This window comes from Mytilus edulis, chromosome 5, assembly GCF_963676685.1.
Source record: "Mytilus edulis chromosome 5, xbMytEdul2.2, whole genome shotgun sequence".
NCBI lineage: Eukaryota > Metazoa > Mollusca > Bivalvia > Mytilida > Mytilidae > Mytilus > Mytilus edulis.
Genome location: NC_092348.1, coordinates 17,380,015 through 17,442,462, shown reverse-complemented (window position 1 = coordinate 17,442,462; position 62,448 = coordinate 17,380,015). Strand labels below are relative to the sequence as shown.

General features: G+C 32.3%; 2 protein-coding genes and 1 long non-coding RNA gene across 3 annotated transcripts; 2 read left to right on the top strand and 1 right to left on the bottom strand.

Moving 5' to 3' along the window:
• The first annotated feature begins 1,759 nt into the window (after nucleotides 1-1,759).
• Nucleotides 1,760-15,539, top strand: LOC139523119 (L-methionine gamma-lyase-like). The gene is made up of 10 exons (XM_071316899.1): nucleotides 1,760-1,826; nucleotides 3,765-3,969; nucleotides 5,867-6,025; nucleotides 8,282-8,419; nucleotides 9,397-9,566; nucleotides 10,220-10,331; nucleotides 11,344-11,457; nucleotides 11,747-11,881; nucleotides 12,232-12,377; nucleotides 13,793-15,539. The coding sequence occupies exons 1-10, from the start codon at nucleotides 1,822-1,824 to the stop codon at nucleotides 13,878-13,880; spliced, it is 1,272 nt and encodes a 423-aa protein (XP_071173000.1). The 5' UTR covers nucleotides 1,760-1,821; the 3' UTR covers nucleotides 13,881-15,539.
• A 22,220-nt stretch (nucleotides 15,540-37,759) lies between these two features.
• Nucleotides 37,760-42,136, bottom strand: LOC139523117 (uncharacterized). Its single transcript, XR_011664559.1, has 3 exons — nucleotides 41,943-42,136; nucleotides 39,530-39,577; nucleotides 37,760-38,493 (listed from the first exon to the last, which is right to left on the bottom strand). It is a non-coding gene; the product is annotated as an uncharacterized lncRNA (long non-coding RNA).
• Nucleotides 42,137-46,544: 4,408 nt separating this feature from the next.
• On the top strand, nucleotides 46,545-53,612 carry LOC139523116 (uncharacterized). The gene is made up of 4 exons (XM_071316897.1): nucleotides 46,545-46,680; nucleotides 47,464-47,555; nucleotides 49,356-49,713; nucleotides 52,331-53,612. Exons 2-4 carry the CDS (start codon nucleotides 47,483-47,485, stop codon nucleotides 53,463-53,465), a joined length of 1,566 nt encoding a protein of 521 aa, XP_071172998.1. The 5' UTR covers nucleotides 46,545-46,680; nucleotides 47,464-47,482; the 3' UTR covers nucleotides 53,466-53,612.
• The last annotated feature ends 8,836 nt before the right edge of the window (nucleotides 53,613-62,448 follow it).

Genomic DNA, 62,448 nt, shown 5'->3' with positions numbered 1-62,448 from the left:
GGCATCGACCCAGTGGTAGAAAGCATGTATTTAGTTTTGGACAAACTACTTACTCGAGGGCGATTCAGGATCATAGGAGCAATGGTTTATTTATGAACACACACCTTAAAATAATCGAAATCGGTTTTCAATATGGCTGAAAGAAATATGGCTGTTTCTATGAAATATCCATTGACTTCTAGAATTTCGATTTTTAATATAGTTTAAGTCTGATTAAGACACTTTGATATTGCTTACCCGAAACACTAGACAAGTTATTGACGTAAACAAAATCGTCTTCTGGATGTTGTAAGACTAATAAGTATACCACTTCTGTTTTAATTTGTTAAACGTTGGCTTTCAATGTGTCAATTTTTTGTACTAACGTTTACCATTAAATAAAAACCAGATGCGCAGATGTTACTACATTAGCTTTATGTTGCAAATTTATTCTTGTTTGTATGATGTAAATATTTCAATTTTTCTCAATACAATTATTCAGATTGGAATCTTTGCCTGTACCAAGTCAGGAATATGACAGTTGCTGTTCATTCGTTTGATGTGTTTTATCATTTGATTTTGCCATTTGATTAGGGACTTTCTGTTTTGAATTTTACTCGGAGTTCAGTATTTTTGTGATTTTACTTTTTTCATATATCTGCAGAAATTATAATTCGTAGTTACTTAAGCATACCTAAAATATTTTTCAAGTAAATGTTCGTAGAAACCTTAGTTACTGTCATGAATTCAATGATGTGCTTTGAAAATAGAAAAACAAATATACTTTAGTTTGCATAGATTTTTCTCATTTACATATTTTTCCCTTTTGGTAAAATGGACAGGCATTATGATGCAAACACTTACGACCATTTCAATAATGTGACCTGAAAATTGAAACTCATTCTCCATTGTTCGTTGCAGGCACTGATGTTCCCATACACCAGTTCCCCCCCTGGTTAAACGGATAGACATATTGTGATGTATAAACCTATGGCATTGGCATTTTCATCCAAAGTAAAGCAACTTAAGATTATTAAATCGGATAGTTCTGCTTCACTCAATATTTTGTTATTCATCAAATCATAAGAAAAACACAATGCGTTTAACTTCAAGGTTACCACGAATAGTGTAAAATGTGGTATGATTGCAACTGAGAAAACGCTCCCCCAAGAGTCTAAAAGGACATAGAACTAATCATCTTACGGCATTTAACAATTAATAAGCAGACCACATACTCAGCTTTAAAGGTCACAAAATCAAAAATGTAAAACAATTCAAACGAGAAAACTAACAACCTAATTAATGTACAATATAATGAATGAAAAAACGACAACCACTGAATTAAAGGTTCCTTACTTAGGACAGACACATACAGAATATGTAAAAATATAAAAACTAGCTCAACCCATCAACTTTCATATGCATGTTCCAAGTGTCATTTGTCTTATCGTTATGTTTTTCGTTATTTAAACAATGAGGTGGTTATACGTGTTAGATCTTTTATGATTTCTGTTATATTAATTCGCTTTTATATACCAGGAAAGATAATTAGCATGACATATTGTAAATACATTTATCTAATGTAGAATACTCTTTTTGTCGATGGGTTAATGTTTTATTGACGTGCATCTCACTGATCTTTTTATTCAAAATTAAATATCCATCTATCCATCCATCCACCTATATATACAAACACTGAAATTTTGTAAATGAAATACTTATTGTTAGTCAGGTACATGCATATACCCAAGACATATACATGACATAGATAGCTTTATCTATAGTACATGTGTGTGCAAATACATTTATCAGTAATTAAAATTTTGGATAAATCTGTCCACAATGAGGTAGGGATGTGTCCCGTTATGTTGTTTAAAGTTTCTTTTTTTCCGTATTAGATATAACGCCATGATATAACTTATTTCTATTCACAATATAAAAAAATATATATAAGTGTTTGAAGTACATTTTCGTTTGGTAAATCGCAGTGCAATCGAATTGATAGATTGGCAGAAACTTTGAAATGTTCTTAAATATCTTGAAAAAAATATCTTAAAAAAAATGACAACTAGTTTCAAATACAGCCTGTTGTTGGGTGTACCCTGGATCAGTTTTCCTTTTTTCCTCCTCTTTCGCCCAAAACAATACATTTTTCGCCAATTTCAATTATTTTTCGCCAACTTACAATTAACATGAATATATTTTTAACACTTTGTCCCATTGTTGTATATGATAAGTACTTTTATTTCCAAAATTTCAACAACAATATAATAACGAACTCCATGTTGATTTCAAAGCAGGATGTAGTCCATAAAATCTCACAAGTGATAGATAAAACGTTAAACATTACATAAAATCAATATAACCTTTATTACTACACAATAAAATAATAATAGTGTATGTTATCTAAAGATTGGACGAGTAAACTAAAGTTTGAAAAACCTTTTTGGTCAGTTTGTGTGTCTATTTACAATAGACAATAATGAATTAATAATTCAATTCACATGCTAGCAATTTGATTTCATTTCATGAAAATGTTCCTTAAATAGTTCAACTATGAGGATTTTGGAAGCACATGTAATTGCATAGCGTTTTATCTACCTGTTTAAAAACAAAACCTGTCATTATAGTGGTTAGTATCAGATCTTTGCGAAGGATGATCGATTCTGGTCAACACCCAGAATCAATCACCCCAAACAAAATTTAAACAAAATCCAACACCCTCGCTTTCTGAAAACTTATTATTGATCAGATATATGTGCTTTAACATTTTTCCTTTCTGTTTTTCCTTTTAATCTTTTCCGTATTTCCAACTTAATCATTTAATATCTATGTATGAAAAATTGCATTTGAGTAGATGACCGCCCCCCCCCCCCCCCCAATTTCACATATATACCAACAGTTAGATGAGACGAAAAACTAAATACATGTGGACTTGTGGAGACCTATAGTTGTTAATTTATGTGTCGTTTTTGTCTCTTGTGGGGAATTGTCTTATTGGCAATCATGCTACATTTTCTTTTTTTTTTTATATTTAATGGATGCATATTTACAAAAGCAAACATGATTTGCTGTCTCGGATGCTTTTTTTTTACCCCAGTCATAGATGAATTTAGCCATAATTATGTGACTCATCTTTTATGAAATGTTCTGTTACAGTACGCTTTAACTTTGAGTGAACACACATACCATATTCAAACTCAATCATATGACGTTTCGTATAAAATTGAATAAACCAATGACATTCGGGATTCTGAACGCTGGTACCACATTGCTTAATTAAATTTAAATCAAAATGGTCCATCATTGGAATGTATATTTATCAAAGGAACCAGGCTTATAACTTGTTACGCCAGACGTGCGTTTCGTCTACATAAGACTCATCAGTGACGCTCAGATAAAAAAAGGTTAGAAAGCCAAAAAAGTATAAAGTTGAAGAGCATTGAGGACCCATATACATGAAATACACAATGAAACTTTGATCTAGTCCTTATATAGCTTGTGATCTCTACAAACTGTTCCTACAGACGCGAAGAGAGGTTAATGTCACGGCATGATAGACATACTTATTGCTGTCTTTTATTGAATATCTTTTGGAAGCCTATATAAATGATATGTACAAAATCTTTGTTACTTCGATTTAATTTACCAATTTATTCATGCAAATTGCATTGTAAAGTGTACATCTGCGTAGACAAAATACAAAATACAAGATGAACTTGCACGATTCATGAATGATAATATAACATGTATAAACAAAACCCCTTTTAATTTATATTTTCAAGTCGAAAATGGCAACCACCGTTAACTACTTTAGAACGAGGTTTGAATGGGCTAAAAGTAGAGGATGTTTCTATTGATACGCTGGCAACATCGTCTCGATACGTGTTTGACTGTGGGCCTACTACAGAACCATTGGTTCCTCCGATTTACCACTCCTCGACATACAAACTCAAGTCAGTGGATGATTATCTAAAAATATTGGACCAGGTAAGTATAGATAGTATAGATATGAATAAATTAAGGCTATAGTAGTATACCACTGCTCAATAGTCATATAAATCGGTTTAACCGAAACAAATCTGGGTCACAAACAAGAAACACATTAATTATTAGAGGAAACTAAATGGAACAACAGAAACACTGAATTGCCACAAAAACAAACACCAACATACATATAAACGGACTTTGTGATAATAACTGCCATATTCTCGACTTGGTACAGGACATTAAAAAAATATGGGTTGAACCTGGTTTTATGACTAGGTAAACCTCCTGTTTATATAACAATGTAATGCGATATTTGGGTGATGCGTAAATGAGATATTAGTAGCAACAGAACACAACTAATAACCATAACGCAACTGTAGGATAACACACAGTCTACAACAATAGAAACGTGTCTATTCATACATTTTAGATGTAAATTTATCAATCAACCGGAATCTAAAGTAAACAGAAACATCCAAATAAATTCTGTAAACTGTCATTTTGTTAGGAAACACGGTTTTATCGATAAATTCATTTTGATTTTTAATATGATTGATACCAGAAAAAGAGTTTATACAGTTTATAAAAAAAATGTTTTGTTTATTTTACCTAAAAAGTAAAATCACAAACATACTGAACTTAGAGGAAAATCAATTCGGAAAGTCCATAATCACATGACAAAATCAAATAACAAAACGTATCAAAAACGAATGGACAAGAACTGTCATATTTCTGACTTGGTACAGGCATTTTCAAATGTAGAAAATGGTGGATTAAACCTGGTTCTATAGCGCTAACCTTCTCACTTTAATGACAGTATAATTTTCATTATGAATATCTACCACGACATTAAAACGACGCCATAAAACTAAGGATCTATTCTGAGTTCGGAAGGACTGTAATCATTGCTAGTTAATATTAAATGACACATTGAAAAGATTTGCCTGTCGTTCTACACTCAATGATCTGATAGGTTTATATATTTTTGACACACATAAATTTGTATCCAAGGAATTTTATTTAGAAATATCTCCCATGTTGCTAAATTATATATTCTTATGAATTTAGATACTACCTAAAATGTCTACTACAAAGGAGCCTACCATTTATTTGTTTCTGGTACTTTCTTTTGCTTTTCTTGGTAAAGACATTTTCTTTTTGTGATTTGTTCAAAATATTTAACTGAAGCGAATCTTCATGTTGGCCCCCGTTTTTTCGGTAGTGTTCCTGTTCCTCAGACTAATATTCTGATCGGTTTTTGTTATCGTTTTTTTAACCGTTTCTGTGTTAAATTTTTTGTCATGGTATTGTAAGTTTTTACTAAGCTTGTGATTTTTTAATCCCCCTCATGGTGTCGCTTATAATTTTTAAAGTAGTCATCATAAATTTGTTTATCTATTTCATTGGTTGTAAATAAGATATCGAGGTGTAATAGTAACACAGTTTTTTTCAGACCTTATGGTCGGATAGAATATGTAAAAATATTTTTTAACCTGTTACCTTTTATTGCTGATGGCTATTATTCGTTTGTTTCTCTGTCCTATATTTTCTCCCATTTATCTGTTTATTTTTTGTAACCCTGTCGTGTAATGTTGTCATTTTAATGTTACAATTAACACTGCCATTAAAGCGGGAGGTTTGGCATGCCACAAAACCAGGTTCAACCCACCATTTTTTTCATAAAATGCCCTGAACCAAGTCAGGAAAATGGCCATTGTTACATTATAGTTCGTTTCTGTGTGTGTTACATTTCGGTGTTGTGTCCCTGTTGTGTCGTAGTTCTCTTATATTTGATACGTTGCCCTCAGTCATAGTTTGTAACCCGGATTTGTTTTTTTCTCTCTGTTGCCCTTATATACAATATTTATTCTATTGTGATCCCTCGTTTTTGTTTTAGGGTGGTTACATATATTCCAGACTGAACAATTTTACATGTGATTCCGTTCAAGCAGCTATCAATGTGATAGAAGGAGGAAAGGGTACTCTTGTGTTTAATACAGGGATGTCAGCAATTAGCACAGCTTTGTTCTGCTTTCTGAAGTCAGGGGACCACATTGTAAGTATCTCATATCTACTTCCACATCTCTAATACAAAGCTTGTTGTACTATTCAACTTTATTTCCCAGTTTTTTCCTTGATCATGCATATGAAGGTACATACAGAGATTCATGAGTGCAAACTCATTTGCAAAAAAAAAAAGGAATCAGTGTTAAATAAATGCCAACCTTACTGGATCGGGTGTTTGAGAGACGTATAACCATGTTCAAACAAGTCTTTCGTACAAGGGTGACTTCCTTTTGAGCGTCACGGATGAGTCTTTTGTAGACGAAACGCGCGTCTGGCGTAAATATAAAATTTTAATCCTGGTATTCATGATGAGGTTATTTGAGGTTACAGAGTTTGCACAATCTTTACTATTTAGCTGAATTTGATAAACGATGAAGGTTTGAAATAGATATATTTAGAATATTTAAACTACTCCTCCTCCTCCTCCTACTACTACTACTACTACTACTACTACTACTACTACTACTACTACTACTAGACATTTACGGAAACTGTCATCCACCTACGATTAGGATTACAATTACACTTACAGGTAGCATTTAAATCTTGGGCTTTCTCAAAGAGTAAAAAAAACCCGATTCAAAACAATGTAACGATAGTGCTGTTTTCCTGTAGTTAAACAACGATTTTTTTCTAATATATTTGAAGCAATGTGTTAACATTAATTATTGTATACGGTGTTGTCCAAGTTGAAAATGCTGTAATTGTACGAAGTATGATAGAATGAACTAACATTATTTTTAAAATAAATCTAACATGAGACACAAAATATCGCAATTGTCGTTGCAGTTGCTAGATAGGGACAATTGCTGAAAAAGTCAGCAATACTTTGTGTTAGGAAAGGTGCAATCAACCATAGAGCATGTTAGCATGTTTTTGCTTAGACATATTTTCTCTCTTTTATTTTGTTTTAAAGAGAACGAGTAAATACAGAGGACGGGTGCTTTTGAGCTATTTATTCTTCACGAAATTTCACTTGCCTTTCGGTATAACTTTGAAATCTATTATTGTTCCTGAATAGGGCAAACACTTTTGTCCACGTTTTTGGTTTCAATAGAATAAAATTACAACTATTCAAGAAAAGGAACCCCCCCCCAGTAATCAACTAAATGTCGGAAATGTGTTTTAGACTGTTCGCCAGACTCAGATGAAATGTAAGAATAGGTGTACTCAAATAGTTACACAACTTCAAGATTTATCTTTTCAACAGCAACAAACAAAAAATAACAAACGAGTTCCAAGTTGTTTTTCTTTTATGTAATTATCATAATACATATCTAAAGAATCTTTAAGTATAGATGTGTGTTTTTTTTCGCGGTGTCGATATTTATCTCCCATGAACATGGGTGGCACTGGTATGCTCGAAACATAAACTTTAATCCCTGTTCCGAAACTGGAACTATTTTCATTTAATTCTAAAATAGAGTGCACTGACGAAGCAGGGGTTGATCCAGCCATTTTCAAAAGGGGATTACAATTCAAGATAAAGGGGGAGGTCCGACCTAATGTCCCTATTCAAAAGCATTGATCGGCAAAGCTTAAGAAAAGGGGTGTTCGACCCCCGGAACAGCCCGTGATCTCTAACTGCGACGTTGTTCATCAACACAAAGTTTATACGCAAATCTATTCATTTGTTTGTAAGGGATAAATAATACAAAAGTGTAGCAGCCGAGAAGAAATTGTTAAAACAATCATTATCTTTTTAAATCTGCAAGGCAACAGTTGCGGATACAAAGTTGTAATCGTGCATTACAAAAACGACACAAACATTACTATTTCAAATGAAACAGTTTGTAGAGTATCCTCTGAACAATATTTTTTCTGGTTTTCGTATTCTAACCATTGCATTAAAAGTACCCTGTTTCGCGGGGAAAGTCTATTGCCTCTGCTGATAATATACATATCATACATCTTTCTACAACTTCGGTCCTTATAAATCCTTGTCTTCAAATATTCGGTTTTGTGCGGTCCTGATGGTAAATCTAGAAAAAGCGTCTCGGACACAAGCAATTTTAACGTGTTGCTTTCATCCTTTTTTTGTATAGATACACCATTTGTTATTTTGTATCTGTATTGTTTGTTTGTTTTTGTATTTTGAGATGACCCCTTGTTTTGTCACCTGTAATCGTAAGTCTAAAGTGTAATCCTAGGTATAGACGTAGTTTCCGCAAATGTCTAGTACGAAGACGACAACGACGTCGACTACTACTTCTAATCATAATAATAACAATACTCAACATTTCAGATCATTTGTAATCCAGTATATAGTGGAATATACGACATGGCAGTCAATATGTTTCCGAAGTTCAACATAGAAGTTTCCTTTGTCCAAGCAGGATGTTCTGTAGAAGAATACGAGAAACAGATCAAACCAAATACAAAGGTATATGGAAGAAAAAATGACGCACATGACGATAGTTTTTCGAATACCAATTTCAATTTCCAGCTATCCATACTTCGTAATCAAGGCTGTGTTTCTATAGAGCACAAAACGATTGAAATCTATACAAGTCTACGCAATACCACGAATTAACGATACGACGTGTCTATGAAGCTTATAAACCTAACTCTTATAGTTAACCTTTGTCGAAATCGCATGTCAATCATTATTTTCAAGAACTCATTTCTGGATTTAATTTACTGTTAACAAAATGAGAGTCTGTGTGCTTTTGTGCATCAGTTGACTGCCCTCAGTATCACATGGGTTCATCCCCGGTTATTGAATTCTCGCGATTCTTAATCTTTAGTTTTTCATAATTATATATGTTATATGTTTTTTGCTGCTGGACTTCTGATTGACTGCATTTTGACTACGCCATTGTCTTTTTTCTTCTTCAGAAGTTTTTGTCCATTGTAGTCGTCTTATTTTTTCTGCCATTTGTCTTTTTTAGATGTCGAATCTTATTTGCATTAGAATTGAAAATTTTCTACCGTGTTCGTAGTTGGAAAGTTTCTACCTAATAAATCTAACTCTAAAAAACCGATTTGTATGTTTTGCTAATAAGTCTTTGATGACTTACAGTTTTTCTCCATTTGATATTTTAGTATATCTTAGTTTTGCACTTCCAATTTTAGCTTTTAATCCAGTTTTGATAATGTTTCAGTGAGAAATTATAATTTATTCATTTGAAATGTAACATATTTGAAACACGTACTAATCTATGAAAGATAATTTTGTATAGTATATTAGCAATACCGTCACTTAACCAATTATAAGTATCTACAAGTACAGAGTGTTCATTTTATTTAACTTGTAAACGAAGGGAAGCAACTCTCAGGTTATCAATATAGTCCGATTCTTACAGAAGGCATCTGTTTTGCTTCAATGTAATATACTTTTGAATGCAAAGGTTATTTTAGATGCTGTATGGTGAAACTCCATGTAATCCAAATATGGCTATCCTAGACCTGGAAGAATTTGGAAAATTAGGGAAATCTAAAAATATATTGACAATGGTAGATAGCACATTTGCTGGTCCCTATCTTCAGCCTGTTATTAAATATGGAATTGATATATCTATGCACAGTTGGTAAGTATGCGCAAACATTATAGTAAACTCAAATATTCGATGCTTACAATTTGGTTCGCCAGTTGCGTGTTTTGTCCACACATGACTCATAGGTGACACTCGAATAAAAAGAGTTTGAATGACAAATCAGATACGAAATTGAAGAGCGGTAAAACATGAAGTCCAAAAACAGGGGTATCGAGACAGTAGTTATAAAAACTCATAAAGCATTTCAGGATCATAGCTAAGTACGTCATACACGCATTTTATCCACATAAGAACCATCAGTGGTGTTTGGATAGAAAACAATTGGAGAGCCAAATTAAATACTAGTACATTGTGCGACATTGATCATATTGTCAGAAGCTGGAACAAATGAAATAAAGTTTAAGAACTATTTATTTCTTTTATTACAAACATAGATGGCTTATATAATTCCACAACTTCAAGCTTTAGTGAATAATTGTCCTTCCAGGTTGTCCATAGCTGTTCTTTCGTTTGGAATACACTTTGTACAAGAATCAAACATGTTAATTCTGCATATTTCAATTAATAAGCCTGCAAAACTATTTATCTTACAGTTTTGTCATTCATAAATTAAATGACGAGTAAACATTTTGTTAAATAAGTGAAATTTACCATAATGGTCTTATTAAAGTTCATCTACATTTTAGCACGAAATATTTAGGTGGACACAGCGATTTAATAGCTGGTAGTTTGACATTCAGCAGTGTGGAACTTTGGCAGACAGCGATCAGATACCAAACAACATTAGGAGCCAGTCTTGTAAATGTTTAATTATCTAACGCATTCACTTATGCAGCTGAATGTTTTTAATAATAGTTTTTGATATTGAGTGTAAATCAAAGGAGTAGGTTCAGTAAGACCCCTTTTTGGCCCTAAAATATAGCAGTTTTACAAAGTTGTTAAAATGTAAACTTTTAGTTATTTATTGGACAGTAAAATGCTTCTGCTACATAAATATGGGCTGTTTTTGACATAACAATGCACATATATCGGGTACTAGCACCATAAAGTCATGCTAATTTACTGAAATCTTCACAATTCTAGCATTTTAGTTAAATTTTAGACAGTTTTCAGGTAAAACGAAAGTGGCCGCATTCGTGTTCATCCTTAATATTGAAATGTAAGTTGTATTTTATGATAATACATAATATATATAAAGGTTGAGGATGAACACGGATGCGGCCACTTTCGTTTTTGACAAAAACCATCTGAAAAGTGACATTTTTCGGCATATTTGGTAGATTTTTCATATTTGAGCTTGAATCGGATCGTTTTTAATGACTAAATCAGTTAAAATCTTTCACATAAACTAATTGATTTAAATGAAATAGACACTTAAGTGTTTAAAAAGTGGTCAAAATCTTTCGTCAGATGAACCTGAAATTTGAGGCCAAAATCGGTCCTTACCGGACCTACTCCTTTGAGTATTGAATCGAAATATGCGGATACATATACAAAAAGGCAATACGATACGCATTAACAAGCTACGCACGGGCAATGCACAATGCCATTTTCGGAAATAAGTGCGACATTAACCTAGATAAATAGTAAACATCGACAGCTTTATAGTCCACAAACTGTCACAAAATATCATTAGGACATAAGAGCTATAGTTATGCAGCTACAAGAAGAGATTAATATATTTAGTTTTATTCAAATTGAAAATCTAACTTGTGAACTTCGTGAAAAACGTTATTTTGACCATATATAAGTTTTGTCTTCAAGTGATTTAAAAATGTGTCTGCGTCACGAAATCTGTTCATCATTTTAGTCTCCACATGATGCCAGTTTATTGCTGAGGGGGATCAAGACCTTACCATTGAGAATGGAACGTCATAGTTCAAATGCAATGAAGGTAGCGAACTACCTTGAGAAACACACAAAGGTAAAGTTGATAACTGGTATCATGTTGATGAAAGAATTTTCATTGGGATTAAACATGAATACGGTTTCTTTTGACCTAAAATAAAATAAAAAAACCGATAAAAAATAATGTTTTAAGAATGGTCGTAGAGCAATTGCATTTTTTCGAAATAAATTAGCAGATATGTGTATCTGCAACTACTGTCGAGACAAATATGTATAATATATACATATTTTGAATGGAATGTCGTTACTTGTTTTCGGATATAACTGGCATAATGCAGATATCCTTTGTGTACATCTATTTTCAGATAAATTATGTATTGTATCCTGGACTAGAATCACATCCTCACCATCAGATTGCTAAGAAACAGATGAAAGCCTTTAGTGGTATGATGTCTGTAGAGGTCAAAGGTGGACTGGCAGGAGGTAGAATATTAGCTGAGGTACTATATTAATCAAATTTCTTATCCATTTGTTAGAAATGCAATTTATACCGTTGACAAGAAGAATGGGCAAATTCCTCCTTTAACACAGATGCATGAAAGCAATGTCTTAAAATCAAAAGCTTTATACGAATAAATAACTAACAAAATTAAAGAGAAGAAGAAAAACAGAAATTACACACACATTAAGTTCGAAAAAAAGAATTACAACACCTGCAAAAGCACAGTCTATACCAGAGCATCCATGTATAAAACAGAAACAGAAATAAAAGTGTAAAATATTTTTAGTTTAGAATAAAAAGCTTTTATATTGTCATTTTTATCGCCGTTTATCTTTTTTATTCCCAAAGAATCTAAGGATTGTTCAGCTTGCAGTGTCTTTAGGTGGTGTAGAAAGTCTAATACAACACCCGGCTACCATGACACATGGACCAATGTTAATGTCGGACGAAGACAGACTAAGTGGAGGAATTACAAATGGAATGGTTAGAATAAGGTAAACCCCGTATATCCAAAAGTTGTCATCTTTCATCTTGTGTAAATAAAGGTAACAATGTAAACGTTCACATATTTTTTAATGTGTTATTGTTTATGGTCACTATCTTACCTGTTGAAAGATATAAGATATTGATTTTTGTATGAGGCAATGCCTTCTCGGATATGAAATAACAGTAACGGAACCAATGAAATGGAATTTGATGCGACTGTCTGTACAGTGAGATGTTTAGCTAGTTATAAAACCAGGTTCAATCCACCATTTGCTACATGAGAAAACAACTTAACCAAGTCTAGAATATGCAGTTGTTATCTATTCATTTGATTTATTTGAGCGTTTTATTTAGCCATTTGATAACGGAATTTCCGTTTTGAATTTTCTTCGGAGGTCAATATTTTTGTGATTTTATTCTTTTCGGTACCAGATGTGCATTTTTACAATAACTAATGTCTTGTAATTGATAATCGAGGTTTAAATATTGAAAAGAAATATAACCTTATCAAAGCAATAAAGAACTTATAACCAAAAAGGACACAAAATATAGCTAAATTAGGGTAGGAATCAAATTTTGAACGAGGGAGATATATTTCCTAGTTTCAAGTAGTTTCAAAGATTTTATAGCACATTTTGATAACACGATATCATATGCCAGTACCAGAGTACTAGGTACTTGGCTGCTCATAACTTCTGGGCCTAACAGTCCACAAGCAGAAACATCGATCAAGTGGTAGTAATGAAATTACATATACCAATTATAAAAAAACATATAATAATAATTAATAAAGGCACATCTTCCACACTAAGAAATAACATGAAACAAACATATAATACGCTAAGACAAATAAAAGAGGGAAATAACATAAACACTGACTGTTCCACCATTTCTGCATTAGAAAATGTCTGTACCAAGTGAGGACCATGACAACTGTTTTCGATTCGTTTGATGTATTTTAGCTTTTAATTTTTATATTTGATATGGCATTTTCTGTTTTGAATTTTCATTTGAGTACGATATAATTGTTATTTTACTTTCATTAGCTTCACCGTAAAGTTTTTAACTGAGCGTACAAACAGAAACGCATGGTAGTAATAGTGAACTTCCTTTGCATATAAGTTTTTGTACTTAAAGAGTTACTGTTTTAATATGTTGGTTCGTAACAAATATTACATGGATCACCATATATGATTTTTAATATTTCTTGCTGCTGAATGTTAAATCAACAATTCTACCGCATTTCGCGTTGTATAATAATTGAAATACTACATATAGATAATAACAAGAGAATGTGGTATGATTGCTAATGAGATAACACTCCACCAGTGACTTAATGACGCACAACTTTCATTCGTATTTCAGAAATGTGCGTATATGATTTTGGCAGCTAACACATTTTTTCCATCATTGTAAATTTTAGCATTGGAATCGAGGACCCAGATGACCTGATTGCTGATTTCAAACAAGCCCTGGATAAAATCCCTGAAAGTCTTTGTGCTGAAACTTAATGAAGCGAACATAATGATATAACACATCTGATGATTTTGTGACAATGTACCTTCTTTTTCATAAATGAAAATACCTTTTAATGTAAAGGAATATCTATGTAACATTGCATATACTTGTATAAACAATCTTTGATATCAATGGAAACTGTTAGAAGTTGTTTGCTAGTTTGCATCTGTTAGATTTCATGTTTTATATACGTAATTGTATCGTAATACAGCTTTGGTATCACGTTGAAACACCTAATTGATTTACCCGATGCATGATCGATGTTTATATCGTCATTATACATTACAGGTGTCCTATGATGTCGCATTAATGACATTCTGCAATTTATATAAAATTCGTATGGTATTAATCACATTTGCACAGTAATTTATTTGCTACAACTTTTGAAACTCCATCTCTGTAATACCTGTGATGATTGGGAGACAATTGTTACAAACCCCAATTCAAGCTTATACAAACTTACAGCTATAATCTCAAGATATTGCAGACTTTTCAGACACATTGGAAAAGATGAATAAGTAAAACGTCCTTTCTCAGCCAACAAAGGTCTCAAAGCCATTATATTGGGCAAAATCATTCATCAAAGAACATTTCACTCATAAATACACACCGCCTTTAAATAACGTGTGCCACAATCCATAAATTTTAAATACAATCTTGAAATATTGATGGATTAAGCCGATGACTATGACAGACATTTCTTTTCCGAATGGTTAAAGTTGTAATGATCGTTAATACAAGTTATAATTAGAAGCTAAATGGGTCTTTGAATACACTAGCTTGACGGGTGAAAGTTATTCGTTATGTTGTAACTACATTCCCCTTTTTCCAAATGTAAATTACCGATTAGACCTACTATCGAGTTTATAATAACATTAGCAACACGACTGGTGCCACATGTGAGGCGGAATCTGCTTACCTTTATAGAGCACATAAGGTCACCCCTTTATGTTGGGGTTCTTGTTTGTGAGTTTTAGGACTTCTATGTTAAGATCCTTTATCGACATATTTGTTCGGATATTTGATTTTAATGTAATGTTTTTTATGATCATCGGGACGATCTATTTCTAGAAAATAATATAAAAATAAAAAATTATGTTTTGGACGATTTTATATGCAATGTGCCAATCCTCTTAATTTGGTGTCTTTTATTAATTGGTGGAGAACAAAACTTGGTAAACATGTAATGTCTGCAGTTAGAGTTTTTTTAATAGTAGTTGTTGTTTGTAAGAATTTTTTTTTTTATTGTAATTGCCAATGAGAACGTTTTTTTCAATCAGTTTTTGAAGCTATATCCCAATTCGGTGCTTGATATATTATAAAATCCAATGATATTATCATTTAGACCCAAACCAATGATCTTTCTGTATTTATTCAATCCAATTTTAATCAATTATTTTTCGTGATCAAACACGTTTTGAATGATATTTCGAAAGAGGCGTATTTAAACTTATGACGGTTGAACTGTAAGATATGTAATAGGATGCTTGTGCTTCTTAAGATTTTGATAAATGATACCTTTTAATTCATGGGTTCTTCTAAAACGATAACGGTATTTTTGAGTGCGTGTACATAAATAGCATCCGGTTTCACATAAGTACTGAATATCGTAGTCCGGTTTGTTTTATTTAAATAAATAGATAATTCTGTTAGTTTTGCAATTGATTTCAGTTTTAACATTTCTATAGTGTTTGGAAGATATGTGTTTGGTGTTCCGATACACGAAGAACATTGTCAGTGGTTTTCTGTGGATATATACTTATTGTTTGCTCATTTCGTAGTTGGTGGGATGACATGTCTCATAATCTCTGATAATTTATTAGCAAGTTATGTACAATCCCCTTCCCTTTCATGAATGTGACCTACCGAATTAGACTATTTACCGGATTTGTAATCACATAAGCAACACGACGGGTGCCACATGTGGAGCAGGATCTGCTTACCCTTCCGGAGCACCTGCGATCACCCCTAGTTTTTGGTGGGGTTCGTGTCGTTTATTCTTTAGTTTTCTATGTTGTGTCATGTGTACTATTGTTTTTCTGTTTGTCTTTTTCATTTTTAGCCATGGCGTTGTCAGTTTGTTTTAGATTTATGAGTTTGACTGTCCCTTTGATATCTTTCGTCCCTCTTTTATGTAGACAGCAGGTGATTATAAGCTGGACATACTTTTCCATTTACCACTGGGGTAAAGCTGATGACCGTAACTGCATTCACGGTCATCCCAAGATGTCGGATGAAAAATTAGGTCAGTTTCTGTATTGTCTGTTAAAGTGTTTCTATATCATTTTCTTTACAAATCATACATTGAAACGATGTAAATTTATAAAAGAATCACTCGGAAATCACTAATTACTTCTGAGAAATGTGCATGAAACGGGAAATTCGATTTGAAAAAATCGCCAAGATGACCGTAAATCACAATCGAGATGACCGTAACAGAATCAGCGATTCATAACAAGGCTGACCGTAACTGCTTTTAAGATGACCGTAATTTGTAAATGATGACCGTAACTTTTAAAGGATGACCCTCAATTATAAGAAATATCCGTATTTATATAACTATCTTTTTGTATCAAATGATTAATCGTGTTGGTATACACATATTAATATGAAAGTTTCATCCTATAGGTAGAAGAAAATAAGACGTGCTTCAAATGCAAAGATTACCATATGTATCTTTTTTACAGTAGAGGGTTCAATTTTTAAAATGAATTTGCCAAAAGACATGCGGTGCACATCCTTCAACTTCTCGACAAAAGATTTTTTGTTTGTTTCTGGGATTCCTTTAAATGACATATAATAAATACACATTTTTTAAAATGCCAAAAAATTGCATGTACACCCATTGATATTATATCGTCTTTCATTTTGTCGTGCAAATAAAATAACAGAAATATTTTGAAAATATCATTCGAATAAACTAGTGAAGGTGAGCTCCAGCAAAGTAGATCCTTAAAATAGTATTGTACGAAAAGCGTATCACAAGGCGGAACGTTGTCAATTTGTATATATACAGAAATGTTATTCATACAGTCAGGATTCTACTTCTTCAAAATTATCTCCCCATTACGCCAGTTCATGCTCATAGTCGTAGAAATGGAAGCCATTGTATGGATGACGCTCGGCCAATTTTGCTCTTGAAAACTGATAAATTTATCCACATAGCACCATTACGATCGATCGTTATATGTCAGTTATATTTTAAAATACAAATGTATCTACTAGCTAATGAGCATTAGTTAATGATCTTGTCTGCATTGATTCAACTTAAAAATATTGTCTGTTTGGATGTCAGATAGAATTTTTGAAAATTCTTAAGCATTTAAAAAAATTCTAATTAAATATTTCGTGGAAGGGCAGACTAAACATTTTCAGTGGTTGAAGATTATAAACCCTAGTTATCACACACACATTTTCATCATCCAAATTAAAAGACTGTCGTCAAGTACTTTTAGAAAAAAATAGCTATTCGAACACACCTACTCTGTTTTTGTGATTCATTAGATAGGTATCACAATTGACCCATATATTTCATCTTTTCGTACTGTCATTTTTTTACGTTATAAAGTCAACCTGTAGCTTTGATATATAATAATGATAGAATCTGAAGCGAGATGCTATATAAAATACTCTTGCTTTGTACGTTTTAAAGACAAAATATACAACCCAAACATGCCCTAACATAAAAAACTCGATTTTTCTCTTTTCGATACAATCGTTACCTGTTTTGGGGAATTTTTTCTTGATTCGCATAATGGAAGGGCAGACACTAAAATTTCTGAGCTAAAAGATTGATATGTTCTCCGTCCATAATAAAAAAAAATCGGAGGTTATGCATTTTCTACATCCAACTTATAGATACTATATATAAAAAAGAAGATGTGGTATTATTGCCAATGAGACAGCTATCCAGAAACGACCAAAATGACACAAACATTAACAACTATAGGTAACCGTAAGGCCTTCAACAATGAGCAAAGCCCATACCGCATAGTCAGCTATAAAAGGCCCCGATAAGAACCATGTCGTCGACTTGATATCTTATTGTTTTGCATTACTATGTAATAGATACATTGAAAACTTATGCAAATGGTGTTTTTAAAATAAGAAAATTGTCGTTTTATTTGTTTCTATTAACTTTTTAAAATTTTGTTACTATATCAACTATTACAGTTAACTTTTATCGCTTTCTCGATAAACACAGAGCTTCAATTCTTTTGGTCTATTTCAAAAGTGTTTCCGCCTGCATATATCAAGACAAATTAAGATTTTAATCTGCTTCCTCTGGACCCATACTCATGGGCTCGATTACCAAATATTCGTATGTATTATTAATGTTTTTAATGCTCCATTTATTGGCATTATGTTTTTCTGGTCTGTGCGTACGTTCGTCCGTTCGTCTGTATGTTTGTCCGTTTGTTCAGATTCAAGTTAAATAAAATTGAAACTTAGTACACATTTTCCCTATGGAATGATCTTTTTAATTCTAATGCCAAGTTACAGTTTTATCCCATTTTCATAGTCCACTAAACATAGAAAATGATAGTGTAGATAAGGCATCCGTGTACTAGGGACACATTCATGTTTCTTCAAATTTTCGTCGTATCGCTGTAAATTTGTGTTAAAATTTTAACGTCGATATCAATAAATATTTCATTGTTTACGAGAAATATGCAATTTACTATCATTGTTATAAATCCTAAATATGGCCAATTATATTATAGTTTAAAAAAAGAAATTTATGAAACACATTTATATCCGCTAACCGAGCCCCTATTGAGATCGACAAACTCAACAAAAAAGCTTTGAATACAATACGGATATTTCTTAGAATTGATGGTCATCCTATAAAAGTTACGGCCGTCCTATATAAATTACAGTCAGTCTTTACAAATTACGGTCATCCTTTACAAGTTACGGTCATCTTTTTACCAATCACGGTCATCCTTGTTTTATGTTACGGTCATCTTGAAAATATTTTGATTATGATTTACGGTCATCTTAACGATTTTTTCAAATCGAATTTCCCGTTTCATGCACATTTCTCGGAAGTAATTAGTGATTTTCGAGTGATTCTTTTATAAATTTACATCGTTTCAATGTATGATTTGTAAAGAAAATGATATAGAAACACTTTAACAGACAATACAGAAACTGACCTAATTTTTCATCCGACATCTTGGGATGACCGTGAATGCAGTTACGGTCATCAGCTTTACCCCAGTGATTTACCTAGAAGTATTATCAATTATCAACAAGAGAATAAGATTTCCGCAAGTGAACAAGAAAAGACAAGATAGTCCGGCGTTTACCAAAGCGGTGATTAGGAATCAATTATTTGACAGATACATAGACATAATTAAAATTTCATTCCAAATTCATTCAACTATGAATCATATATGCAAGTGTAACTGCATCTCGGAAATTTGAGAAACTGACTCTGTTCCTGTTTTATCAAAGTGTTTTGTCTTTTTAGAAACAAGCCCAAAGATAAAATCATTATTTATTATCTCTGTCTAAATCAGACATAGCCATTGCATTTTTCTGCAATGTCGCCTATCAGATATGTTTTTATATTGTAAAACGAAAATAATTTGAAAATCAACATGTGTTCATGCTAATACTTGCAAACGTGACATTCACCGCTTTAAAAAAAGAAAAGAAAAGAAATAGCATAGCTACAATGAAATAAAATATAAGAAACAATGAACCCAATATTTCAGCAATCTTTAAAATAGCATTCTATAAATCACATGTATTACATAAACAACCAAAAATATATACAATGAGTACACAAATAATTTTTAGTTAAGGCTAACATTGTAGCCTCGGGATCTAAGAAGTTGAAGCAAGTATTGCCGAGATATTCTAGACTGAAGACGTCGACTCCATTTCTTATGTGGTAGAACCTTGTTACTTGGCATTGAAATTTCAGGTTTGCTATCAATTTCTGACTGTATCGAGTTCAAGAGAAGCTCTAGATCAGGATTGCTAGGCTTAAACTGTAAACTGTAAGCGTGTTCTTTACTTGTTGTAACAAGACTCATGTTTAACCTGTGAAAGGAATTGGATTATTTAACGCATGCAAGTACCCTATTAAGAAAGGAACTAAATTTGACGTAGGATTTAATATGATTACCCCTACTCCTTCAATTGTCTTACCACTAATGTTGTGTTCAACTATAATGTTCTTTAAAATTCTCATTTGATTTACCTTAGATTGTTTTAAATTGCAATTTACTATTTTTGATGTTACTTCATCCAAGTTCGTAACTAGTTATGATAAAAGAAAAAGAAAAAAGAGCCGCCGATTATGCCAATTTAACCTGTACCGCCCCAAGACATTTATGCATCAGATTTTCTTTTACAAGAAAGGCAAAAGATACCTAAGGGACATGCAAACTCACAAGTTGAACATATAGCGTTCATGGAAATAAAAATTATCGCTAGCGATCCTTAAGAAAGTCTAAAAAATGATACATGTAGCAATGCTTCTGAAAAACAAAACAACAAAGTTTGTGATATTCATACCATAACTAGGCATACTATACAAGATGCGTCTACCTTAACAACCTGCTGGAAATAATTATATATAATACCCTCTTATGATCGCATGAAGGTTAAAACTGGACAAAAACAATGAAACAATTATATTATGTAGATATTTTATGATAGTTTTTTTTGTATTCCATTTGACAAATGAGTATTACTTCTTTTCTTTCACGAAAGGTAAGGTACTTAGTTAAAATAATTTCAAAGATATTTCTGTTATTCATCTGCAAGTTGCATGTTTTCCATTTATAACTTGAAAATTTTTAATTGTAAAGTATTAATTCAATAATAATGTTTGTAACAATATAACTAGGTCCATCATTTTGTTTCAAATATTGGTATAGCGATCTATGCATCTGACACCATCTTAATTATAACAATGTGTACTGTAAATAATACTTACAAGACAATAACAAGAACTGAATATACTATTCTCTTTTTCTCCATTATTCTAAAAGAAAAATGATAATTTAGTATCAATATCAATTATCTAGATATAGGAAGATGTGGTGTGAGTGCCAATGAGACAACTCTCCATACAAATAACAATTTAAAAAGTAAACCATTATAGGTTAAAGTACGGCCTTCAACACGGAGCCTTAGCTCACACCGAACAACAAGCTATAAAGGGCCCCAAAATTACTAGTGTAAAACCATTCAAACGGGAAAACCAACGGTCTAATCTATATAAACAAAACGAGAAACGAGAAACACGTATATATTACATAAACAAACGACAACTACTGTACATCAGATTCCTGACTTAGGACAGGTGCAAACATTTGCAGCGGGATTAAACGTTTTAATGGATCCAAACCTTCTCCCTTTTTCTGAAACAATAGCATAACATCACAACAAAGAAAAACATACGATAAAATATCAATTGGCAGACTTAACTCAATCAAAAAACGTATGATTAAACAATGAACGAATAAATTTGATCTGCGATATCTGAATACAAATGCACAGTTAATTAAATATTAGAGACAAACATTCATGACCAAAAAGCTAACAAACAAATTCAAAAACAGGACATGACTGAGAAATATTTAACCAATCAATGTTCACTTTAGAAAAAAAACGTTTTTTTTATAATCTTGAAGTTTATACAAATGTTGTAAGAATAAGTGAAGATATTACAAATAATCAAAGCTGGTGTACAGACAAGATCCGTATAAATAAAAAATGACAAAAAAGCATTATAAACAGTATCAACAGGTCGAATTAACAAGAAAATACGATTTGAGAGTACTCGCAGTTACTGACAGCTAGTTAAAAGCCAAAACCAATTAATAATAAAAAATCATGCATCAGAGACTAAAATCGACTAAAACACATCACAGGGATTTAGTATTTTAACGTCATTAATAGTCAAAGAAGACATGACTTGTGCAATGCCAAAAATAAATGTATCGACAGGTAGTAGTATAGTGAAGAGCGACTTCTATAGAAATAAAAGTTAACGTGTCTGTGTCTCTATACATCTCGCCTCAAAAGATAATGAAATTTAGTTATGTTTTAATTTGCTAATGACAATATCAATATTAGTGCCAATGTGAACTATATTCAGAGATCTTATTACAATATCGGTACGATAACCCTTACTTATAAGTTTGTTTAAAGGTTCGATGAGTTTACAAGGATCACATAGTGATTTCCTCGCTTTAAGTACAATATTACCATAAAATTTAGGATGTGAAATACCATTTTTAATAAGCTTTCTACAGGTATAGCCAAATTTACTAATCAAATCTTTGTATCTATGAAAGAATTTAGTAAAAGTTTTAAGTAATTTATGGTATCGAAATCCCTGACACAACAATTTACCAGTGATGCATTGATTACGTTCGTTAAAATCTATGACATCAGAACACACACGGGCAAACCGAACGAGTTGCGATATATAAACACCGTATGATGGAGCCAAAGGCACATCGCCGTCTAAAAAAGGAAAATTAACAATAGGAAATGAAAAATCGTCTCTTTTGTCGTATCTATATATTTAGCAAAGTTAATACTAGTATTGTTCATTAGTATTTGTAGTATATTAAATAATGCCTCACTGTCTAGAATAATTTGTTCAGAAGTACATTTTTTTTACCTGTAAAGTGCACTTCTGCTCTGACGTAAATTATCACCAAATTTCACCAAATACTATCAATGCGGTCATTTTCTGAAGGGAAAACGGTACTATTTATTCTGCCACAGGCGACAATACTAACATTTACTAAATTTACCAGTTTTTATGATAAAAACCTAGATAAAACAGTTATGTGTGGTGTTAGTACTTTATTACTCTATTTTAAAAATTGAAGCCAAATAGTATCATGACCAATTTCCAAAGGAGCTCGGCTATGTTATCCATGCCCGCCGTCATTTGACAAAATTTTGGAAGCCTTTTCGAATAATTCTCTAGAAAATATTTCAATAGGTTTTAAAATTTATATTGTAAATTAACACACTGCAATTATTCATAGATAAATAAAAACAATTATATTGTACCCTTACATCCAATCAAATCCGTCCTAAGTTGACTTCCGTCACCTGTCTTGTGTACACAAAAGGCCAACCTAATGCTAGGAAAATGTAATAGTACCGTTTTCCCTGAGCATATTGTAATAAAACCTTAACTTGGTTTACCCAGCTGTATCCCAACTTTATGAATTTATTTTTTGAATGCATTCATCCTATTAAGTTACAAGTTACCCTAAGTGTTAGCTTTCTGACCTTTCTGTGGGCATATGTTACTCGGATTCCGTTTACTTGTTTTTTTCCCTTTTGATTCGGATAGTATTTATATTGGGTTCAAGGTTAGTTTGAATCATCTTAATTTATCTTGATTAGCTATGGAGATTGTCCCTATTGCAGGTGTATTTGGTATCATCTACCTGTTTAAATTAAGTACTAGAAAACTCTTTGTATACTATAGTTTCATCGCTTTCGTTATGACATATATTAGTTTGACTGTTTCTCTGGTATCTTTCACCTTATTTTATAACAACGCGCGTCTGGCGTATCAAATTTTAAGCCTGGTACCTTGATAACTAATAACATAAATTTACTAAATTCTCCGTGGATAAATTTAAAAATAATGGAAAAAATTCTTAAAATGAAGCATTCTCAGGGAAGGTTTATATCTTACGTTTTCTTTAGTTACATAGCTTCTCGCGTTTTCATATTCTGATACATTCTAGGTGAATGTAGGTGAATGTAGGTGAATCAACAATAGCGCCTCGCATGTACAAAATTGATGAAACATTTTCCAATTAGTTTCATATTTTTGCATACATAATTGATTTTCGTTCATTGTTGAAGAAATCATTAGAATTTTTAAAATACAATCTGATTTTTTCCATAATATGGTCTTTGTATATTACACTACAGTAAAGGGTGTTCTCATTCCGAAAGCTGTACGATGATCTTTGTAAAAAAAACCTATTCACATATTTGAATTTTTAATTTTAATTGGTTACATATCAGTGGCAATCATACCACATCTATTTTTTTTTTTTTTTTTTTTTTTTTTTTTAAATATTATGCAAAAAAAATATATTTTTGTTTGACATGATAGATAAACATACCTCTTCACATGTTCTTCTCAATTAAATGATAGATGTAAAACATTCCGAATCTTGTAGGGTCACATGGCAATCATTAGCAATGTTAACATTGTTCTCCAGAAAGTCTCTTGTAAATAACATTTTCAGTGAGCTGAATGCAGGTGCGATGTTTCTCATCTGACAACTTTATTATGAACATACATTGTACTCTAGCAATAGGCTAATTTTACAGTATCTATAAGCTATTAATTATAGCCAATTAAAACATTTATGTTGTAAGGACAACTGTCCATTGTGGAAGATTTCATAGTGCATGATTTCTATGGCATTAGATTATTTTTTCTCTATTGGTTGAATTCTCATTTACCTACATCCATATATGACTTTAATAATATTCAGTGAGGCAAAAAGCGTTTCTCATTTGATTTTCGGCTTAATCGAATTAGGATTCCTCTCGTTAATGTTTAATAAATGGGTTTATATTATTTTAATAAAAATACAATGAAGATCACCAAAAATACTGCCGTGAAACTTAATTCTATCGTAATCGACGACGTCTTTCCCAAACATAAAAATGTATTTGATTTGATGTTTTCTGCTGGTAAAGAATTATTAATAACTCTTTCGAATTGTGAAAATGTGATGCTTAACATCCGAAGCACAAACAAGATGTCTATATGATTTATTGAATATAGTTATGAATTTATCATATTATTTATCCTAGAGTCAAATAAATTTCTTATCATTATTCGTCAATTCTCTAGTTTTGTATTCTGAAATCACAAGGACAAGATGCGTGTTGCATTTTATCTTATTACTTTGGTATATCAGTTATATTATATAAATCAAGGTTTTCCGCATCCTTTTTTAAAGGCAGGGTTAACACATACTATACAAAGATATATGCTACTTTTTTTTACATTTTGTGATGTCTGTTTATTTTGTCTACACATTACTGTCAATATAATGGAATTCTATGCGATTGTCATACAAAAATGCGTTTTAGCTAGCTATAAAACAGGTATAATCAACCATTTTCTTCATAAAAAAATGCTTGTACAAAGTCAGTAATATGACAGTTGTTACCCGCATGTTCCATGTGTGTGAGCTTTGTATTTTGCCATTTGATTAGGGACTTTCCGTTTTGCTATATGCGTTTTTCTAAAATGTATGACCAATGTGATAATATTAACTTTTCAATTTTCAATTATAAACATTCCTCAATTAATACGATACCCTCGTGCATATTGAAATTATACGGACTTTATAAAAAATAGTGTACCACTGACACAAACAATTCACGAATAGAGTTATGTGGAAATGCAACTTTAAGCGACGCTGGATAGTTTTTCGGTCATTAATTAAACACTGTGCTTGTTGTATTCTTGTACTTGTCTTAATAAATATTTTTTGGTTTGGTTGTTTTTTTTTGTTTTTTTTTTGTTTTTTGTTTGTTTATAACATTGTGTCTTAATCATATTGAATCACTTGTAATCATTTGTATGTAATTAATGTTGATTGTTCTGCTCCTTGTGGGCGCTTTGATTAGCAATAACATATATTTGAATTTGAATTTGAATTTATCAATAGTTTTTGATCGAAACGATATAATAGAAAAAGACAGGATATGAAGTATCAATCCATGACACAAAATCAGTATATGCATAAAAACAAAAAAAACACGAAAAAAACCAAAGGAACAGCGCTTTTATTGCTATTCATCCGCTCAAAATCACAGTTAGACTTCAAGACGTAACTAAACAAATTTTCACCTCACGAAAAGTTTAGGACGTCCCACAGCACCGGCAGAACTGAAGTCTTGGTAAACAAAATTTGGATATACTTTGTAAGATGTAACACCACCTAATCGGGCCCAGTCCGAAAACACCGTACTGGAAAGTTCCTACGAATGAAGGTAAGTCTTAGATATCTTCGATATGTCTGTTTTGACTTGTTTGTGCAGTCACTGGATCATTGGATGACAGCGATCTATGATCCGTGAATATCATATCTGTACATAGCGTCTGGATATGATGAAAAATATGTTTCAATCGAAATCTATCTTAACTTAAAATCAAGAAATAAGAAAAAGTGTTTTCCATATTCTTTGCCTACGGAGTGATTGGTCAACATACATTTGAAAGTGGTAAGGTCATAGTGTTGTTACCGTTATTTAACATTTTTTTCTCTCTTACTGTCCGGATAGTAACAAACGGTTTGAATACAAACTCAATCGATTTATCTTAAATACCAGTGTTATTTGCATTTATGTTCATGGTTTTGGTCAGATCATTAATCAAGTCTATATAAAAAAGAAGATATGGTATGATTGCCAATGAGACAGCTATCCACAAAAGACCAAAATGACACAGACATTAACAACTATAGGTCACCGTATGGCCTTCAACGATGAACAAAGCCCATACCGCATAGTCAGTTATAAAAAGCCCCGATTACACAATGTAAAACAATTCAAACGAGATAACTAACGGCCTTATTTATGTAAAAAAAAAAATTAACGAAAAACAAAAACACATAAATAGTGGAAGATATTAGCAAGCAAAATCGAGGGACTTGTGCAAATGATGATACAAGCATGAAAATTACCACAAATCATCTTTATTATATACTGTTTAAGAAATAACTGCTGGCCATTCAAAAAAATAATTTTTTCAAGATGGCCACGGCCATTTCCTAAAATGGCTGTTTTCTTCAGTTTGAAAATACTGATTTTTCTGGAAAACTTTTCTTTGAACTTCTTTTAGTAAAAACCAATTATCAGGTTTGGCGGCTACCTTCCTTATATTACATATTTATTAAAAATGAATATTTGATATTTCCAGTATTTGCGCATGCGCGAAAATGTTACAAAATTCTTTAAAAAACATTTGAACTATTTACTATATATTTAGTGTTTTTGGATTTCTAATGATATTATGAATTGGTTTAATAACATTTTTTAAGGTAATGATACACATGTGTTTAACACTTTTGTGCTTGTGCAAACTATTTATAGACACCAAGAGCGATTTGTATGCACTACCAGGCAATTCTCAGGTATTCGATGGATAAGGCGAAAATGTGGTGAATCCCGGAGAAACATCAATTGTAACTGCAGATCAGCCACTTTTGGAAATGCCTAAGCAAACTCAGTGTGAATGGCCTGATTTTTACGGAATAGATACGTTTATCGTCATGTTAGGTGGATTGCACATTGAAATGACTTGTCATAAAACTATTGGTTATATATTGCGTGATAGGGGATGGACATGTTGTCTTACTTAAGCCAATATTGCAACACAAAGAACGGCAGATTATTTTTATGTATGTTCAAATGTACCTAAGACTAGACAGGCGCATCATACAACTGCATGTATTTTGCTTGAACTGTTAATTTCGGATTATGAAAGCTAAACTCAGAATATATAATTATGTCATGACTCTGTGACGTTCAATGATTTAAAAGACTAGTGGAGTCATCTCGACCACAGTTTCATTCCTGGAGTTCAATTATTTTAGTATTATGCTCATTTCATTAGTGAGATTTCATACTTTACAAACAGTCCATATGAAGCATGATAGCGTATTGTTTTAGGTGTTGATCGTGTAAATTATGCTCGATCGTTACCGACCAATCTCCAAGATATGACTTCCTTCCCGAACATCACCCACAGGTGGCAATGTAATTTGGTAATTTCACTGTACGTAAGACCACTTAATGTCTTTCTTTTAACACAATTAATCAGGCACAAAAACAGAATAATGCAATTGTGATGGGCGATGTTGGTGCCACATGATTAACCGAAGATCCCATTTAGACAAATGGATGGTAGCTGGACCAGGAGTCAGTTTTCTAGAAGATGAATTTGAAAGATCTTGTGGTTTGGGTCATTCTATAACAGATGAACGACATCATTAAGACTCTACAAAAACACAAAAAAAAGATGTATTTAAACAGCTTTAAAGGCTTTGTAAAGTGATGAACGGGATTTGAAATTTATTTCTAGAAGAGTCGTCAGATTTGTAAAAGATATACTCCATTTAGAAAATTGTTGAACAGGTAAGATATGTAAATAAACTCCAAAATATTGGTCCAAACAATACGAAGATCTTTTGAAGCAAATGTAAAACGAAGGAGAACCTGCTTTTTATAACAAAATAAACAATAAACACTTCTTATTTTGGCCTCAAAATGAAACTGGAAATGTCTTAGTCAAAAACAAAGCTAGAGAACCTTAAAAGTGATTGAGATATTTTAGACTTTTCATTTCTTGTGACAGTAGACAGTTTTACTTGGAATATTTCTTTATCTATAAAAACCAAACTTCTTCTCCGTCTTTTTCTCAGGATGTTTCTTGAAATAGTGGTAGTAAATCGCTGCAAATGGGTTTACTTGAAACATTCTGCGGTTTTTTTTGCTGATCCAAATTCTGACGCATTTATCGTTGGTTGGGCAGCAATGGTTAATTCCAGGTCACAAAGTTGGGCAACAATATTTGATGATTACGCAAATGATGTCACACTGCCTTACATAAAATCTTGCATCGATAAGTATTGAAGAGTAAACATTGTATTTGATGTTAAAATGAATAATTTAAAGGCTGTGACAAGACAAAGGCATGGTTTTTGTGCCAGATGGAAAGGTGTTGGTTCTGGTAGAACACCAAGGATTTGGAGTAGTTTTCTCTGTGAAGATGACAACGAAACGAAATTGTTCAAGTTTCTTGCTGACAAAATTGCTTCTTAAGAGAATAATAAAAATGTGTATGTTACTCAAGGTGAAAATATTCTTTGCAATTTCAATAAGGATACTTCCTATCTATCCCTTGTAATCATGAAGAAGCAGATACATGAATGTTTGTCTATGTTCGGCATGATTATGAAAAGTGTTGTAAAATGTAATTTTAGTTAGTACTGATATAGATGTAATAACATTAGCGGTACCAATTTTTCTGCACCAGATGCGCATTTCGACAAATAATGTCTCTTCAGTGATGCTCGTGGCCAAAATATGTAAAATCCGAAGCTTATGTAACAGATGTAGAGCTATAATCCAAAAGTTCCAAAAAACTAAAGCCAAATCCGTGAAAGGAATCAGAGCTAATAGTATCAAGAATTGCAGCAATTGCAAAACTAGGTAGAACACATTGTGGATAGGTTATGGAAGGAATAAAGACTTTTGTTGGCTTCCTGTACGTGACATATCGAATGCGTTAACTAAGGCTTTTCTAGCTCAGGCATAGATTACTCAAGCTGTATTTGGCAACACTTTTAGGAATTTTGGATCTCAATGGTCTTCAACTTCGTACTTTATTTGGCGTTTTTTAAAACTTTTTTGGATTCGAGCGTCACTGATGAGTCTTTTGTAGACGAAACGCGCGTCTGGCGTATATATAAAATTTAGTCCTGGTATCTATGATGAGTTTATTTCGTCCTTGTGTAGCTGCTCTTCCTTTCGGTCATGCATTCAGTGGATGTGACACTTTGTCGAATTGTCACGGGAAAGGGAAGAGGTCAGCTTGGATAACAATGGAAGTTCTTTTAGATATAAAGGACTTTTTTGGGCTTAAGTATGAAGCGAGGCACGATGTGAATTGTTTGCCAGGATGCAGCGGCATTGTGATGCAATTCCGCCTACAAGAGGTTCTTTTCCAGAGCACATCAATAGAGAAGTAAATCAAGGAGGAGTTGTTTGGGCTTAGCCTGATTCATGTATTCGACATGTACATGTACCAAGTCATGAACACTAGGGTTGGAAGAAAGAAAGAATCAATGACAGTTGGAAACCGAAATGGACTTCTGTGACTGCCGTTGCATCCTCGTGTCAGGAACTTTTGAAATGCAGAGGCAAAAATCCAGCTGTGTTGGTAACTGTAAATGCTACCGTTCTGGCTTTCCTTGTACTGGTTGTTGTATCGGCAACTGTCAGATAATTATAAGATAAGCAACCTGTCTTTCTTACAAAACTAGGCATTTAAACTTAACAAAGAGTGTTATCACTTGTTAAGTTGATGGAAATTATAGAATATTTTCATGAATTTGCCTCCATTTTGGAACCGGAAATCACTATTTTTCTTCATTTATGTGTTGTTTTGCCGTGCTTAGGAACTGTTTTTAACGTTTTATCATAACTAACATTGGATTATTCCTATAACACATCTTTCAAGGATTTACATCCCTTGTGAAGTTGCTTGAAAGTATAAAAATTGAAAATTTTTGTCTTTTTTGCCGGCATTTTGAAACCGGAAGTCCTCTTTTGTTTCATTAATGTATTGTCTAGTCGTAATTTAGGAACTGTCATTTACTTTTTATCAAATCTAACATTGGATTTTACATATAACACACCTTTCAAAGGATTAAAGAATTGTTGCCAATTTTTAATGACGTCATTTCCAAAATGTGTGGTGGCCATCTTGAAAAATTGATTTTGTTTCCTGGCCAGCAGTGGATTGTTTATAAGTATCATTTAGTCAACCTTTATACCAAATTTCATGCTTGTATCACGATTTGCACAATTATGTCCATAATATCTCCCACTAAAACAAACGACCACCACTGAATTACAGGCTCCTGACTTGGGACAGGCACATACACAAATAGTGTGGCGGGGTTAAAAATGTTAGCGGATCTAATCTGTTTACGCTTGCTGGCGCAAGATGGTTAACTATTGGTTAACTATTACAATGTGAGATTATCAGAAATGAATAATAAAATATTTACCTGGTGTTTTCTTTCATTTCTGACAAGGTAATTATCAGGTACCGTCCTATAAGCACGATACTCTTCACCTTTGAGAAGAACAGATATCACTTCTCAAACATTTTTGGTGTACATATTTTAAGTTTAAGGTTTTTGTATGAATTTTTTTTGAAAAGTGCTATCTTTTGTTTGTTATTCGGTCTCGGCGTAGAGGTGTTACTCGTTTGCTGTCTGAAATATTATCATTTCTCTGGTAACAGAAATATTTCATCATATTTTATATTGATAAAAACTGATACATCATATATATTTATTAACTGGTCTAGCATTAAAGCCAAACACAAAAGAACATTCAAAGATCGAAAATCCCCTTTTCCTGAGACTTAGTGTCTTAGTGTTAGTTTACTTACGCAGTAAATTTCACCAACGATTTACAAACGAGTCCCGGTAAGGGTAAAACGTCATAGTGGGTGACACAAATATTGTTAAACCTTTTAATCTCTTAAAGACTTGACAATCTTGCGTAACATAAGTGGGATGATGTTTACAAGAGTTGTTAATGATGTTCCAAGACAAAAGCCTCGTCCGTGGTTGTCTGTGGATACAAAAATACTTCTAATGTGTAACTGCATCAGGGTAATTAGACATTATTCGTATTTCATCCAAATTCGTTGCCTTTTCAGAAAAATAAAGAGATGAAATCATTATTTATTATTTCTATGTAAAGTAGACGTAGCAGTAGAATATTTTCTGGAATAACGCCTATCAGATATAAAAAGACTACACCAATTACTGTTTTTTATAATTAATTTGGAAATCAATATGTCCAAATGCTCAAACATGAAAAAACATTTCAGAAAAAGAGAGAGCTATCTTATAGTAAACAAATCTACCCTTCTATATTGCAGCAATCTTTACAAAAAATCTATAAATCAGATGTATCACACATAAACATTCAAAAATATATACAAAGAATACATAAATAAATGTTAGTTTTATCGTTTTCCATTCAGTCTAACATGGTAGCCTCGGGATCTCAGAAGTTGAAGCAAGTATTGCCGGGATATTCTGTGCTGCGGGCGACTCCATTTCTTCTGTGGGAGAACCAGATCACTTGGTATTGACATTTCAGGTTTGCTTTCAATTTCTGACCGTATCAGGGACAAGAGAAGCTCTAGATCAGGATTATTAGTCCTAAGCTGTACACTGTCAGCTTGTTCTTTACTGGTTACCACAAGACTCATGTGCAACCTGTAAAAATAATTTAATCATAATAACATCAAACAAAAGGCATTAAGGAAGAAATAAACATAGGAAATTGGATATAGGATGCTTATTTGGTTACATATACTCAAACTTTTTCTTACCACTTCTGTTGATTTAAACAAACCCAAGGTTCTTTAAAAAAACACTCATTAATCTACACTTTTGATTTCTTTTAACTGCGGTAACTAGATTTGATGTATCTTCAACCATGTACGTGAATAGTTATGATTACAGAAAACAACACAGACGCCGATTCTTTAGTATATAGCAAAGTGTTCTCGACCAACGAAATGATAGGATTTGATGCTTCTTAGTTGTGTGAAAAAAATGTTCTTAGTAATGGATTATCTCTTTGTTTTGGTCTATTTGCGGTTCAACACAAACAATTTCTATACATGAGGTTACAACTGCCCCAAAGCGCATTTACCAGCTTCAACGGATTCATGATTGAAACTGACTAATACAAATTTAATTATGAAAAAATTGATTAAATAAATAAAAAAAAGAATATTTTGAAATCACTTCAATTTACTAATTCAGTTATACCAAAACAAGAGTTTTCAAATTAAATATAACATTTAGACATGTTAGAACTATTTAGCGGTGCTTTCCAAAACTTATATATAGATATTTCTGTTTTTCATCTGCAAGTTGTATGTTTTCCCGAAGCTTTTACAATAATGAAAAGTTTAAATTGTAAAGTATTTAATAATTTGATAATAATGTTTGTAACAGTATAATCAGATCCTTTATTTGGTTTCAAATATTGGTGTAGTATTCTAGGTATCTGACACTATATAAATGATAATAATAGGTAATAATACTTACAGGACAATTACAAGAACTGGATATAACATTATCTTAGACTGCATTATTCTGAAAGGAAAATGACTTTTTAGTATAGATGTCTATATGATATATCATTCGCCTAAACATCGGCCCAACAATGTTAGATCAGTTAATTTCCGAGAGTCAATTTATTGTTTTTCCCTTGCTGGGATTCAAACGTAGGCTAGTGAGATATCGTGACATCAAATCACCTTGCACTATTAGACCACTCAACCACCTAGACTCTACAAAAATAAAGTTTTCGGTGGCCGGTGTTACCTTTCCTCGTCAGTTTTTATGAAGCGTCGTAACATAGCTCATGATATATGAGGCATAAAGATGTAATTATACAGATCAGTTGATTTATCTATCTTAAACGATATTACAAATTAATGCAGGAATAATTATATTATTAGTACATCTGACCCAGTGACATCTCTGCGACAGATTCTATCCATCGGATCACCAGCCTTGATGGTGATACAAGGTTCAAAATACATTCTGTATATATAGCTCGTCTAAACAACAGACCAACAATGTTAGATTAGTAAATTTCCGAAAGCAAATTTGTTTGTTCTCCTCTCGCCGGGATTCAAACTCATGCTACTGAGATATCTTGGCACCAAATCGCCTTGCTCTATGTTCGACGCGCTAGACCACTCGACCACATAATAGAGCTTTCGGGTGCCGGATGTTATCTTTCCTTGTCTCTATATTATATAAATATATAAAGGAGTAGGTCCGGTAAGAACCGATTGTGGCCTCAAATTTCAGGTTCATCTGACGAAAGATTTTGACCACTTTTTAAACACTTAAGTGTCTATTTCATTTGAATCAATTAGTTTATCTGAAAGATTTTAACTGATTTAGTCATTAAAAACGACCCGATTCAAGCTCAAATATGAAAAATCTACCAAATATGCCGAAAAATGTCACTTTTCAGATGTTTTTTGTCAAAAATGAAAGTGGCCGCATCCGTGTTCATCCTCAATCTTTATATATGTTATGTATTATCATAAAATACAACTTACATTTTAATATTAAGGATGAACACGAATGCGGCCACTTTCGTTTCACACGAAAACCGGTCTAAAATTTAACTAAAATGCTAGAATTATGAAGATTTCAGTAATTAAGCATGGCTTAATGGTGCTAGTACCGGATATATGTGCATTGTATTGTCAAAAACAGCCCATATTTATGTAGCAGAAGCATTCTACTGTACAATAAATAACTAAAAGTTTACATTTTAACAATTTTGTAAAACTGCTATATTTTGGGGCCAAAAAGGGGTCTTACCGGACCTACTCCTTTAGTATTATCGGTGTTTTGGTGCCTTATATAAATTGTCCAGAAGGTTTTCTGTTTACCTGTCAACTACACTTTTGTACTGGCATAAACTACTATAAAATATAATAAAATATAATTGCGGTCATTTTCTTGAAATCTATTGTGCATCAAAGGATGAATAGATAGAAAAACTTTCATTTTTTTTTAAAGTTTGGTGGATATGGCCCCTGACATATTTGGTTGCATCTATTAAATTCTTAAATGACCCACCATTTGTATAAAACTTTCATCGCTTTATAACTGATGTTAATTTTATAACATATAATTTCTAAATTCTCTATTGATACATTTAGAAATAAATAAGAAACTCCCTCACAGAAAAACGAACTTAGATGGCTTCGTCTATTTTGTTATGTCTCCTTTTGTTATTCAATTCCTCGAGTATTCAAATACTGATACACTCTAGGTGTTCAACTATTGGAAATGAGCCTTCCTATTGAAGTTTAATCCAGAAAGCGCTTTGGACGTACTAAATTAATAAAGCATATTTGCATCGTGTCCATGGTCTTATATACATAATTGGTTTTCGTTTATTGTTGAAGTATAAATCAGTATTTTGGTTTTCTCTTGAATAAATTCATATTTTGTGAATATTGGACATTATTTTGGTTATCTTTCTTCACAGTATACAGTTTTCTCATTTCGAATGTCGTCCGATAACTTATTACTATTCACCAGTTTTACATTTTTAAAAGAATATTATACTAGTAATCAATGGCAATCATACCACATCTCATTTATTTTTATATAATGCAAAAATATATAGTATAGTAAACTTAAATACATCTTACGTACGTTGTCCGAAAATATAACATTTAATTCATACGACCTTTAAGAGCAGCAACAAAACGAGACAAACTAATTTATTTCCCTCATAAGTCACGAGTACCATATCAATGATATCCCCTGAATTATACCCGTTTGATTAGTTTTAGATCGCTGATTTCAAGTGACAATATTTAGACATGTAGTCATCTAGATATAAGAAATGTTAAAGAGCTCTTTGAATTTCACAAAATGTCAATAATGGCGTACTCTAAATGAAAATATATAATAAAGGCAAACTCTAATGAAAATACACAATGAAGGCAAACTCTAATGAAAATACACAATGAAGGCAAACTCCAAATGAAAATACACAATTAAAAAAACAAATGAATAGGTTTCTTAATAAACATACCTTTTTGCAGGTTCCTACTGTATCAAATGACAGATGTAAAAACGTACCGGGTTTTATAGGGTTACATGTCATTCATTATCAATGATGACTTTATTCTTCTGAAAGATTCTAGTAAATGACGTTTTCTGTGACCTGATTACATTGTGCGATTTTTCTCACCTCACAATTCAATTATGATCATAACATGAACTCTAACAATACGCTTTTGTTGCAGTATTTATAAGCCAATTATTTTCAAGTTAATTAAAACATTCGTGTTGTACTGTTGCCTTTATGGACCACTATTTTAATTTATGTTCTTTGGGTACTTATTTATTGATCTTCTCGCCTCAGTCATATGTTGTAAAAAAGCAAATACACGTTTAATTCTCGTTTCGACTTCAATCAATTAAGAATTATTCTCGTTATTGGTTAAATAAATGGGTCTTTAATTTTTTTTAACAAAATACAATGAAGTTGGGCAAACATGCTGCCGTGAAACTATATTCTATGGAAACCGGACAAGTCTTTTCCTAACAATAACAGTTTGTTCATTGTATTTTATTTGCTTGTATTGTATTTACTCCTCGGGATAGTTAAAACATTCAATAAAGTTGGGCAAACACACTGTCATGAACTAAATTCATTTGAAACCGGTAAATTCCCCCCCCCCCCCCCCCCCAACAAAATACAATTACTTGACCTGATTTTTTGATTAATATTGTATTAATTCCTCAGGATTTGATTGTCTAGATTTGAGGGCTATTATACGATACATGAACAAAATGCATCTATGCTCTTTTGATTTTGTCATATTATTCATCATATAGTCAAATTTCTTAACATAATTGTCTATATTTTTAACTACGGATTTTAAAATTTATGGAACACGATCTTCCTGATAAATAAATAATATAATCATACTTTTTGTTCAAATTCCTTATTAAGATGATTTCAAAATAAACAAATCCATACTGACATATTGCAAGTAAGCATTTAAAACAATCCAATCAAACTTTTGTTCACCTTCCATGTCCGCTTACTGTCTATATAGAATCTTTAATTATAGGTAAAATCCTACTACATTCCTACTAGTTTCTTGGTGGAATACTACTACATATTTTGTACGGGTAGGCTCTACATATATATTAATGTTCTTACAGTTTTGCATATCTTATATTTTCCTTATAGTGCCATCTAAACACACAAAATCCAAAATGCCATCTAAACACCCAAAATCCTTAAGTAATTGATGTTTTATATATAAGAAAGTAAAGAAGATGTGAAACATTTATCAATGAAACAACAACACAAACATATAACTAGATCAGCAATGTCATTAAAATGTCTTGTTTACTGTTGTTCTTTAGGGAATTAAAAAAGAGAAACTTGAGATATATTTTAAAGACGAAAACAACCCTGATAATATAATAATATAAAACAAAAAAATCGTCAAAACAACTGTACATTACACAAAACACAACATAGCAAAACCAAAGACCAATCGGCACGAACTCCAACAAAAGACCAAGGTGATCACAGGTGCTCAAGAAAAGTGGACAGATCGTGCTCCTCATGTGACACCCATTGAAGTGTTGACTTGCATATTGACGTTTTCGATTCGAAAAAAAAGCTGCACGATAATAACAAAATTTTAAAGTTAATAAGTTATTCTGTAATTCCTATAATTGTACAAGTTTGTTGCAAACTATATTAATTTTGTCAGGTGTCTCGAGTATCGCCATGTGATCTAACTAATTGATATCAAAGTAGATCGAGTAGTGATGTACTTATAAACAAGCTCTCCTCTGCATATGGTAATGCGTTATTGTAATCATTGAATATCGGTTTTTTTTAACAAGGAATTTGTTGTGAATGAAGAGGTTTCTATTATATTCAGGCCCAATATTACCTCCAATCCAGTATATAACATACACACCTTTCTATTATTGAAGACAAGGATATTTCTAAAAACAAATAATGTGTGACACTTAAACGTTAATGGGCAAATTAGATACATTAACTAAATAGGAACATGATAATGGTAAATAATATAGAAATGCGTTATACTAGAGCGACACACAGAGCTATGTTTTGCCGTATTAGTTCGCAAGGTAACAGTTCTCAGGAAGACATGTCACCCTACCCTGAAACATCATTCTTACTCAGAGCAGACAAGCCTTCGAAATTACTCCTAACTGCATACTTGATTAACCGAGAAAATACAAATTTTCAAGTCTAAAGTTTGATCATGCCGCGCTTCAAACCCAAAAATCGAAAATAGTTCAACTTTCTTTTTATTTTACTTTTATCATGTTTTTCATAGACAGTTGAACCTATTATAAAACCACAGACGAATATACTGATTAATAGAAGCATCACATCTGTAGTAATATGGATTTAAAAAAAAGTAATAGCAATTATATATTTTATAATATTACTACTTCTAATACTCAAAACAAGATTTTTGTATTTATACCTGGTTTATAATACTTCTTGAAGTAAACAGTGAGTTACAACATATTAACTAAAAACAATGACTGCCTAATTGATATATGATTTTGTATTTTTTACGTTGTGTGATCAGGAATATAGAGAAGGCTTACTATCATGATTTAATTTTTTTCTGTAAAGGATACATATATGTGTTCATACATTTTGTTAACAGATAAAAAAAGCAAGAGGTGAATATACAGAATAAATGAAAGTGAGTTTGTTCTTTTGACGTAAACGGAAAACAAAAAGAAATTGTCAATCTTATCGGTAAATCTTAATGGTAAAACATTTTACAATTACATGATATACACGTCTATTTCTAGACGATATTATGACCAAAGTAACAACTGTAAATGATTGCGTTTCCATGTTAATCTGACATGGATGCCTAAGGATTTTAGAAGTCTGAGAAAGAATGGCCGGGATATCATCCTTCGAGATGAGTTCCTCTTTGTTCTTGTTGGTGGTGCATATTCGTCCCAGGATACATGCCTATCATGGTCTTTGTATTGTTGTGATATTTTTCGTCGCGGTAAGCCCCAGCTCGTTTGTGTTAGTGGTTCATCTTCGTCCCTGGATATGTACCTTTTAGTGTTTTTGAATGGATACAACAAAATATCGTCTGCAGGATAGTTCATCATAAACTGTGAATTGTGTGTAGGTTCTGTACTGGTCACTGCAGGCATATTGCTCAACCTGTGAAAATAACTGAATTATTGATACATTTATGTCGGTATATTTACATAACTTCTTTCTTGGAGCAAATGTTGAAAGCAAATCAAAAATCTGCAAGAGTAATACTCATTATTATTATGTTGCTAAATAATATTTTGGTATTATATTCTGATTGTAGCATAACTTACTATTTTATTTCAACTAAGTTTTTTGTTTTGTATTGCCACTTTCATAAACATTTATAACAGATTTGTTTTTTGAATTTTAAATTTTACTAAGGCAATGTTTCAGTTAGTTTATCATTATCACTTCAACAAAATTGAATGGATTTAAAATATCCTTGCTTTAAAAAAAACACAAAATCAATAAAAGTGTGTTCTAATAGGGTCATTACAATCGATGCTTATTTAGGCTAATGCGAAGACAACTTTTTTTTTATAGGTGACCTTTTACAAGAAATTCATTATCAAATGAACCGATAAATCTCGGGTATCTCGAGGCAAGCGCTTTGAGATGCAGATGCAGTTTAAGCTATAATCATAACCTAAATCATGCCCAAAAAGGACTTTAAAATAACAATTGCAATACTGGTCAATAGAAATCAAGAAGGTTTTAGGATTATTTGACAGATGAATTTACGTTGCATTATTGGACAATACAAATAGATACATGCATAGATACTGCATACTGATTTTTCAAACCTTAATTCCCACAATGACGTGTATTGGCGGATTAACTCCATCATGTTGATAATCACAAAGATAAGATAATAGTATGCAACTTAAATCAAAGCAACTCTTTGGAATAAAAATACATTATATGAAAGCAATCATAGCTGTTCGTTTCATTGACACTTTCATTTTATATGTGTGATAAATATACCATGGTATTTGATATTTCTAGTTTACAAAGACGAACAAATAACACTTTTGCAAATGAAATGTTTAACTGTTTAATGAGAACCACCTTTTCGATTGGAAGATATGTTTTTAATTTTGATTTGACGTCTACTTTTTACTCATATTATTATCACTTATATTGTTAAATAAAAACTTACAATTCAATGATCAGAATAAGGGATGGTATCGTCATTAACATCATTGACCTAAAATAAATAAACAAAATAATCGATACCGACAAAGGAGTATGTCCTGTAAGACCCTTTTTGGTCCAAAATATAGCAGTTTTACAAAATTGTTAGAATGTTTACTTTCGGCTATTTATTTGAAAGTAAAATACTTCTGTTACATAAATATGGCTTATTTTGACATAACAATGCACATGGTTCTGGAACTAGCATAATAAAGTCATGCTAAATTACTGAATTCATCCAAATTTTAGCATTTTGGTTAATTTTTGACGGTTTCCGTCTGAAATGGAAGTGGTTGCATTCGTGTTAATTCTTGTTTTTTTAAAATTTAAGTTGTATTTGATGATAATACATACCATATATAAAAGATGAGAATGAACACGGATGCGGCTACTTTCATTTTTGACAAAAACCATCCGAAAAGTGCCATATTTGAGAGATTTTTTAGCTTCAATTGTAGAGTCTTTGATGACCAAATCTTTCTTATAAACTATTGAATCGACTGAAGTAGACACTTTTAAAAGTGTTTAAAAAGTGTCCAAAATCTTTCATCAGATGAACCTGAAATTTCAGGTCAAAATCGGCCTTTACCGGACCTACTCCTTTGTTGTAAAATTCTAATACAAGCTTTTTATTTAAGAATTGAATGCTTCTTTTTGTAAATTTATTGGGGTGTAAAAGCGTTGACCGAAGTACATTTTGTATGAAGCGCGGAAGCGCTTCATTCTAAAAATGTACGCACGGTCAACGCTTTTACAACCCTATAAAGTTACAAAAAGAAGCATTCAATACTTATAATTACATTTTTTAGCTATGATCATGAAAACACGAATTTTATATATTTTATTATTTAATTCACCTGTGCACTTTATTGTTGGAGCACGTGTTATCATGAATGAAAAGTTGTATTGAGCAATGCAACTGCTTACGGAATAACACGTGATGTGCAGTTAGCCAATCAGAATAACATATTATAATGAAACATACATCTAATGTAATTATTAATCAATCTAAGTTTATCAAAATGTCATACAAAATAGATAAATGAATTAACATACCTTTTCCTAAAAAAAAGATGGGCACTAATATTAAACTTTAATTTGTTCACCGATGTCTTTCAAGAATAAGCGGGTGGATGCATGGGTATATTTTATTTTTCAATGTTTAAAACATAATAACAAATAACCTATAATTCGCAAAACTGCTATGTCCTGGTTTATATATATATATATTGTTCGCCTATGGAAGAAATACTACCGTATTTTCCTAACACGGATAAGTGTTGCTCATTTAAATGATCCGTTGAATGTGTCGAAAATACAAATGGAATATTCAATGCAATAAAACTTATTGTACATTTCCGTCGGATTTAACAAAAGATGCAATAAGTCATTTTCTATTTTCCACAGATATACTCTTAGCATATTACATGCAAACTATATATACAAAACATATGAATAATTTATCTCAAAGACTATAAGTTATCTACGTTCATATCCGTAGATATGGATATTTTAACACCATGAAGTACCCCAGTACACCATGAGGCGTAGCCGAAGGGTGTACAGGGTACTGAAGGGTGTTAAAATATCCATATCTACGGATATGAACGTAGATAACGAATTTATCCCCGGTCTTAGTTCGAATTGGGCGAGATTTATGGAAATTCGGGTACAAACTGTAACGCGAAAACAACGTTTTTTTCATTATCTAAAAATGTTTTATTGAAATTTGGAAATTTTACATATTTTTTACGGGGTGTAGGGTACTACCTTTGGTAGAACCCTACAGGTAGTCAAATATAAGTCGTTTTTAATACGGAGACAGAGAAACTGGATAGAGTCAAATTTGGCGCTCAATGTTGTGACCGTTACGCCATAGATGGTGTGACGTCAACATGGGTCATTTGCATAGCTAGGTCAGTAGTCCCATTCCTTGAATATGTTGCAGTCAAGTGATGCATTTAATGAAATGAATGTAAATAATCGGCATAATAGGACAAAATCGTTAATGAATCAAATATTTAATTACAAACATTATGGATAATCTACAGAATTCAATATTTCACAAGGAGCAATCATGGAACTAAGGAAAACTTGCGTGAAGTTCCCCGGAATAATGGTCAGCAACGTCCGGGGATATGGGTTAGCAACACCCAGGGGCTATGGGTTTTGTAACGACGTGCGTTAACCAATCAAAATCCTGGATATATACTAAGCCGGGGATAAAAAATATTCTTACCAACCTAAATTCCATAGTACATGTTCATAGTAAAAACGCATTAACATAAAAAAAATAAGATAAGGGAATTATTCTGAGCGCTGTACGCATTCCACAAATCTAAAAAGCACTTAAGAAATAGATTAAACAATTAACATACCTTTTCCACAATAAAGATGGGCATTAATATAAACCAACTTTATATATGCTCACACAGGTCATTCAATAATCAGTTACTGTAGTGTCTTTCTATATCATTGCTCTTCTTTCTGAAGTTTGATGTCGTGATCAGTGAATTCACGTAAATATATTTACACTTACTAACGTGTTTTCTTGATACGTTTATATACAGGTAATTAATTTCTTTTTGATGAAACGTGATATTTGTTCTATAATAACTTATAATTATATTACATGTATACTTAGAATCTGTAATTAGCTGACAACAATCGCGAGACTCTCCAATGTCATATTCCATTTACATATTAAAAAAAAATCAACTTCTATGACTGCAGGTGCTGACCGATACCGTGTTAAAATAATTAATTAAGAAAACAACAGAAAAATGTGAAAAACTTGTAACTCTCGATTTGGTTGTATCATGAGACGTAATTATAAAATTTTAATGCTCCTTTTTTACATTTTCATAGGGTTGTAAAAGCGTAGATCGTGCGTACTTTTGTAATATTAAGGGTTTCCTCTTTGGAACCAGGTCCGTAACTTCATTAAGGCAAATGCCTCATTTTAGAAATAAAAAAATGTAATAAGTTGAAACAAAATATAATCTTCCTATCAAATTGTTTTCACGACGAGTGTCTTTAAAGAATCATTTTCTGTTGATTTATGACGTCGCCATTTCAGAATCCATGTTTCTCATTTTTGTAGTATTCATTGTTGCTTGTCTTTATGCGTCTTAATTATTCCCGAACATTTCTGTGTGTTGTAAATGTTCATTCGATTCTTAGCAGGCTTTAGACTTGGGAAAGTTCTACGATAACGGGTGAACGTTTGTGTGGTTTAGCAATGTTACATGTCCACCGATGTCCAGATGTCTTAATTATTTCCGAGTTTATCTATGTGTTGTAAATGTTCATTCCATTCTTAGCAGAATTTAGACTTGGGAAAGTTCTACGATAACGGGTGAACGTTTGTGTGGTTTAGCAATGTGGCTTGTGCACCGATGTTCAGATGTCTGAATTATTCCCGAGTTTATCTGTGTGTTGTAAATGTTCATTCAATTCTTCGCAGAATTTAGACTTGGGAAAGTTCTACGATAACGGGTGAACGTTTGTATTATTTGGCAATGTTGCTTGTTCACCGATGTCCAGATAATGTTCGAGAACATGATTTGACATTATACGATGCTACCGGACATAGAAAAGTTGGTCTTTACTTTAACGAAAAAATAAACTTCATCTTAAAGAAAACAAAAACGGTAGTCCTTTCTGTGGATGAATCTTAAACAAGAATGTGTCTCCAGTACACGAATGCCCCACTCGCACTATCATTTTCTATGTTCAGTGGACCGTGAAATTGGGGGTAAACCCTAATTTGGCATTAAAATTAAAAAGATCATATCATAGGGAACATGTATACTAAGTTTGAAGTCGATTGGACTTCAACTTCATCAAACACTACCTTGACCAAAAACGTTAACCTAAAGCGGGACAGACGGACGCACGAACGGACGGACGGACGAACGGATGCACAGACCAGAAAACATAATGCCCCTCTACTATCGTAGGTGGGGCATACAAACTGACATGGGTTGATTACATATATTTAAATGTTGTATTAATTCATCATTTATAGCACAAAATTACATGCTTTTCAACAGAATTCATTATCGAGCAAACACTCACTTGTTCAGATATCGTTCTATAGCACATTTGTTTAGCATCTGTGATCTTGATATTTGACCTGGAAATGAAAAAGGTTTACTTCTCTTTAATCATGTCTACATGAATTATAGTTTAAACATACAAACAAAGGAAATATTACTTATCAACTATAATGGGGGCGTTCATCGGACAAAACGGTAGAAGTCAGATAATGAGTTTTTATTTAAAATAAGGAAATAATTGGAGATAGAGGAGGGGCGATTTATTTTCTTTTTTTTTTACATTGAAAACTTCTGTCAAAATGCAAGTGGATAGTAGTTGGAGATCTGGAATAATCGAGTAGGGATTAAACATTTAGTTTTTTTTAATTACGACTTATTTGATATCAATTGGCATTTCTAATTGTTGTGAGTGTAAACAATATTTTATTTCAAAATAAATAACGTAAACATTACATTATAACAATCTTATTAGGATTTGAAAACAAGTGGATTTTCACTTTTACAAATTCCTCTCTCAAAATTGTTGTTGTCAGAAGGGTAATACTCTCCCTTCGAAATATAAGATATATTTTCTTTTAATCTAATCATTAAACAAAAACGAAAACAACTTAAATTAAAGTAAACAATTTTTGGAAAAATATCTTACGTCTATGCAATTAGCGGTCGAATGACACAAGCCGTTTTTAATTGTATGCACGTAAACAATTAAATAATTATAAAACAAGCCAAAATACGATAAATGATTTGTCATTTTGTACGAACATTAGTAACATACACATCATATTGGTAAAGTAAGGAAAGAAAATTGACACTTTTATAAATGACGGGATATGATACCTCAACAAAACAGCCACAATAAAATAAATATAATACTATAATGAGACGTGGATGTTTACAAACACAAGGTAAAAAGACAACTGCAGGTGTCTGTTTGTCACGTTTATTTACATATAATACATGTTCTTCTATGTGCGACTATTGTAGCGTTAATGTGTTGTGTAATTCCTGATTCTATTTTGATGTTATAAGAAAGTACTCACAAGCGTGACACGAAGTACACGTTAGATTTATATTAGATACATGTTTAGGGTCATTCTTTCCTTTCTTTCTCTTAAATTCAGATATAAAGAATTTACCAGTATAAAAGATCATATGAAATATGTTCATGTTTTTAAAGACTATTCTTAACGTATATTAGATACTTTCGATGGAGTATTATTATGCATATATTATATGCATGAAGAGAGATATGGATAAACGTCAATGACACAGCATCCCAATCAAATTAGAAATTTTTTTTTTCTAAACTTTATCATAATTATAATGTATTTGCATGTCCCAAGTCAGAAGTCCCTAATTCACGGATTGTCGTTTGTTGCTGTGTTACATATTTGTTTTTCGTTCATTATTTTGTACATACACAAGGCCGTTAGTTTTCTCGTTTGAAATGTTTTGCATTTGTTATTTCTTAGCCACTGAGGGATAGCTTTTGGATTTGTTTTCTCCCAATCGAATCATGACTCTCGAACAGCGATACTGCTGTTGCCTTTATTTGCTAATGTTCAAAGGCTGAACAGAAAGCTATAGTTGAAAACGTCTATGTCAAATTTTCTCCGATTGAGTGTGCAGAAAGATGTGAGATATACACCAAATCAACCCCATTAAAATTAAAAATAGTAATCTTATTCTAAACTTTCCTTAAATATTAAACACAAACCCAAACATGTTAAAGCAAGGAATGTATAAAAACGTAGAAACGTTAGGAATTTTTTTAACAAAAGGAAGCTTACAACAAACACATACAACTTTACATGCGGCAGTTAGAACCTTCGTGTATTAATAATTTCTGCATATATCAACGAGGATTTAGAAAGTTTTAAAAAGCATTATAAATCATGCTATACCAAATAACTGACCACTGAGCTGATGATATCAAAGGAACTAACCGCACACCAGCAGTAGTATCATCTCCAGTAATTGTGTTCGTTGATGAAAGAAACATTCCATTAATTGAGAACGTTGGAAGCACTTTTCTGCATTTATCTTTATCAGGTACGCTTAAAATCAAACATTTTGAAAACAAGACTGAGTCGAAGTTATCAAAAGGGCAATGAGGTGGGATAAATACTGAGTCAGAGTGGTCAAAATGGTCAAAAGGGTAAAAATGTGGAATGAATACTGAGTCGGAGTGGTTAAAAAGGTAAAGGCGTGGGATTAATACTAAGTAAAAAATGATCAAATGCGTCAGATGAAGGGTCACATATCTGAGTACGTCTGGTCACTAGGATGAGGAGGATAGATGGATACTGAGTCAGAGTGGTCATAATTGAAAGGGGGAGTAAAGAGAACTGAGTCAGACGTATTGGTAAGGTAAGGAGAGGGATAAGTACTAAGTCAGACAGTTACAAGTGTAAGGAGAAGGGACGAGAACTGAGTCAGACTGGTCAAAGGGAAAGAAAGAGTGAGAAGGAGGGATGCAGATAGAGTCAGACTGGTCTTACGGATAAGACGGACGTTGAATATTGGGTTATAATGGTCATAAGGGAAAGGAGTGGGTACGAACTGAGTAAGACTTGTCAAAGGGAAAAAGGAGGGATGAGACTTCAGTTAAACTAATCATAAGGAGAAAGGAGGTGGGATTGTGCTGAGTCAGACTTGTCTTACGGGTAAGTGTGAAATTGTACTTTAGCAGACAGGTATTAGGAGGGATGAATATTGACAGTCTATATGATTATGTATGTCGTTTAGTTCTTTACTTTTCAAATCTATATACGTTGCATGCGTTGCCTCTTTATCAAGATTGTGGTTGTATATACTGATAATACTGGAAAATGTCATAACATTTTTATTTATACATTAACTGTCTCTTCAACTTTAATTATTTGTAACCAGCTTATCGGAAATATTGACAATTGACATTTCCTTTTAAGGGATTTCCGTTGAATAACATACATGTTCAATAAAGTATCAAAAACACTTTGTCAAGATACCTAAGTAGCTGAAGTCGAACTTAACAAAAGTCATAAAAAACCCAAAGACTTTTATCATTGATAAGGTAAGTCATTATCATAAAAACTATATGAGTTACATAATTCATGTTACCCACTTATAATATGAGCTGCGTCGGATAGAAATCGACCTTATGCAAATGAATATCAATACATCTTTTAACCTTTTGTCGGATTGAAAAAAAATCGCTATGAACAATCACTATATGTAACTGTTGATATGAGATAACTTTGTTGATATGAAATTCCTATATATCAGACCAAAAACCTTTGAATCGTTTTTTAAATGTTCCAAAATTAAACAAAGTCTTATACATATATAAACATACGTACACTTGCATAAGGTCGATTTCTATCCGACGCAGCTCATATGTTATACGTTTGTTTTGATAAATGCATAGTAATGTAATGTTTACAATAATATGCTAAGGCTAAAATAAAAAGATGCTTACCGTCATTCGAATAATTATTTAATACTTGTTGCTTGAATCCGACATTTTTGTTTACTTTTTGATTGCATAATGAAATATCTGCGCATATGATCATACACGGGGCGAAAAACTTAGTTGAGAGAGCTTTCTCCCTTTGGAAAAAACGGTGACGTGATCAATTTCTTATATTTGTTCAAGCTGTCAATCATTTTATTTATATTAAAATTTTTATATACCATGTGTCTTACTCATTAATATATTTAAACACGCTCATCCTTCGGATTCGTCTTTTTAAATATGTTAACTCGTACGAACCCTGGTATATATAGTACTTGAAAACAATCTCAGACAGTTTGAATAATTGGAAGCAATAATTGTATAGCTTGACACTTTTTTTAGAAGACCTCTGCAGGGAATCATGATTTGGAGTGGAACAGTTTTCTTAATCTGCATTTCACTTATAACGGTGGAGTCCTGCCAGCAAAACGGAAGTAAGTCAACATTATTTTACTAATTTTTACCATAGGTCGTGTTATTCTTCATTAGAGGCATAAGCCATGTATTAAACAAAAGTAATATAACAAAAATACTGAACTCTGAGGACAATTAAAATCGGAAAACCCTTAATCAAATGAAAAAGTCTAAAGCTCAAACTCATCAAAACGAATGGATAAAAATTGTTATATGCCAGATTTGGTGGGTACAGGCATTTTCTTAAGTAGAAAATGGTGAAATAAACCTTGTTTTATGGTTGATTTGATTGCATTATTTTCAACTTAAAAAGGTGAATCAAGAAGAACAAAACTGTTGGACACTTTTATTTATGTCCTAGGCCTTAAATTAATAATATCATTTATATTTTTCACAAACAACAGCAACGGGTTGAATTTGCATTTTTACAGGCTTGCGTTATCAAAGAATAGTGTTATTATGGAAATAAAAGTCGATATTGTAAAAAAAATACAAACGCGATAAACAAACAAAAGGTTTCACTTGTGTCAAATATTCATGCAAAAGCTACCGACGACCGACAGTAATCAAAAATGTGTCTGAAATTCTGTCGTGCTACTTTTAATGTTTGAAACCAGCAATATGTCGTTTTCAGTCAGGGTTAAAAACTAAAAAAAAAAAGATTTTATTCAGATTTTTGTTCCTCATAAAGGTTTTTTAGTTCTGTGGCATTAAACAAAAATATATATTTAAAACATTTATAATGTATGTAAACATAACGTTGAAAAACCGCACACATATTTGATGAATAAACCTAAAAGGGTAATGCCACTAAAAGCTAAATTCAATATCTGTATGAATTATCGATAATCAACCCTTCAAAAATCAAATCTAAGGAGAGAATCTTGATTTTATCACATTAGAGAAATAAAAGTTACACTTAAAACGTTTAATCGGTATTTTGAAAGCATAGTGTTATCGGTGATTAATGTATAATTAAATGCATAAGATGATTATCTTCATTCTTCACTTGTATCATCATGGTTGTCATCCAGTTGTAAATGGAATGTGTTTTGATAATTCGTATCTTTATATTTGGTAAACATTTTATCCGTTAATCGACCCTATCAACACAAGGTATTGGATGGACACAGAGGGAAAAATGTTATTGATTTTAGTTGTTTTTTGTCATTCTTTTATAAAGGAATATGTAAAATTAGATATTCAATATGTACGTAATTAAGAAGTTCAGCAAATCAAGAATTAACACTTGCTTTGATCATGATATTTTGATGCTATTTCATTTTATTTTTTGGTGTAGTTGTACTTTTTTACGGTACAAATGTAACATCTGCGACTTTTTATTTATAAAAGACAACGTTATTCAAATAGCAATTAATATGAGCGTTACTTGTTAAAATGTTTAGTTCTCCCTGTTTGGAAATTGACAATTTACTTCTGTTCAATACGATCTTGTGGTGGTCTTTAAGTTGCATTGCATAGGTCTAAGAGTTTCTAAGCTATCAGGGTGGAATAGAATGCGTTTTATGTGTCATTTTCACAAGTATCGCAACTGGACCAAGAATTGTAATTGAACACGGCACAATGTATTTCAGAAACAATTTACTTTGTTCAACATTGACAATTTCAAAAAAGAATCATGATTATGTCCAGCCAATTACTTTCAGTGCACTCATTTATGATGAACACTTATTTTTTTGTCGTCGAATAACTCTCTCATTGACGTGTACAAAATATTCATAAATGCTTCACATGTTCTTTTCGTCAACATATTGAAGTCGTATTAATATGTTCTCATGTTATCCTTTTTGTTTTTAAAGTAACCTGTGGGAGCGAATGGGTACAACAATTAGAGAATAACCAACAAGGCAATGTAGTAACCGGTAGTAAAGAAACACTTCGACAGGATATCTTGAGTGGTGCAAAAGTTCGGATCAGTTTTGGAAATTATTATGCAGATACCCAGTTTACGTACATCCTAAATGGTGAAGTGTGTGTACAGTCACTTTTTCATATCAGCAAGAATGGTTGGGATAAACATCAAACTAAGGCATATTGGTGGTTTCTCAACGTATGTACTACTGGAAATGTACACATGTCTCGGTGGTATGTTGGATCTCATGCTCGACCGTCAACACCGGAAACGAAAACTAAATACAGTGTCAGATGGTTTACAAGGTATATAAAGAAATAAATAGCCGTCTTATTACTTTTTAAAGAGGCGAGTGTTGGAAAACAGATATATAGGTGGCACGGTAGTATTTGCATTTCAGAATTTCGGTTGCTCTTTTGTGTACCCTACCTAAGTCAATGTATCTGAACAGTGTGATTGAACATAAAATATAGTATCAATTGAACACACTTTCCAAAACTGAGGGATGAATCATGTGTAGAAAAATATGAAATAATTTTACAAACAGATGAAAATGAATTTTTGAGATTTTTTTTTTGATTGTGTATTCACTGCATGATAAAAGACCTAAAAGCAATAGTGGACTAAGATTTTTAAAAATAGGAAAAAAAGTAAGCGGTCATGATACACATTCGTATCTATTTCTGAATAGTCAAATGAAAGTATTTCAGTTAACTGCGAAATTTAAAATTTTTTGCAGTGTTAGAAAGTGGTCAAAATTATAAAAAGCCTATCATTATCCCTTATGGGCCAGGAAATACTACCGTGCCCCTATATATTATGACTCTCTTATTAGGTCTTTCCACTTTTCGTGGAAAGACCTTTTGTTTTTCTTCTGATTATTTTTTTTTCTTCTTCTGCCGTCTGAGATGCTTTTTTGTCTTACAACATATCGAATGGATTTTTTGGCCAATGATGTTGTACAGTAATGGGGGTTTCAAAACTCACCTTGTGTGACCGAGCACTTATTCTTATAGGAGTTATCTCCCCGCGTCCTTTTTTTCTTGTTATCGCTATATCTCGAAAACCGTAAAAGATTTTAACAAACTGGTTGCACCAAATTGTTCGTCTACTCTTGAGAAGGATTTGGTGTATTTTGACTTGACTGATGGGAAGACATCTTATGGGAGTTATTTCCTTTTGAAAATTTAAGATAGGCGATTGGTTGGATAAATTCATACGTTATAAGTCGTAGAGGCCTACAGTCTTTTGATATGAAATCCTTGGTCCATTTGAAGGAAATTGAGGTCAAGGTCAAAGGTCAAGGTCATGTTCTAAATTTTTGCTTGTTATCGTTATATTACAGAAACTGTGACAGAAAATGATATGATGTGTTTGCCAAATAACTGTTTACAATAAGGCGCAACTTCAGCCTATTTCAGTCAAAGTGTTTTGGTTAACCCTAATAGGAGTTTTCTCCCCTTATGTATTTCAAATCAGTATTTCTCCACAACCATACAAGTGTTTGACCTTCAGTCTTCCGTTTTGAGTTCACTGACCTATGACCTTGAAATTGAGATCAAGGTCAAAGGTCAAGGTCAAGTTCTAAATTTTGAATTTTGCTTGTTATCGTTATGCCACAGAAACTGTGACAGTAAATGATATGATGTGTTTGCCAAATAACTGTTTACAATAAGGCGCAACTTCAACCTATTTCAGTCAAAGTGTTTTGGTTAACCCTTATAGGAGTTTTCTCCCCCTATGTATTTCAAATCAGTATTTCTCCACAACCATACAAAAGATTGACCTCCGGTCTTCCGTTTTGAGTTCACTGACCTATGATCTTAACATTGAGATCAAAGTCGAGGGTCAAGGTCATGTTATAAATTTTGAATTTTGCTTGTTATCGTTATTCAAAAGAAACTGTTACAGTAAATAATATGATTTGTTTGCCAAATTACTGTTTACAAAAAGGCACAACTTCAAACTATTTCAGTCGAAGTGTTTTGGTTAACCCTTGTAGGAGTTTTCTCCCCTTATGTATTTGAAATCAGTATTTCTCCACAACCATACAAATGATTGACCTGGGGTCTTTTGATTTGAGATCACTGACCTATGACCTTGAAATTGAGGTCAAGGTCAAAGGTCAATTTGACGTTCTAGATTTTGACCTTTGCTAAAAATTATTTTCTGTTCTTGATAAAACAATTAAGTGTTCTACATATACCTTTTAATCTTATTTTTTTATATCAATTTGAAGAACTAAATTACATCAAGAACAAGGAGTGACATTTTCTAACATCCTTTTTTAAATTTCATTCTTATTATCGAGGTGGAAAGACCTTCAATTGTTCTCTGAAGAATTGGTTTTTAATATTAAATTAAAGTCTGTTTCTTTTCATACAAAACACTGATTCTTTTTCCGGATTTAACTATATCTGAAGTACTTTTTGGATCGAACAGCCCTGTAGCATATGTATTACTTTATGGTTTTCGAATATTCCTGCCTCAAGACATTAATTGTCGGAATGCGCTTCTGATGAAGGAAAATTGATAACGGTAATGATATGATATTCTTATGTGGTTTTGTCAAATAAATTTTCAAAATAAAAACATAACAGATGATAACATGTCCATTAATCTTTGAGGACATGTTTCATCTAGTTGAACGTCATAAAATCAACAAATCGAATAAGGTAGAAGTTTGCAGTGCTGATTATATAAATAGATGATGTGGTATTATTGCCAACGAGATAACTCTTCACAAGAGACCATATGACCATAAAAGGTTCCCGTATGGTCTTCAACAATGTGCTAGGCCCATATAATTAGTCTTTCTCAGAGTGCTTTGTTTGTTTGTTGTTTCTTTTTCATTTGACACCTCATTACTAGTATAATATACTGAAATAATAATTGCCAGACCAATGGTATCTCTATTTTCAGACAATTAAGCTCAGACGCAAATCCGCAAACTCCCATTTTCTGCAACTCAGACAGTGGATCAGCAAGCTGTGGCAATATAAAACATCTAACAAGAGCTGTTGCTAACGGAGCAGAAATTCACGTTACCAATGTAAATGGTAAACGAGCGGGAGCTCTTGAATTTTCAAATATAGCATATAATAAAGCTGAAACGAAAGTAGCTGGAACCCATTTGTGGCATGTAAGTCAGTCAATTGTCGGAAATCATATAGAATTCCAGCAGAATGCGTATTGGTGGTTTAATCTATGGTCAACCGATGGAACACGTGATATGTCAAGATGGTCTGTTGGTGAACATACTGACCGAGGACATTCTAATGACAAAGTATCGATGAAATGGTTTGCTGATACATGTTGGACCTTGGCATACGAACATGACAAAGACGGACAAGCCATCGATGGTTCCCTGGAGTTCCTACGCTCAGCTATTTTAGTTGGCAAACGGGTGAGGCTAGTTTACTCAGATAATACGTACGGAATTGAAGCTGACCAGTTAGTGGTAAGAAACGGTCATGTAACTGCGCAAGTTCTAGGCCATGTATCGAAAGCAAATTTACAGAAATTTCAGGACAACGCATACTGGTATTGGCAAAATGTTGCGACGACCGGAAATGTAGAAACCATCCGCTACAATGTAGGTTCTCACACCAATCGTGGCAGTTCCAACGATAGACAAGCAACAAAGTGGTTCATTGACTCCAGGCCTTGGGTACACGCGTATTCCAACTCAGAAACAGGTGTAACTACACATGGATCTAAGGCGTCGTTGATACAGGGAGTAAAAGCTGGAAAGATGCTCAGATACATTATCAAATCTACTACACGTAATCAACAAAACAATGATTATATTGCTGTCTTTAACGCTGATAATGCAGGCTTAAGTCCGGATGGAAATAATCTTGGTGCACAGCATATTCGGTCGATTGGGTTGACAGGAGATGGGTTATATAATGTAGCATTTGGATCTAAACCCTATTGGAATTTTATGATCGCTACTACAGCTGGTAAATTAGACGAAACAAGATGGACTGTTGGTGAACACCAGAGTCAAGGACATAACATTTCCAATTCCGCTATTGATTGGTTTGTTAGTTAAGACATATTACATGAACTAATTTCGGTGCATGCTAGTGAGTTGTTTAAAGGAATTAATTAACAAATAATGATGAATGATTTTATTGATATTCTTACTATGTTAAAATGAATGTGCAAACATAATTTAATAAATCTGTTTTTATTTTCACGTTTTATTGCATATATATGTAGTGTATTGATTGAATCATGTATATTCGGACCAAGATAAGCTTGATTTGATTACTCCTACGTACAAAAGTCTACGTTTGGCAATTTGTTTAGTTATAGTTTTGTATGCTGTTTGAACACCTAATCTGCATTGTCTGTTTAACAGCTAATGAAAACGATTGATGTTGAAAATATTTCATATTGAAAATTGACAAAGTGTCATATTCAAATGTTACAAACTTTTACATTTGTAACAATAAATATAATTTATTATTTTTATGCAAAATTACTGATTCATAGTTTTGCGATGCTCAATTTGATCATTCGTTCGTCTCATTATTTTAGAAGTATTTTTTTAGCATTTTAAAATATAGAACAAAGTCAAAGCGTATATAATTGGTGCGTACATAAATTCCTTTTATTCTTATAAAATAAAATAGACGAAGTTGTATCCAATAAAACATTAGTTGGACTGGTCAAATTGACACGAAGCTTAAAGAAAAAACAAAAGACTTAAAATTCTAAGTTTCTATATCAAATAGCAGTTTCAGCTACTGGAATCTAGTTTAGAAATAGTAATAACTAATAAAGAAATTCTGCTAACAAAATATACTGTTATACAGTTGATTCACAGATGGCAACAGATATGCTCTTTCTACCAAATTACACTTATCACTAGATTAGTACTTTTATCAGCAGCACGACATGTGGAGCATCTTCTGCATACCCTTTAGGAGCACCTGCCCCTGGTTTTATATTATAATTTGTGTTGCTCTGTCTTTTATTTTTCACGTTTTGTTTTGTATAGTAACCGGTAATTGTTTGTATTTGGTCTTTTTTGTTTTTTGATATTTTGTTGTCAATATATAAAAGAAGATGTGGTATGATTGCAAATGAAACAACTCTCCACATGAGAAAAAATGGCACAAAAATCAACAACCCTAGGTCACCGTACGGCCTTCAACAATGAACAAATCCCATACCGCATAGCAGTTTGTTTTTCAATTTATGTGTTTGCATGTCCCTTTTATGAGCTGGTATCTTTCTCCTATCTTAAGCAATATAAAAAAGTTGATTCAATATACATCCAAATGATAGTTTTAAAACGTCATAACTCTCTTGATAAAAACATGACCTTGTTATGAATCATGCGAGTACTGAAACACTTACTAAAGAGATGATGAAATCATCCATGGCTGACCGTCGACTAATTGTGGTATCGACGCAGTCCTAGTGAAGAACATTTCTATAAAGTGTAAGTATCAATAATGACAGCATTAAAATATATTACCGCCTTCATCCACTTCACATGGTTTCTGGAGGATAGCCTAATTGGCAATCTGTCTACAACTCCTTTTTAAAAATATTGAACAGATGTTTCAGACATTTTTCATTGATAATTTCATTTAAGTAATATGAGTGCAAAAACTAAAGGCTTAAAAAAAGACATAAATTGATACAAACCCCTTATGTCGCGGGTGTTTTCTAGTTACTAGGTTTGTGTTTTTTTTTAAATTCTGGAATATGCACTAAATATGTACCAATGCTGGACGACGGAAGTAAAACTATAAATCCGATGAGTTGTATTTTGTTAAAACTTGTTTGCGGGTCATATTGAGGATTTAACCTATTCTATCATATTTGTGGCAATATGTTGGCGCCACTTTCAAATGGTGTTGTGTTATTCCCACACGAGTAAATCTACGTTTCACATATTTAAGTCAGAAAGTATGAGTGTGTCAACATATATACCAAAAAGACCTACATAAGTTTGAGTTATTGTGAAAAGAAAGGACTTAAACTTTTACTTTCTGGATTCATGAACTACGCATGTCAGAAACAGTCGGAAACCTAGTGACACCGAATGTTGTTTCATGTCATATTTAATTATTTGATGATATATTAATATTGAGAATTGTGTAAAGGTTGCATATCTTTGGTGGTTTCTGTTAAATATATCGCAAGTCTTATAAACTCTGGCTGATTAGGAGTTTGACAGATTTTCTATTGTTGAAGTCTGAATGTTTTCCTTCGAGATTTTTTTTTGTAGTTTGCGTTGTTTGAGCTGTCTCCTTGATGTATTTTCCACGCCACCTAGCATCTCATATTACTAAATACATGTCGGTTAGAAATATTGATATATGGCAAATATAGATGAAATCTATTAGGTATATTGTAGGAACAATTTAAATGTTTCTGGAGTTCAAATGATCTAAGCTTGTGATATCAAAATTGTGTTTATAAACTTACAATCTGTTCCATACTCATACCCAGTATATGCAAAATGTGTTTAATACTGTTGGTCTTGATGATTTTTACAACTCAAATGTTTACCTGAATATTTTCTGGCTTTATGAATATTTTGATATGAGCGTCACTGATAAGTCTTATGTAGACAAAACGCGCGTCTGGCGTACTAAATTATAATCCTGGTACCTTTGATAACTATTAACAGTTTTTTGGAAAGTTTGTTCGTGAAAGAGAATTTCAAGTTATAAGAAATGAAAGCAGTCTAAATGCGTTCTCTAACTTTAACCTTGCGTCTGGTAGACAGCCTTATTTGTCACGCTTGCTCGATTTTAAGTCTACAAGGTTAAAATTGTTAGCACTAACACATTGTTTACCCATGAATCAAGTTTTGTATAGAATGAACATGTGTGAGACTCCCATTTGTCAAATATGTTCATGCAAATCTGAGGTGTCTGTGGAACACTTCGTTCTCGAATGTTCTGATTATTCTCCTATGCAAAATAATGCCGATATGAATGAGTACATATTTACTAACTTCCCCGACTTTTGCTTCACAGAGTTACCGTCCTACGACAAAATAAACATACTGCTAGGTGAATATGTTTATAAGTTTGATCCAAATGTTTGTAAACATGTTGACACTTTTAGTTAAAAGATGTTGAGTGAAATGCACACTTACAGATCTTCAATTTTAGAAAATTAAGCTAACTGTGATTTACGTGTGCAACGTAATTGATGTGATCTCTAAATGTTGAGATTTTATATTAGTATATAATGCTGTTATGTTTTACATGAATGTTAACTTGTTTAAAAAAAAAGAATTAATTCTTAACTTTGATATTGTCCTAATTTCATTGTACTTTATTCATTGTATATGCTCTTAGACGCATTTGTAGGGACCCTGCCTGCAAGTGCCCCCGTTATGAAGGGGTTATAAATAATGGCAGTCAGCAGGGTTAAAGAACATCAGTTGTTCGACCTCTTAGTCAAATGCGTTTTGTTTAAATACACTTTTTCTCTTTTTTGGTCTTTTGGAAAATGTTGTTTGTGCTGTATTAAGACCCTTCTACTACGAAGTCTTTTTTTACATGCACACGTATAAAAATTGCGGTTTTTATCCAACGAAATCATAGGTTTGAAGGTAGTATTCAATTTATATATATATAAATAAGCGTATAATCAACACCATTCTTTTTATTTACCATAGATATAACTTGGTTTGAACGTAGTTTTCAATTTAGACTTGTTTATATGTTTTTGTTTGGGCTTGTATCATATTTTCCTTCCTATTTATATGATCCGTTAATCCTATATTGACTCTTGAAATTCAAGATAAAATTGAGAAAGGAAATGGGGAATGTGCTAAAGCGACAAAAACCCGACCATAGAGCAGACAACAGCCGAAAGCCACCAATTGGTCTTCAATGTAGCGAGAATTCCCGCACCCGTAGGTGTCCTTCACAAGAAACTAAAATTAAAAATCATACAAGACTAACAAAGGCCAGAGGCTCCTGATTTGGGACAGGCGCAAAATTGCGGCGGGGTTAAACATGTTTATATTAGATCTCAACCCTCCCCCTATACCTCTAGCCAATGTAGAAAAGTAAACGCATAACAATACGCACATTAAAATTCAGGTCAAGAGAAGTCCGAGTCCGATGTCAAAAGATGTAACGAAAGAAAATAAATAAAATGACAATAATACATAAATAACAACAGACTACTAGCAGTTAACTGACATGCCAGCTCCAGACCTCAATTAAACTGATTGAAAGATTATGTCTTCATCATATGAATATCAGGCACACTCCCTCCCGTTAGGGGTTTAGTATCATACTATCATAAAATATATGAGAAGAACATAACCCGTGTCATGCCAGTACTGTTTAAAAAAATGTGTTTAGTTCCGATGCAAAGACCCTATAAGTGAATCAATATTAAAGCCAAAATATGCAATCTTTGATGACCTGACAACAGTATCGTAACTATATCCCTTCTTAATAAGTCTGTTTAAAGGTTTTGTAAGCTTTTGAGGTGAATACTGACATTTTTGTGCTTTGTAAAGAATATTACCATAAAAGATTGGATGTGAAATACCTGAACGTATAAGATGTCTGCATGTTGAGTTATAGTTACGAATTATTTTCTTATACCGGTGATAAAATTTAGTAAATGTTTTGACCAGTTTGTGATATCGAAAACCCTGGTGTAATAATTTTTCAGTAATACATCAATTTCTCTCTCTAAAATCTAATAAGTTGTAACATACACGAGCGAATCGTACAAGTTGAAATATATAAACACCATGAGTGTATCTTAAATTGAGGGTAAATTATATGGCCTTCCAAATACCGATCCCTAACATCACTGAAGAGACATTTATTGTCAAAATCCGGATCTGGTGTGCAAAAAAATATTGACACCTTATGTTTGTGGTATAACATCTTGGCCACAAGTTTATTGTTTTTGTTTAGTATTAAATTTATATTAAGATCAATTTTTTTACATCTTGTGGTCAATTTTATTTGGCAATCGCCAATGGCAGTCAGCAGGGTTAAAGAACACCAGTTGTTCGACCTGATAGTCAAATGCGTTTTGTTTAAATATACTTTTTGACTTTTTTGGTCTTTTGGAAAATGTTGTTGGTGCTGTATTTAGACCTTTCTACTACGAAGCTTTTTTTACATGCACACGTATAAAATTTCGGATTTTATCCAACGAAATCATAGGTTTGAAGGTAGTATTCAATTTATATATATATATAAATAAGCGTATAATCAACACCATTCTTTTTATTTACCATAGATATAACTTGGTTTAAAACAAAAATGTGTAGCCTTTAATATGAGTAGTTCTAGAACGACTATATATACTGACTATAGTATCTTGTGGCATCCTTCAAGAAAAAATTTTAAGGTTTGGTAAATTCGATTTGAACTAAAGGATTGAATAATGAAGTTATATGGTTTTAGTGCTAAGTCATTGTTTGTACTATACTGAATGTCTTTAGTCTTTTTTTCAAATATAAAGAGCACTATTCTAGGAGATATGATTTGAACATCAATCCTAGTACAAGCTTATGCTGATAGATAATTTACATAAGCAAAAAGATAGTACTTAGACAGTGACAGGCTGTCAAAACAATGAATAATTATTGTCTCCTCGGAGACGATATTAAGAATTAGACGATGGACAGTCTGCGGACTGAATGCTTTTCACTGCTACGTCGTACATCTTATACACGAAAACACAGTTAAATAAACATCGTTTTTCTTGCCTAGATTATTAATGTTCATACATGGTAAGATAATACAAAGCAACAAACAAACAAAAAATACTAAAAGGAAGATATCCAAACCAATTATTTTCATTTAAATATCAATTTTAATGGGAGTTTTTATCTCGGAAAGGGGGTGCTATTTTTTCATGGTAAAAGCATTTAAATATATCTGGTTAAAGGAAAAATACACAGAGAACAAATATGTAAAGCCTTTACGACATGTGCATGGTTGCATGTGTTAAAAGGTATCGACATCTGATTCAATCTTCAACCTTGATTTAAACAACACCTAAATTTCTCGACCTTATCAAACATCATGAAGATTAAAATAGAGGCCTATTCTAACGGCTCATCCCTACCTCTCACTACAAATGATTATTATTTTAGGTCCCCCGATTTTTAGAGTAGGGTTTGACTGAGTTGAACGTTGTCTAGCTCTCCCTATCAAAATAGCAGACGATGAAGAACAGACGACCTTATAATCGAAGGGGAATATATTATATAAGAAGAATATAAAACTACTCTCAGACGATGAAACCAATAATACATGTATGCTCCTGTATGAAATATTCCATATGGAATGTACACGGAATATAGTAGGAATATTGCTTCGAATTCTACCAGAAAAGAGTGATATTCTAGTCAGACAGTAGTAGGAATCCACATGGAAATAGCCGAACATTTTAAATTAGCAGGAATTTCTTAGTATGGATAATGTATATTCCTACCAGGAATATGCAAATTAGCAGAAATAATTTGGTAGGAAAATAAAACTTCTACTAGAAAACCTGGTAGGAATTCTTCAAAATTCCACCCAGAAAAAATATGTTCTGGGAGTAATCTAAAAATATACAAAATCCAAGTGTACATCACAAATACACAACTGGGTCAATGATTTAAGTTTGAATCTCAACTACAAAGAACAAAGGAAATTCATGGAATAAATTCATTTAAAAAAAAAATAGAATTTTGAAATGTAAAAGAAAACTGCAATTTATGCAAGCTAGAAATTGTGGTATACATAAACATAGTAGATATGAGTTATTAACAAATAAAGAGTAAGATTATGCACTATTGTTGAATCAATTGATAACTTAATATTTTTGGCAGGCAGATAAAAAATTCATCTTGAATGTATAAGAATTACCTTCAGTCTTCATAAGCCATATTTTCTCACATTTCTTTATTGTAGTTGTGTGACCCTAGCTTGCAGCATTGTGTTCCAACACAACTTTTCATTCTTTCCCCTCCAACTTTTGAATTCGTGAACTGGAACTTGCTTGCATTTAACACTGCAAAATGTGTGTCATTAGCAAACTGGAATCCAGTTCAAGATAACTTTCCAGGTAGAAAAATTTTTCTGGTAGGAATTTATAAATTAATTCTGGTAGGAATCTTGTACATGCAGTAGGAAAATAAATAATCAAATCAGATTTTCAAAACAGAAAAAAAATCCATACAGACTTTTAAATTCAACCTAGGTAGTGGGAGTTTGGTAGTAGGAATATAAAAAAAATCCTGTCAGAATTTTGTTCATGTCCGCCTACTATCCATATATAATCTTTGATTTTAGGTAGATTCCTACTTCATTCCTACAAGTGTCTAGTTGGAATCCTACTACTTATTTCGTACGGGCAGTATCATATTTCAGCAATGCTTAATTTCTATCAACGATTTTAAAGGAGATATGAAGTATATGTAATAAATTAAGACAGCAACTCAATTAACAAGAAACAAAACAATTTATTTCTGAAGTTCAACCAACGGTTTTCTACAATGGACATGTCATTACAATAGTTGTTTAAAAGTTTACAATCTTCCCATAAGATATATAGAATAGTTGTTTATTATACATGTAAAAAATTATCTTATTAAACAAAAAACATAAATTATATATTACTTAAAACAATGAACAGATATAAGAACAAACTTATTATAGTTGATTTGAGGTTTATAAATCATATGTTACTTAAAACAATGAACAGATTTAAGAACAAACTTATAATAGCTGATTTATTTAGGTTTATTGACTATTTATACAATATAAATGCCAAATAAGCGAAATAAAAGAAAATTACAAATTTCAAAGAGAAGATACAATTGGCATTTTAACAGATAGATTTGAATTGTATATTTTCTACAAGAATTGAAAACAAGTATAAACATACAGGGACTATGATCGTAAAACAAAAAGACTATTACATATGACTGGCTTCTCACGAAAAATAATGTTAATTCAGTATGTTGAACTTTTGAAAGGATAAGTACGATAAGGACCTTTTTTTACACCCAACATAAATAGTAATGGCGGAACCCCCCTTTTTATTTGACGATCAATGCATTTGAATGGGAGCATATAGTTGGAACACCCCCCCCCCCCTCCCTTTACTCTGGGTTGGGAACCCCCCTTTTTAAAATGGCTGGATCCGCCCCTGAATAGTATAGTAAAATGAAGATGTGAAGACATTCAAGTAAAACAATAACAAATGAAAATGTGTTAAACAACATAATGTATAATAACGTGTTTGAAATTTAAAATAGCACTCCAGAACTTTATCACCTTCTTTATAGCCAAACCCATTACCATAATTTGAAAAGACGTGAAAAACCGTTGGAGATATATTACTAGTACTTCTGTTCCTATATGTTTAAATTTTGCTATGTTTCAATCTCTACACATGTAATGCCTATTATGAACGAAAAACATGTAGGCGAAAGCGCCATATTTTTCTAGCACAAAGAGGTAAACAAACAACCAACTTGAACAAAATATCTGTTTAGAAAACAAAATAAAAAGATACAAACAATTAAGACACGAGTTATGCTACCACATCTACCATTACAGTGTTGACACATAAACACAAGAAAAATTGTATTAGCCTTTAATAATTTTGCATACACTTTCCAATTTACTGATTATTAATGGGGTTTTTTTTTCTTATAATCTTATTGACAATTATCATTGAGTACAATTTTGACTTATGAACATAAAAATATTCAGAGTTGTCTATCTTAATACCACTAATATCTGGGTTATTTTTCATTGCTGCACTCATGAGATTGTTTTGTAGGAGGAAATAATTTATTGTGCCTCGTAAGCCTGCTTGTTTAAAGATTTTCAAATTCGATAAAAGATTGCGGTTTTCAAGATTTATAACCAATAAATTTTTAAGATATTTTTTTTGGCAGGAATGAAACGACAATTCTTTTTCGGAAAATGTGTTATCTGAGCTGGACATAATTTACCCATTATCAATATTAAAAAAAAACCAAACATTCCGGCTATTAGTATTACCATGATATTTCA

Excerpts from the sequence above, each read along its gene's own strand:
- LOC139523119 (XM_071316899.1), top strand. Across the intron at positions 8,420-9,396 it reads AGATCAAACCAAATACAAAG|ATGCTGTATGGTGAAACTCC; the intron begins GTATATGGAAGA and ends AGGTTATTTTAG. Across the intron at positions 11,458-11,746 it reads ACCTTGAGAAACACACAAAG|ATAAATTATGTATTGTATCC; the intron begins GTAAAGTTGATA and ends ATCTATTTTCAG.
- LOC139523116 (XM_071316897.1), top strand. The coding sequence starts at position 47,483 with ATGATTTGGAGTGGAACAGTTTTCTTAATCTGCATTTCACTTATAACG. Across the intron at positions 47,556-49,355 it reads GTCCTGCCAGCAAAACGGAA|TAACCTGTGGGAGCGAATGG; the intron begins GTAAGTCAACAT and ends TTGTTTTTAAAG. Across the intron at positions 49,714-52,330 it reads AGTGTCAGATGGTTTACAAG|ACAATTAAGCTCAGACGCAA; the intron begins GTATATAAAGAA and ends CTCTATTTTCAG.